At 37.1% G+C, this 71,757-nt stretch overlaps 6 protein-coding genes across 7 annotated transcripts; 5 read left to right on the top strand and 1 right to left on the bottom strand.

Annotated features, from left to right (window-relative positions):
- Positions 1-889: 889 nt before the first annotated feature.
- Positions 890-6,708, top strand: srm (spermidine synthase). The gene is made up of 8 exons (XM_060894680.1): positions 890-1,128; positions 2,520-2,640; positions 3,839-3,931; positions 4,042-4,195; positions 4,305-4,388; positions 4,724-4,869; positions 4,970-5,092; positions 6,103-6,708. Exons 1-8 carry the CDS (start codon positions 998-1,000, stop codon positions 6,118-6,120), a joined length of 870 nt encoding a protein of 289 aa, XP_060750663.1. The 5' UTR covers positions 890-997; the 3' UTR covers positions 6,121-6,708.
- A 4,501-nt stretch (positions 6,709-11,209) lies between these two features.
- Positions 11,210-12,565, top strand: sst7 (somatostatin family member 7). Its single transcript, XM_060894379.1, has 2 exons — positions 11,210-11,434; positions 11,966-12,565. Exons 1-2 carry the CDS (start codon positions 11,333-11,335, stop codon positions 12,191-12,193), a joined length of 330 nt encoding a protein of 109 aa, XP_060750362.1. The 5' UTR covers positions 11,210-11,332; the 3' UTR covers positions 12,194-12,565.
- A 25,412-nt stretch (positions 12,566-37,977) lies between these two features.
- masp2 (MBL associated serine protease 2) lies at positions 37,978-49,986 on the top strand. Its single transcript, XM_060894573.1, has 11 exons — positions 37,978-38,135; positions 38,221-38,437; positions 39,185-39,359; positions 41,264-41,395; positions 43,643-43,839; positions 46,915-47,062; positions 47,842-47,960; positions 48,050-48,128; positions 48,338-48,460; positions 49,032-49,106; positions 49,186-49,986. The coding sequence occupies exons 1-11, from the start codon at positions 38,125-38,127 to the stop codon at positions 49,962-49,964; spliced, it is 2,055 nt and encodes a 684-aa protein (XP_060750556.1). The 5' UTR covers positions 37,978-38,124; the 3' UTR covers positions 49,965-49,986.
- A 3,208-nt stretch (positions 49,987-53,194) lies between these two features.
- On the bottom strand, positions 53,195-58,198 carry dffa (DNA fragmentation factor, alpha polypeptide). The gene is made up of 6 exons (XM_060894657.1): positions 57,929-58,198; positions 56,974-57,129; positions 56,740-56,894; positions 55,585-55,771; positions 55,224-55,351; positions 53,195-53,828 (listed from the first exon to the last, which is right to left on the bottom strand). The coding sequence occupies exons 1-6, from the start codon at positions 58,020-58,022 to the stop codon at positions 53,613-53,615; spliced, it is 936 nt and encodes a 311-aa protein (XP_060750640.1). The 5' UTR covers positions 58,023-58,198; the 3' UTR covers positions 53,195-53,612.
- A 2,902-nt stretch (positions 58,199-61,100) lies between these two features.
- Positions 61,101-63,728, top strand: LOC132862380 (uncharacterized). Its single transcript, XM_060894369.1, has 6 exons — positions 61,101-61,188; positions 61,293-61,595; positions 61,709-62,038; positions 62,415-62,516; positions 62,839-62,882; positions 63,123-63,728. The coding sequence occupies exons 1-6, from the start codon at positions 61,149-61,151 to the stop codon at positions 63,333-63,335; spliced, it is 1,032 nt and encodes a 343-aa protein (XP_060750352.1). The 5' UTR covers positions 61,101-61,148; the 3' UTR covers positions 63,336-63,728.
- Positions 63,729-66,573: 2,845 nt separating this feature from the next.
- Positions 66,574-70,137, top strand: LOC132862265 (uncharacterized). Of its 2 annotated transcripts, none has more exons than XM_060894208.1 (8): positions 66,574-66,634; positions 66,766-66,807; positions 67,445-67,525; positions 67,626-67,925; positions 68,197-68,382; positions 68,886-68,996; positions 69,096-69,127; positions 69,514-70,137. In XM_060894208.1, exons 3-8 carry the CDS (start codon positions 67,483-67,485, stop codon positions 69,772-69,774), a joined length of 933 nt encoding a protein of 310 aa, XP_060750191.1. In that variant the 5' UTR covers positions 66,574-66,634; positions 66,766-66,807; positions 67,445-67,482; the 3' UTR covers positions 69,775-70,137. The 2 variants fall into 2 exon arrangements, with proteins under 2 accessions (XP_060750191.1, XP_060750190.1); XM_060894207.1 differs by having other exon boundaries at positions 68,053-68,382.
- Positions 70,138-71,757: the final 1,620 nt, after the last annotated feature.

Genomic DNA, 71,757 nt, shown 5'->3' with positions numbered 1-71,757 from the left:
GCCAGGAAGACTTTTCCAAAGTTTGGGAGCTAAATATGAAAATGCCCTACTACCTTTAGTAGACTTTTATATTCTGGGAACCACCAGAAGTCCTGAGTTTTGTGATCTCAGAGAGCATGAAGGATTGTAGCGTGTTAGAAGACTATTCTGTACTCTGTAGCAGAGCTTCGCAAACTTTTTATATGTCAAATAGATTACACACATTAAAGTTTTCTAAACATAATTTTAGTATATAAATGTTAGGGTCTCTGTTTAAATGTATAGAATAATAATGTGCTTGTTATTTGGAGCTTTTATTTCCTGAACTTTTAACTAGCAGAACACATGAGGGCCATAGACAGATAGATAGATAAGACAGACAGACAGATAGATAGATAGATAAGATAGATAGATAGATAGATAGATAGATAGATAGATAGATGTAGATAATGTTATTGATCTTGAGGGAAACTACAGTTACATTAGTGGGAAAACTGATATTTACAAAAGTTGTTATACAAAATCGTTATTAGTTGTTATGATCAGATTTCATGTGAATCGTTACCAACGCAAGCATAATCTATACAAAAACGTATTACAGAAAGTCTCATCCTCATAAAGGCGTTAAAACTTCGTAATGTTGCACGTTGACATCAGATTCCACCCCCACGTGGGTGAATTGCTCAATCCCGAATGCGTCATTACGCCCTACATAGGTGCACTACATATGGTATGAACTAACGTCCTACCGAGTACACTAAATAATCACCGGGGAGACATTCGCTACACAGCAGCTTTATTACTGTAAAGATGAACATGCTTGTACAAGGTGTTGACGTCCCAGTAGCCGATTGGCTATTTCCTTACAAGCCCCTGCCCAAAGCGTGCTCGTATTGGTCAATACCTATCCACAGTCAGAGTGTCAGATATGCCCATGACTACCCACACAGTTAGCTAGTAGTTTAAAAGGACCACGCTAGAGTACAGAGTGCTGAATTACTTTTAACTCTTATTCATAATGGATAATATTAAAGACGGCTGGTTCACTGAGACGTGCACGTTATGGCCCGGTCAAGCGATGAGTCTTCAGGTAGAAGAGATTCTCTATCAGAAAAAGTCCAAATTTCAGGATGTGATGGTGTTTAAAAGGTAAGGGTCAGATCAAGAACAAGCTGGGGCTGTAATAGCTTCCCGTTGAATGTTAATGTGCTCTCAGGAATTCACGACTTTACCTTTTTTCCCTTAAAGGTTGCTTTAAAAATAACGGCGCCTTCATTAGCGTGCGCGCGCGCGCGTGCACGAGCCACCGTTTGAATTTAGCATTTAGCATCGAACTGATGACCTGCCTCGTGTAACGCGTTGTGAATATAACTATGCAGTTTTATAGGTCTAAGAGTTTACTACGAGGCGTTTATAACAGTCCTGACGAGAAGACTGAAGTCTGTTGGCCACAAATTGCCCATATAATCACGAGGGAATGATAGTAATGTTGTCAGCAAGCATGTTCTCAAATCTCCTCAGTTCTAATGAGCAGTGCGTTCACTACAGAAGTCTGTGAATCAAAGCTTCTGAAAACCTTTCAGGAAAAGTGTGCAGTACTATATGTTACTTGGCTATTCCTTTAAGCAATAGGTGTTATATTTACTTTATCCTGCACTGTAACAGCATAATAATACGACAAAAATTATACTCTGAAAGGTTAAAGGAAGTCAAATAATCACTTGGTACAACCATGGTGAGCAGAAAAGCATCTCAGTGCAAGTGCCGAACCCTGGTGTGCAAAAACAGCAGAAGAACAGAAGGTTTTTACATCTTAAATAGTTCTATCTATCTATCTATCTAGATAGATAGATAGATAGATAGATAGATAGAGAGAAACAAACAATAACATTATTATTGCTTATTTGTGAAATAGGCTAGAAGTTTGGGAATAAATGGACCAGGGGACAATTTCCAATTCTTTATTTGGAGATCAGATTTGGAGATCTTGTGCCCACAGTAATAACATCATATTTTTGCTCTTATGCTGTTTGAGCCGATTAACACCAAGTTTCAAAACGTTTCGAGATACTTTTCTATTCACCGCAGTTGTAAAGATGTAAAATGTTACTAGAGACTTCCTGCTAGAGCAAACTAGTTCGCTTCTGCAGAATTAGTGTTCGTTTATTTATCTTTTGTGTCCGTGTTCAATTGATTTTTACTTCTCGGCAAATTCCAAAGTCAGCGTTCTATGTGAAAATTCTGTCAGGATAATGCTTCGTTTTTCTAACAATTTTCATTCAATTTCAACCCGCCTCAGAAAACTGCCTGGCTCAAACAGAAATGTTGTATCTTAATGCCACTTCTATTTTTTTTATTGTAATCTGCAGTATAAACAGAGCCTGGTACTCACCTTTAAAAAAAACAAACAAACAAACAAAGAAAACACCTATAACCTATTTAACCAGGTTCAGAGATTTCAGTAAGTACAGCTGTTTGTGTGTTACCGGCCCCATTGAGCATGTTAGATTTCTTTACTGTATTCCTGCTGTTGTCTGCAGTAAGACCTATGGAAATGTCCTGGTGTTGGATGGTGTGATCCAGTGCACGGAACGAGATGAATTTTCCTACCAAGAAATGATCGCCAACCTCCCGTTGTGCTGCCACCCTTGCCCTAAGAAGGTAATGAGTGTGTATCTTCGTCCTGGCTCCTCGGCTTATATAATGCAATTATTATGGTCCAGGATCCCTGAGATCGAGTTACTGTCTGTGTGGAGTTTTGCATGATTTCACACTATCCCTGTGGGTTTCTTTCCACGTCCCAGTAATATGCTGGAATAGGTTGCGTCTCCACCCGGACCCTGACATGGATACAGTGGATACTGAAGGTCTATGAAGAGTGCATCACTTTTTGTACTCTTAAATGTTCCTTGACTTCATTTTAGAAAAAAAAACATATCGCAGAGCCATCTTCAGCAGCGGTGTAGCGGTTGCCCAGAGTTTGACAAATCAAGGTGGCAGTATTTTGTTTGTTTTATCACAGAGGCGATACCTTATAGCTCCATGGTTCAATCCTGAGTTCTGGGTAATATCTGTACAGGTTTCCTTCAGGTTGAACAGTTTCAACCCATCTACATTTACATTTATTCGTTTAGCAGAGTTTTATTGTTTTATTCAAAATGACATACAAAATGCAGGAAAAACCATGCAAAGCTGGGGACTATACAAGTAGTGCTACTATACAGTAGTTTTAAAAACATGGTAATAGGTGGACTGGAAACTCTATATTGGTCCTTAAGTGTGAGCGAATTTGTGTGTGAACGGAGTCTTGATACAGACTAGGTGTCTCATCTACATTTACTGCATTTATCAGACACCTTTATCCACAGCGACTTTATATTTAATCTCATTTGATACAACTGAACAAATGAGGGTTAAGGGCCTTGCTCAGGGGCCCAACAGTAGTGGCTTTGTGGACCTGTGATTCAAACTCACCACATTTAGATTCTGGGGTCTAACTTTGCTTCCAAATTTATTATTTATTTTAATTTTATTATTTTAATTTAATTTTAAATTTATTTACATAAGAAAGATATTCTTTAATATCTTAAATATTAACCCTGAAAGATATTTATCTGCTAGTCGAATTCCCACATTGTCAGCAGAACTACTACTTCTTTCAAGGCTCACGTAAAGTAAAGGGAAACAGAAACACACCAGGTTACGGCTAGTTTTGTATTTGTAACCCGTGCATGCCATAGGGCACTGTCAGAATATAAAAGCCAGCAGTGATCGTGACGTCTATCTACAGAACGTCTTGCTTAAGGAGATTTAACGGTTTAATACAGACATTTGTAATAGTTTGACTCTTTTTGAGCAGGTTCTGATCATCGGTGGAGGAGACGGTGGGGTGCTGAGGGAAGTCGTGAAGCATCCGATGGTCGAGTCTGTAGTTCAGTGTGAGATCGATGAGGTACGTATCGGGTTTCCTCGCTGCTTGAGCTGTTTGGAAGAACAGATGTGTAGGCCGATCTATTGCACTTTCAGTTCTCATATTAAGCTTTGCGGGTATGTTTCAAACAGGATGTCATCAATGTTTCGAAAAAGTACCTCCCTGGAATGGCAAAGGGATTTTCTAGCCCCAAGTTGACTCTGAATGTTGGAGATGGTTTTGAGTTCATGAAGATGAATCAGGATGCTTTCGACGTCATCCTTACGGACTCCTCAGATCCTGTTGGTAAGCATGCAGTGTAAAATAGGACACATTTTCTTGCCCTTGCTCCATGGTGAAGCATAACAGCTCTGTTTAACACTTTAATATTGACTACATTGTATTTTGTTTCCAGGTCCAGCCGAAAGCTTGTTCAAAGAATCCTACTACCAGCTGATGAAAACGGCGCTACGTGAGGGGGGAATTCTTTGCTGTCAAGGTTAATAAATTTTATCACAGACTTGAACAGGGGCTGTGAACTGACAGACCACCATCAACAAGCAGTGTATCAATGGACTGAATTGACTACATGGAAATAAGCTCAAGCACCATGTCTCTCTGTCTCTGACTTTAAATTTAAAAGCGACGTGTTTCATCCGACAATCCACTTTAAATTATCTTATTTATAGGCATAAGCTAGTTATTAATCAAAGCATTAAAAGGTATATGTAACCATTCAGGCATGATTGTAAGCAAGGAATTTCTTTACACACTTTCCATGTATAAAGGTCTTAGAATGTCTGATCAGACGTTATGCTCCTTTTACTTTTACAGGAGAGTGTCAGTGGCTGCACTTGGAGCTGATCAAAGAAATGCGCGTCTTCTGCAAGTCGCTCTTCCCTGTTGTGGACTACGCTTACTGCACCATCCCTACGTACCCGAGCGGCCAGATCGGCTTCATGCTCTGCAGTAAAAACCCGGTGAACACCCCTTCTATACAGAGTAGTGTGCGAGAGTGAATTTGTGTGTGCACGAGCGAGAGTGTGTTTCTCTTACACTCTTGTACTTTACTTTCTGCAGGAAACAAATTTTCGTGAGCCAATGAGGGAGTTGACGAACGATGAGATTGAGAGCATGGACCTTAGATATTACAACCCTGAAATCCACAGAGCTGCTTTTATTCTACCTGAATTTGCCAGAAAGGTGAACATGGACAATTAGCTACTTACTGAACTGTACGGCACACTGGAGCGTAAGCGTTTTCGTGAAGGAGTGAAAGAACATCTAATTTCCAGTCTTATCATGTTAAGGGTATACAAACTTTTGCACGGTACTATAGTTTGCTGTATTAATTCTTAACAGTGATTTTGTCCTGGCCAATTATAGTTTAAAAAGAAACTTATTATTATTATTATGAAGACATAGTATTAGACAAAGGACATTAGACAAAGAAAGCAACGATCAAATAAGGATAAATACAAGATATTAAGAAAGTGATAAGAAAAGAATCTTATTAGGGGTAAATTGTAAATTGTTTATTAATTACATTTTAAATGTGTTAAATCGACAAGCTGCAGGTAGTAAACTAACCCGAGTAGAGTACAATGAGTAAATGTATGAAGTTGTTGAAATTCTGTTTTATTTGTATAGCCTTTTTAACATCTGGATATTTCCGGTACTGTTTTGTGATTTATAAATCATTTTCTTTTTATAAGTGTGTACTATACGGGCAAAAGGTGCAAAAGTTTTGACATGAAGTCTGTTTTGATAAAGTTTTCGACCGTTTGCTAATGGAGACTTGAAACATGGAGGCATAGAAATCGATCCTAAGCCATCGTAGCAAAATAGTTCGTCTCTTATTGCGGTCTGAAGTCATCTTCACGATTTCTAATTGGCACTGAACACAATAAACTCCAGTATCTTTAGGCTGTTATGTGGGGTCTGTCCATTATTAGAGTGATGAGACTCCAGCAAGAAATGGAGCACCAGGATGATGAAATGATCACACTGATTAGTGAAACCAGGAGGATTCCGTGTATAAAGAATAATGGAGAAAAAACAAAACAAAACGAGAATGTCGGCAGAAACCACCGTATTTCTTAAAATGGTTTGGTTTATGTTGACGTAAGCATTGTTTTTCTGCATACGATGCTGTTTGGAAATCCCTGGAGCTGCAATAACCTGTATTTATCTCTCCTTCTTTTCTCTCCCAGGTTCTAAGTACAGTGTAACTGGATTCTTGGCTGCCATCTTGTCTTAACGCTGCTTTGTGAAATCAGGGCGAAGCCGTTAGTGCAACGTGTGTGTGTGTTTTGTTTACCGCCTTTCCTGGTCATGAAAAGGGAATTTATGTGCATTTTGCACACTTCGAGCTCCTAAAGACTTCCTGCTTTTTATTTATTTGCTTTTTGTTGCTTTCTCATATCCGTGTTCAGTTACTGACACGAGTGACCGAACTTTCTCATCACACGTTACATGTTCTACATGACATACGATATGACGGTCATAACAAGGTCAATGCAAACGTCGTCTTATTTTGTCTTACATTCCACTACGGCTCTGTCCTGAGCTTTTTCATCTCCGTTTTGCTGACATGGTGATCAACTTGAAGATGCAGCGTTCGAGTTCGGTGGTTGTTGAAACATGAACATGAACTTTTGTTAGTAAAATTTTAGTAAACTGAGAGATAGCAGCTTGATGGCTAATTAATCTATAGTAACAAATGTTAACAAACTTTAAAATGCTACTAATAAAGTAAGCTAATACAAATTAACATCAAGGAAAAATGGTTTCAAGTAAATATGCATCATTATGAATTATGTGCTGTGTCGTTATCAATTTTTTGCTCAATATGCATTTAGTGTGTAACTTGTTGGCTTTGGATTACTATTGCTAAAAGAATAGGAACTCAGAATAGGAACTCTGCAGGCTAAAACTCACAACCCGATGTGAAACATGCTTTTAGGTTTGTAACAATGTCCAAAAATGGGTCCAGTCTCCGCTCCAAGTTAAATCATTCTGATCAGTTTTAAGTGTGCCGATTAGCAGTGTGTCTTTTAGGCTCTGTGGGTTTAGACCATCATCGTGTATCTGGTACTGGAAGCAGGGATCTACAACTAAACTATCTATAAATTCATGTTCACTTTCTTAAATCTGTAACATGATTTGAAATAATAAAATGCACAACAAAAAACCGCTTTATTTTGTCTTTCTGGGTGATGGCAGCGGTGGCCTACTGCTGTGCCCATGAGCAAGACTTAACCCTTACTGCTCCAGGGGGCGCTGTATCATGAGCAAGACCCTTAACCCTCACTGCTCCAAGGGCCCTGTATCATGAGGGAGGGCTTTAACCTTTACTGCTCCAGGGGCGCTGTATCATGAGCAAGACCCTTAACCCTCACTGCTCCAAGGGCCCTGTATCATGAGCAAGACCCTTAACCCTCACTGCTCCAGGGGCCCTGTATCATGAGGGAGGGCTTTAACCTTTACTGCTCCAGGGGCGCTGTGTCATGAGCAAGACCCTTAACCCTCACTGCTCCAAGGGCCCTGTATCATGAGGGAGGGCTTTAACCTTTACTGCTCCAGGGGCGCTGTGTCATGAGCAAGACCCTTAACCCTCACTGCTCCAAGGGCCCTGTATCATGAGCAAGACCCTTAACCCTCACTGCTCCAAGGGCCCTGTATCTTGAGCAAGACTCTTAACCCTCACTGCTCCAGGGGCCCTTTATCATGAGGGAGGGCATTAACCTTTACTGCTCCAGGGGTCGCTGTATCATGAGCAAGACCCTTAACCCTCACTGTTCCAAGGGCCCTGTATCATGAGCAAGGCCCTTAACCCTCACTGCTCCAGGGGCCCTGTATCATGAGAAAGGCCCTTAACCCTCACTGCTCCAGGGGTGCTGTATCATGAGAAAGGCCCTTAACCCTCACTGCTCCAGGGGCCCTGTATCATGAGCAAGACTCTTAACCCTCACTCCTCCAGGGGCCATGTATCATGCGTAAGGGCTTTAACCTTTACTGCTCCAGGGGTGCTGTATCATGAGCAAGACCCTTAACCCTCACTGATCCAGGGGCCCAATTCTTAAATAATCTTTCTCAGTGTCGTCATTTGAGAATTCACAGTAGTCTAAAACCACAAAGTCTAAAAACCTGGACGCACAGAGCTGAGGCAACAAATTCAAACTGTATCACTGAATAATTTCACAGCAGAATTAAGTATATATTATCATCAAATATCAAATTGCTGCCATACGAATGACAAAATCAAAATGAATTATAATGGGATTTTACTGGGATTCAATAAATGCAACTTAATGGTAATATAAAATTTTTTTTATTGTAGTTGCATTTATTATAGAGCTCTAAGAGTATCAATAATAATAATAATAATAATAATAATAATAATAATAAATTAAAAAAATATATATTTTCTCCTCAAACCACTAGATGGCAGCAGTAACCTTCCTGAGATCTTTTCCAATGGTTCTGGGATCTCCATATCATCTATGAAGGAAGTAGAAGTGGAAAGTACATGTTCTCTCTACTAATTTTCTAGAGAAACACTATATACATGATACGGTGATATATTAGAAGTCATTGAAATCACCAGATCTTAACTTTTTTATTTATTTAACTAATGGTTTTACTGTAACTGTAGTTTAAGTTTAAATTAAGAAATAAGTTGGAGCTTTATTTCTACTATTGTTTCTTCCTGTAAAAATCCTTTCTTTTAAATGAGAATCTTCTTATCTAGCTGTTTCTGGTGATTGGAATTTAATTGAGAACATCTAGTCATTACGAGACTCCAATCAGTACGTCTCATAAACCTAAACATTTTGTTGATAAGAAACATTCCTGCAGTAACTGAGAACTAAAGTCAGATATAAACGTACTCAACTTTTCTCAACAGAAGAAGTAGCATGTGTTGTTTTTTTATGTGATGGTGCTGCACATTTTTATTTGTTCAGCAGCGGTCAATTGGCATGAATTCTTCAAACACACTCTATCAGAAGCAAGAGCATGTCAGCACTATATTAATCTCAGCAGAGCTCTAGGGCCTGAAGTCAAGCTGCTGTGAAAAATGGAAAGCTTCGAATATTAGCTCTCAGCTCCGTGAGCTCAGCTTGGTCTCGGCTTTTGTGCATCCGAATGACACTTTCACTAAAACCAGATCAGCTTTGTGCCTTTCATCGAGTCTGTAGAGGTGAATGCAAAACAAGAAGACTGCAGCAATTTCCAAAATTATTGGCAACCGTTAAGAAAATGAGCAAAACACATATTTTTTGATATTTAAAGTAAAATTTCGTATTTATGTTTTACATCAATATATTATATAAACCCTCATCTATCACTTATTGCAAGATGTGAAACATGTGTTGGTCTATAATATCCTAGCATCTCCTTTTTTCTGACTTTATTATCCAACACTTCCAAAACTGTAGAATGAATTTGGAATTTTATTTTTGTATAACCAAAAGAAACACAAGAACGAACTAATTACAGCAGTGCAACTGCCATTTATTCTGTGTTTTTCTTATAGTTTTAAACTCTTTTGGATTTTTTAATCAACTACATGACAAATTCATGTACTGAGTATCTAATGACAGCTTTTTCCATTGTGTTGGATGATAAAGGAACTGTATATGTGTGCAACCTCATATTTGTCCAAGAGCAACTCTAAATTAATAGCAATTATTACCTTTGCATTGATTTGGATTACTTATAAAATGCTATTTTTAATTATTTAAAAGTAAAGATTTTATGAGAATAAGAAACCCTATTCTCCTGAGGGGTGCCATTTATTTTGCAGCTGTGTGTCAGTTTGCAAGATTGACCACCTGATACCTACCGAAATATAGTGATGTTGAGGATGGTTGATTTCTTGTGTTTTGGATTTTCTTTTGTTTGTTTGTCTTTTTCTATTTATTTATTTAGAATTATTAATTATTAATTCAAGGGCTCGTCATCATTATTATACTAAACATTTTTTTATTCTATCAATCAATTTCTTTTACTGTTTATGTGACATTTCACAATGGGATATTTGAAGCAAGTGCTCCAACATCTTAGATATCAGTACGTATATAAATCTTTTTAAAAAAGGCTACAAAGGTAAAAAAAAAACAAAAAACAAATCGTTGAAGTACTGCATTGAGCGCTGCATAAGAAAGACTCATCCCACTGACTCGTCCCAGAACTCGATCTGCTCATGCTAATCATACTCACTCCAGTTTGTCTTTATAGTATACAGCTGTAGAAGAGTGATTTCAAATCTCACTGTCCAATGACTACCCAGAAGACATTGGGGTCAATTTTATATCGGTCTCCTTTCAAGGTTTCTAGCGTCATCCTGTTGATCCCACCAACCCACAACCCCAACCGTCGCATCTGCCTTACTCATTAAGGATTTGCATCTACATCCAGATTTCTGTAAAGCAACTCATTTACTGTAACAACGTCTATTGTTCAAAGCACTATATGAATAAATTGAACAGAATCGATTGTGGTGCATCCCTGTGGTCTACTGATGAACCTCTTCTGAATTCAATATACAATTATATTATTTATTCATCGTAAATCATCATCTGCTTGCACGTACGTCGTTCGGCTTCATTTGAGTTATTTCCAAGCTGAGGACTGTTATTATCTTTTTTTTCTCCCCGCCATCATTTTTCCCCACAATCACACTGATAACTGAGCTACCTTAGGTGTCAGACAGTTCAATACCAGTTTGTGACCACGCAGGAGAAATACGACTCCTAAACACAGGGAATAATGTTGACACGGTGTGATATTTATCCATAAAAAAAAAATCAAACATTAATCAGTCCTTTGCAACACTGTGTTTATCTGAACGTTATGCATTTATAGTATGATATTGAGTGCAAACAGATAAAAAGCTATAATGTAGTATTGATTTGTTCAATGTACTGTATAAATCCTCTTTCCAGTGTATGATGTCTGTCATCCTGGTGATGAATTTTATACACTTAGAGTTTAATGATGCACAAAACAAGAGCTTTGATAGCATTACTTAATGAATTAGAATTAGGTTGGATTTGTCGTCATTGACATTTTTTTCTTTTTGCTGTCAGGCCTGTTTACGGCTCTGACGTGAGCGTGGCGGCATGGGTGTTTCACGCCACTGAGATGACGGGTTTGTTAAGAGGTTAACTACTCGGTGCTTTTGTTAGACTCTAACCCTCCTACTCCCCCAGCCCCCCTCCCATCATCCACCAAGCCCTGCGTCAACAGGAGCCTGGGGTATATAAGACACAGCCACCTGAATCCCAAGCTCAAGACACTTCGGCAGAAGACAGAAGCATCTTTTGACCTGCGCTGACTTTAAAGCAGTCTGAACACTAGTTCGTGAACTCTCTTTCAGCTTCTCTCTTTCTTGTTTTTTTTTTTGGTTCTCTTTGCTCTCTGAGTCGTCGTGTCAGCATGCAGCTTTTAGCCAGCTTAGTGTCTCTGCTGCTGGTGCTGTACAGTGTGAGAGCAGCAGCCGTGCTTCCACCGGAGGAAAGGATTCCAACAGATAACAAGGTGAGTCTGAAACACCTGCTGGCTTTTTAAAACTCAGTGGCTGCATGAAACAGATTGCGGATGTGATTCTTTATAATAATAATAATAATAATAATAATAATAATAAATAATAATAATTATTATTATTATTATTAATATTATTATTATAAAAAATGTTATGCGTCATAATTTCATAATTAAATTAACAAATTTTACATTGATTTACATGCTTAATAAAAATAATGAATATTATTTTTTTTTTCTTAGACTCAAGATGCCAGGGGATTTTAAAAAAATTACAGATGAATATCAAAGCCTTAAAAAGAACACAGACTAAAAAACAAGCCCTAAAAAGAACATGTTGCATGTAATTGAGTGTCATTTAAAACATAAAATCTATTAGTAAATATGATTACAACATGACACATACAAGCTGAGTTCATATTTTTTAAACTAGACAATTGATTTGCCTCCTTATTTAGTAATTGAACTATTTATTGTTTTTGGTCAATAGTTCACGTCTTGATCACTGTCCTTCTCTGATCCCCTCAGGAACTAAGTAAGGAGCGGAGGGAATTGATCGTCAAACTGCTCACCCTTCTGCTGGATGGTGCGGACAACGACGTGCTGGCCAGATATCTCACTCCTCCGGATGAGGAAGAGCCCATAGAGTCTCGCCTGGAAGAAAGAGCCGTGTACAACCGGCTAGCGCAGCTGCCTCAGAGAGACCGCAAAGCCCCGTGTAAGAATTTCTTCTGGAAGACGTTCACATCCTGCTAACCCTGTGCTCTCTCCCAATGCACTCTGCCCCTCCTCGAAACCTTCACATGAACTGTGCACACCATCACTGTACATATCATTGGCACTGTCTCACTGATGGGTCTTAATGGACTTTACAGATGCAGCCAGATTGTTTAAGATATCGATGATTATATTTATCTATTTATTGATCTATTGATTTGCTATTTATGTATGTTTTTTCAACATCATCTCAAACCAATAAAGCATGGTTATGGCAGTGACTTTCAGATAAAGGATGTCTCAATGTCTCAAAATTTCCAGCTCCTAAGGAAAAAAGCATTAAATGAAATAATTTTATCCCAATGGATAAATAAACATATTTGCTGTGTTTTTGTGGATTGCTTGTGAAGGTGTAATAAATATTGTCACACACGCTAATTTCTCTATCACTGGCTATACCAATCAGCAAAGTTATATTTTTTTTATTGTGTGTTTTCTCTTCTGTTTTTTTTAATTTCCTTTTCTTACTTCATTACATTTTTATTACTCCCAAACAAATGCATCGGTGCTCCAGACCGTTACAAATCGCAAACATGTAATCAGCAGATACTGAAACGAGGGAGTTTCTGTGGCTTCTTTTTGTTTTTTTTTTTCTGTCACAGATCTTCACATGAGTGCAGCATCTCCTTCTCACGACGGCTATATTAAATAAAACGTGTTCTCCTATTTTCATGTTTGTACTTTCAGTCTATAGCTTCAGTCTGAAACATAAGCCATGAGTGCATCATTTTTCAGAACAAACAGTCAAATCATTCATTATAACCTGTAATGTCATATATTATTATAATATAAACTTTTGCACATTGTATACAATATATTTCAGTAGATAGAAAATAATTAAATAACCTCTAATTAAATTCAGGTAATTATATAAGTAAAAGTAGAGAAGTAAGTCAGACCTTATTAAGTCGGCACCCCCAAATCTGTCTCATGCCATTACATCTCTCCTTATGCAATGGCGTGAAATGCAAAGTGTTTACCCAGAGGCTGAGCTGAGGCGATAACATTACTGCCTGAATCACTGCAAGCAAATGACTCATCAGCATGAATTCTCAGCATGGTACAGAAGTTTTATTCTGGATGGTAAACTTTGTAAAAACATTTATTCAGAAGAAATCTCTTAATATTTTATTCGTAATGTCGTGTATAACACAGAGTGCAGCACAAGGGGGGTACATTAGGTTTTCCTATAATGTACAACTATTACTACTATATACAAACATACCCCTGTCTGTTACTAATACATATACATTGGTTTATTAACGTAATTACACTGTTATCTACTATTACATATTCATATATATGTAACATTTATAGTTCTTATGGTTTTACTCAAATACAATTCTATTGGTCTATAACTATTATACACTAACATACGTGTATTTGTCCATTACTAGTTTTCTACTATGCAGACGTCTAACACTGTGATATTTGTATATGTATGTCTATTACTGCTATGCTACATTATGAAGTCCCTTCATCTAACAACTAATGACCCAATCCTGCTCCAGCGTAACAAAGTTTCTGACGTCTATAAAGACAGGATTTGAAAAGGTTGATTTTCTAAGCACTCATGTGGCTTGCACAGAGCTCTGATTGAACACCTTTGGGATGAACTGGAACAGCAAGCGCACACCCTGCTACACACCAGGCTCCTCACCTGACAGTTTAATGCCATGCCTTCGGAATAGGATTCTCTCGCTCTCTGTGTGTTTGTGCTATACTTCTGACTTTATCAAGCTGTAAAGGATTTCTAACAAGCACTGATGTCATGATCAGGTGACATACGTTTAACCTTATAGTGTCTATTTTAATACATATCTGTTCAGTACAATTCTATACATACACACATGTTAATACATACTGTTATATTAATACACTTCTACTGTATATGCTATTATACATATATCTATCAGTATATATACTGTGTTAGACTATAGTCTAATATAGGCTGATATACATTTGTATATTTCTACTATATGTATACTAATGTACATCTGTTTATTTCCACTACACACACACACACACACACACACACACACACACACAAACACACAACACTCACACTCACAATAAAAGAGACTCTTTCTTTCTTTCTTTCTTTCTTTCTTTCTTTCTTTCTTTCTTTCTTTCTTTTTTCTTTCTTTCCTTTCCCTTTCTTTCTTCCTGTCTTTAATTCCTCTCTATCTTTTTTCCTGTATGTGCTTGTTAATATACTGTATTTAATTTAGTCAGTATAGTCAGTATTTCGTTCTCTCTCTCTCTCTCTCTCTCTCTCTCTCTCTCTCTCTCTCTCTCTCTCTCTCTCTCTCTCTCTCTCTCTCTCTCTCTCTCTCTCTCTCTCTCTCACTCTCTCTCTCACTCTCTGTGGCTAAGAACTTTACAGTGGTGATGGTGTACATTTTTCACTGTTTGTTTTTTTCACTGTTTGCGTTTATGGTTGTGACTATAAAGTTCAGTTTTGGTCTCATCACTCCACATGACTCTGCTCCAGAAGCTATGAGGCTTGTCTAGGTGGCGTCTGGTGTACTGAAGGAGGGACTTTTTGTGGCATGGGCACAGTAAAAGCTTTCTCCTGGCAACTCGACCTTGCAGGACATTTCTTTTTAACTACCTCCTTATTGTGTTCCTTAAAACAAAAACACCACTTTTTTCCAGAGCAGCCTGTATTTCTCTCAAAGTTGATTGTGGGATTTTCTTTGCATCCCGAACAATTTTTCTGGCAGTAGTGGGTGAAATCTTTCTTGCTCTACCTGAATGTGGCTTAGTATTAACAGAACCTTTTATTTTCCACCTCCTTATCAGAGTTTGAACAGTACTGACTGGCATTTTCAAGTGTTTAGATATCTTTGTATAGTCTTTTCGTAATTACCTTATTACGCAGGTCCATTAAAAGTTCTTTTGTCTTCCCCATGGTGCAGTATCCAACCAGGTCAGTGCATCACTCATGAGCTGAGAAACTCACTGGCTATTTCTATACAGACACTAACTACAAAGAGTCACAGGTGTGGAAAATTCCCTTTAATAGCCATTTAAACCTGTGTGTCATCCTGTAATTTATAATGTGGCCAAACTTTCATGTAAACGTTTGATGAGGGTTGTTTAGGTGATTTCAGATAATCAACGACTTCATGTGACCCCTATTCTTAAATAAGAAAAAAAATTGCATTATAAGTCCTATTATTTAAATAAATGGCAATGTTCAACAATTTCTTTCAGGGTATGCAAACTTTTGAGCACAACTTTAGCTATCTATTGAACTCATTATACTATTGTTCAACTCTATACTAATATAAACCTCTGTATTATGTGTATACCTGATTCTCATATTCTGTACACCTGTGTAATACTACTATTAATATATACTCATGTATATATGTGACTATAATAGACATCTGCGTAATTCTGTTTCTAAATCACTCATTAAATGTGACAAAATTCCTGATTCCCATGACAGAGAAATATAATGTTCTTGGGTTTCTCAGTGAGCACAACGCATCTCTGATGACATCACCTCTGTACCGCTGATGCTCAATCACAATCTACATCTCTAGAGTGAGACTTGTGCATGGAATAAGCAATTGAGATGAACAAACGACTCTGAAACATCTGCTCACATGAACGTCATAAAGCAGTCTGTCTGCAGCCCCTCGACCTGCAGGTTCATTTTCTGACACTCACAGCTTTCTTCTTTTGTTTAATGAAAATCTGTCTAGACACAGTTTGTTCATATTGTCTCTTGATATTGTTACCTTTTAGTCATAACCTATTACTATTGACTCAAATATATGACTTCTGTACTGCAATGTGTACAAACACCAACAGCAACAACAACATCAAACATCATCGAATGGTAATACGTGACAATGTGCGAAACACATAATGGTGCATATAGATGGAAATAGGTGAATAGTTTAAATACATCGTATATGGAATCGTTAGAAAAACCAGCGCGATCGCTGGCCTCCTAAGAAGTGAGGCATTTAAAAACATCTCACATCTTCATACCATGTGATTCTTCACATGAGAAGTTTCTGAACGGGACCCTGAGGATTTGTTGTTTGAATGGAAATTTTCTAAACTACACTTTAGTATTTTTTTCTGTAATTAACAAAAACACACTCAAACACTCATTCAATATACATCCATGTCTACTGCACAGCTATTTATATAATGTCTTGCGCATTCACTCAGTTGCTGTTTTGCACAAAACATTTCAAATCCTAATCCAATCGCTGCTATTAAATAAGTGTACATATGTTTAATAGAACCCCCTTTGTTTACAATCCTCTATTTTTGGACAATGTTCTGTGTAATATACAGTATACATGCTGGTCAGCTCTATTTTGTGTATTTGTTCTGTATTGTTCTGTATTTCTATGTAGCACCATGGACCTGAGGGAACGATGTCTCATTTCACTGTGTACTGCATCAGCGATACATGATTGAAATGACAATAAAAGCTTGTTGAATTGACTTGACTTGAATGTAATACCAAGATTTATGTGGCTACCCAGAAACAAGAATACGTGAATATTATGCAAAATCCTATTTTACATATTCATTAAAATGCATTTTAAGACTACGATTATGATATTTATAAGACTATTACGAGAATTGATAATACTGGATTGCAGATATTTTGCAAACTGAAAATTCTGTGCAATCTTGTCGAACCCATAAATACTGTAGGACAACAATCTTCAAACATGTGGAAGCACAGAAGTTAATAATCCTTTGCTGCATACCTTAATGGTAAAGTTCTCTTGTTACATCGTTATACTGTAACTATCCCCTGTTTCCTCCTCTGGATTTGTTCATCAGTATTGTAAAAAACGAGGCTGAAATAATACTAATAAAAATAGAAAAGATAATCGTTGCATTCTGTTTTTGTGTTCAAATATGTCTCATCTCATCTCTTTTAGCAATTTGACAGATGAATTGATTAAAATGAACATCTTTAGGCAATTTTTATCTCAAAGTGCTATGCAAAGTGGAGAAAATGTTGTCCAATCTCTGAGTGCCCTGAGCTGCTTTGAGTGAATACTGAAGAGTACATCAAAGGTTCTGTGTGAAAGCGTAGCATCAAGCTTTGATGTGAATGCACGCTGATATCTAACGTAAATGTGAAATTCCCATGTAGCTTCTGGCATGTTTAGTTTTGTTCACATAGAGAAGGTGCTGAGATAAATGCTGGTGACCTACTGATTGCATAAGAACCTAATATCAGAAGTCTAGACAAATGTTGCTTTTTGAAATAATAAAGTTTATCAAACTGACATAACATCATATCAGTCTTGTTAGTCATCACCATGGAATATTATATTATATTATATTATATTATATTATATTATATTATAAGCTTTAGTTTTCAAACGTTGATTCAGACTAAAATGCCAGTAATAATTTTATTACCTCCTCATATAAAACTAATAACTAATTTAGTCTGATTAAGGATGAAGAGAAATTTAGAGAAATTAATGTCTATAAAAATGTATTTTAACAAGCAGGATCTACTTAAGACTAAACTGTTTCTCCAGTTTTCATTTAGAGCCGTGATGAGCACCCACCCTCATCTTCCTCACAACTTCACACCATCCATCCATCCATCCAGCCAGCCATCTAATCCATCCACTCATCTTTCATATCATCCATCCATCCATCCATCCATCCATCCATACATACATACATACAGTACATACATACATACATACATACATACATACATACATACATACATACATACATACATACATACATACATGGGATAAACTGTTTCAGAAGGTGCTGAGAGAGTGTATAGCTTAAACAATGTATTTTAACTATAAAGTAGATTGATAATTTTAACGCTGCATAATTCAATATGTAGAAGTAAAAAAATAAAGAAAACTTTGTTTATAAAGCAAATAGGTGAATATTAAAAGGCTGCACTACAGCTCTGTTATATGAAGCTGTTACTCAGCATCTTGTTCACTGTAATGTTGTCTGAAGCGAGAGTAATTGAGGTTTTAATCCTCCGTAAAAAACTGTCAGAAATAATGAGAAGTGTGTTCGAGCGGCTGCTCACCTGTCAGCATGTGTCTTCTCTTTTTTAGATCACTACTATGGTACTTCTAGATGAGCAAATGCCAAATGCTCTCATATTTTGGCCTGGGGTAATTTAAGGCAGCAAATTTCACACCTCATTTTTGAAACCGTTTTCTTGAAGTAAACGTGAAAAGGCAGGGTACCACCAGGGGCGACTCATTTATTATGTTGCTTGTGTTCTGTGCAACTGCAATACGTATTGAGTAAGTGAGAGGAAATTACCTCATTGCTGGCAAATAGAAGGTGATAAAAAATGACACATGGTTACTTTTTTTTGTTTTAAAGACTGGGAATTTGTTCTGTTCTGACTGACTGTCAAACATAATGTGCTATTTGACAACGTGGCTAAAATGCAAATTAAACCATCTGGCCTCCTTGCTTTGGATAGCCGTTTATCTTTTCAATTATCCTCAGGCAAAAGCTGACTAAATTTTTATTACAGAATAAATTACATATAGATCCACAGATCCATCCGGGATGACTCCGCCCCATAATCAGGAATGAGTGCTCATTAAATTATTTGATAAAATGAAGTAAATCATATGATATAACCTTCAGAGTCAGGCCTGTAGTACATATTGTATACACACACACACACACACACACACACACACACACCCCTATCTATTCATTATTGTTTCCCAGTGCACTACTGCCACATTTAATAAATTGATAGATAATAAGGAAGTTAAAACAAACAAATAAAAAAAATGACCATTTTTAAATTTCCCATCCATCATCTTGTTATTGGAAGATACTTATCTTTTTATCTCATTACTAGATTATTAGACACTTTCTGTGTCTTATCTTATAACTATTCAGTTCAATATTTGATTAAATGTAATTTTTATTTGTCTATATGTAAAGACTCTGCCAGATGGAGAGAATATTTTTTTTCCATTCCCATCTCTGTCTTTTAAATAATAATAATAATATTAATATTATTATTATTAATAAAAATAATAACACTAATAATAATAATAATAATAATAATAATAGTAGTAGTAGTTTTTAACAGTACTTTTATAGGAATTTTATTGCTAATTTTTTGTTATATCAGTATACATTATTTGGACATTTTTAGCTAGCTCAGAATTTTAAGCTAAATCAATTAATATTAAAAAATAATCATTAACATTAAAGATCTATTAAAACATAACATGCTTGATAACAACTCAAATGTACTGTGCATTGTTAAAAATATTAACTGTTTTGTGACAAAAAATAGTAATCCATTACTTGAGGAGATATAATAATAAAATATAATAATAACAACAATAAATAGCACTCAACAGCACTCTGTTGCACATTTAAGGCTGATTATTAGTATCCTATAAATTACATATTTAATCGAATATGTATAATATGTATATATAATTGATTGATATGATTATTATATAAGTAGGTTTTAGATTTTAGGTTTCAGAAAATCGAAAAGCTACAAAACAAGTTATTGTTATTTTCTTTTTTTTTTCCCATTTATTTAGCATCTAAGCTGCCAAAGCAGCTTTAGAGAACATAAGAAATATAGTACAAAAGGTTTATTATCTAAAGATTAATATTATACAAAAGTTCAAGATAATTATTTGGGTGATAATTAAATGTGTTTGTATTTTTCCCCAATGAACAAGCTTGAGGTGACTGAGGTGACTGTGTGAGGAAAATCTCCCTTAGATGGAAGAGGAAGAAACCTTGAGAGGAACCAGACTCAAAAGTGAACCTCATCCTCATTTGGGTGACACTGGAGGGTGTGAAACTGTTATAAACACCAGAGAGTGTTATTATGAATAATGTCCTTTCTACAGTCAGATACAGTCAGATACAGTCAGATACAGTCTGATATTTGTTTTGATTAGAAGTTGTTGTCCTCAAAGACCACATGGAGTTGTCATCTCCTCTGACTATTTATTTTACTATGGATTATTACTCATAAATTTACAGATAGATGAAAGGCGCCGCTAAACATTGAAAGATGTTCTCACACCATTATATATGAGTGCAACAATTTACCAACAGTCACTTTATTTATCATAATTATGGCCGATTTGGTTCGTTGGTGACATTTGAAGATAGTTGGACGGAATAAAAATGATGATTAGATGACATAGAAAGTGTGACGGGAGATGAATTAACAGAGAATTCATGTAGTTGATAAATCTGAGGCATTTTACAGTACCAACGCGTTCATTACCCTTAATGAAACAAGATGTGCTAGTGGTCTTTCGGGATGCTTTGGCCCACATGTAAGAGTGTAAGTTCCGTACTGGTTAGAGCGTTAAGACAAGACACTCAGAACAGGAAGTCAATGTCATGTCAGTATGACATTAGGAGTCATTACAGCTAAAACATATCAGAAGTAGCATAACGTCGCTGTCGGGCGGAAACCTCGTATGTCCAAATTTGGTCAATTTCATATTTTTTCACATATCGATGCTATTGGTCAGTCCCCACGTGGGTCTGTTATTTTTACAAGTTATTAACCAATCTAAAGTCTTGAAAATAGCTTGAGCGCAAATCTCCTAACTCCATTGGACACTTCAACTGTCTGAGAAATCTCGTAACTCCACCTCTTCTTCACTCCGCAGGAGAGCTGCGCGGCATATTTCTCCTCGAGATTAAGAGTCGCAACGAATCAACACGTCTTAAAGTGATATCTAAAGTGATTTTCGTGGGGCTCAAAGAAAAAAAAATCTTGACCCCCGCTAGTTCTGGTGCTCATCTGAGGACAGGAATCTGTGTTATTCATGTATTTTAAATATCTATTTATTACTGCTTATTATACATGTTCATTGACGTTTTAAAATGTTTTTTTTATAATATAATATTTGAATTAAATTGAATGATTTGGGTACCACTATTAAATTATTGTTTTTGTTATTAATTTACTGACTTTAAGTCAGCCTACTTATAGACAATGCCTCTCTTGGAACTGTGCATGTAAAACACTGTTTTTTGGACACTAACAAGTGAAAATAGTTAGGTTAGATACATTTGAGTAGGTCTGTTTTGTTAAAAATCGATAGCTGTAATGCTTCTGTGCAGAAAGAAACCCGTGAGCCACAAAGGTAAGTTTGCGAGCAGATTAGACTAATCTCCACCTATTAGACAGCCTAATCAGCATATCGTGTTTTGTATTGCATCACTTATAGCTCTTAAACCTTTAAAATAGAGTTTAGTAAGATGTGTCATTAGCTTTGGTTAACTATTGAAGCCTTTTCTCTTGTCAAAAGGCTCAACGTGACCGCAGACTTTATTGAACACTGCTGGCAGCAGCGACGTCTGTGTCCGTACCGTTCTTATCAATGACATCATAATCTCGTATCTCCCTGCTCCCAAGTCATAAAGCTTGTATCTCCGATAAAACGTGACGTTGGGAAAATGTTGTGCTAATGTTGGTACACAACAGTATATGATAGCAATATAAGGTATAATAACAACTTTAACGATACAATGTTTAATAACTCAAAAAAATACGGCGTTTTTTTAATTTCCTGAAAAATAATGGTTTTGGAGATACGAGGATTCCGCCTGACAGCGACGATAAGATTATTGCACTAAATAAACACATGAACGTCAAAATATTTCATGAGGTATCTAGACATCCTGTAAGACTGTGATACTTTTCAGTATAATGAACAAAAAGTCACTAAGACGTCGCTTCAACTTCCATCTTCAATATTTTTTGCTTATGTTTTATTAATGAAGTTACTTTATAAAATATTGATCAAACAATAAAAAGAATAACCAGTGCATTATTATTGTTCTATTGACATTGTCACAAGGACAAATTTAAATTCAATCGTATTATACTGTTGAGTGCAAAAGTTTGTGCACCCTAAGGACAAACTGAAGCTTGATACCAAGATTTAAAATTTTCACAAATTCTTATTTATTCATTATTAAAAGTTATACTGTTACACTGGTTATACTTGTAACTTTCCTCATTTTTATAGGACAAATGAACACAAAGCTCTGCTGATTGTTTCTGATTGTGATAAAACCTTTTAAACTGATGGTCGGGTTTTCAGATGACTCCACCCCTTCCACAGAGCACAACAGATCACTGAATGATAGAAAGATTAAAACATTTAAATCGTAAATCATCTCTGGTCAGATGTACTAGCTCTGCTAGCTCTGCTAGTACATCTGATCAGTATTTCTAACTCATATGCTGCATTTTTCAAATCAAGTACAAAGACAGAGAGGAAAATAACAAAATGTACATTTTTTACTCCTTTAGCTTTTTTCCAACTATTTTTAGATTGCTGTCTTGTTGGTGCATCCTACCACATTTCCTTTTTTGGGAGGATGTATTTTGTAGAGAAATTGTACGTCTAGTTATTTTAATTCTTTAAAACACATGCTGTTGAATTCTCAATTCTGATTGGTTGGAAGATCTATTATTTTCTACATTCATGACTTTTGACTATTTCTTTCCGGAAGATTTAAAGAATGTGTGATTGCTGGTATGGAGGGGATTTATGCAGCACTTTTGGACGGACTCTTACTTTTCTGGACGGGATTTCTGACAGGATGGAGTTCACATCATCAAACCTGCATTGCATCTCCCTTAATGTTCACTACATTTCTATAACATTTACATTTACACTCACAGCATTTGGTAGATCACACTTTATCCAGAGCGCCTTACAGAAGTGGTTTTAAATATTAATGAATACATTGATACTGGTTCACTTGCTCACAGACTAAGAATACCACCAATTTATTTATTTATTTGTTTGTTTGTTTATTTATTTATAATATAGTTGAAGTCATTCAAAAAGCATAGAAGAACAAATCTTTAGATCTTTTTAATGTAACACTGCATTATTATTATTGCTTTATTATGGAATTACCTAAGATGGGGGTGTAAACTTTTGAACTCGACTGTGACATGAGTCTATATAAATACTTAGAATGTATTTCTCACATATACATAATCAAAGCGAGGAATCCGTCTGAATCTCCACAGTAAACCAGTGCTTAAAACGATTATGCTGAAAGTGAACAGGTGACCAGTTCTGGTGTAATAGATACTCATGTGGCTGCTAATGATGCCTGCTCTGTTGGGCCATGATTGTTTTGCTAGTCAGCGCAGGCTAAAAGCATATCATTATCCTGCTCTACTCTCTTCACTGAGCCAATCCTGGAGAAAATTAGATGTCATGGACATGAAGAAGGGGTGCGGGACGCGTGTAACCATAGTGACTCGGCCCTGTGTGGTGGGAGCATCAGGAGGAGGGAAAGTGTCCTTACCACCGAGCTATAAAGAGGACACAGGACTCTTCCTGTGCCATTATACCATGACTCCTACACATGACTCAAGATGATTGCAAGCTTTGGGAAATCAGTCTTGATATCCCAAGGACAACTGATAGCAGCTTCTCATTACACACTTTTAAGATGGAAAAGCTGTGGTCAAATGATTAGCATGCTAATCTATCTATCTATCTATCTATCTATCTATCTATCTATCTATCTATCTATCTATCTATCTATCTATCTATCTATCTATCTATCTACAGTATCCATCCATCCATCCATCCATCCATCCATCCATCCATCTATCTATCTATCTATCTATCTATCTATCTATCTATCTATCTATCTATCTATCTATCTATCTATCTATCTATCATGGCTGGCCACTGTGCTGAAACAAAGACTTGTTCTTTTTCTTCTTCTTCTTCTTCTTCTTCTTCTTCTTCTTCTTCTTCTTCTTCTTCTTCTTCATCATCATCATCATCATCATCATCATCATCATCATCATCTTCTTCTTCTTCTTCTTCTTCTTCTTCTATCTCTTCTTCTTCTTCTTCTTCATCATCATCATTATCTTCTTCTTCTTCTTCTTCTTCTTCTTCTTCTTCTTCTTCTTCTTCTTCTTCTTCTTCAAATGTTGATTCCCCACACTGCCTGACTCTAGACAGGAAAGAAAAACAGCTCTTTATTTAATCTCTGAAAAAAAAAAGCTTGTTCATCTGGTCAGAGCTGATTGAACTTTACTCTTTTAAGAAACAGCATTCCAGGTAATAAGTGTTTGAGCTACAAGTGTCACTTATGCCTGTCGTCTATTAAAAAAATCTCAGCAACGCTCACCTCTTTCTATTACTGTCAGGTCCAAAGCTCAACAAATACTATAGTACATTTGGCAGATTTTCCAATGGAGATATGGATAAAAAAATTTTCTTTCTTTCTTTTTTAAAAATGGAACTTTTCTTTATAGCCCTGAGGCAGAGACTGGCAAGCTAACAAGCAGACAGAACGTCGGAGCAGCAGCTCATTAAACGGTGCAGTGATTCTTTCATATACTCTTTCTCTCTCTCTCTCTCTCTCTCTCTCTCTCTCTCTCTCTCTCTCTCTCTCTCTCTTTCTCTATCTCTCTCTGGTTCAATTACTGGACTCGGGATGAAGGACCCTGCTATTGAGCATCTTGTGTACACACTGTGCTGACCTGTTAGACATGGACTCTAACTGTCTCGATGGCAGCTGGGCCACTTGTGAGGCAAAAGCATGAAATTAGCCCAGGTTTAGAGAGCCTTTGAACCCGTAATAGATTTGTTGTTATTGCAGGAGAATGAGAATTTCGAACCATTTAGCAGAACGAAGTCATTACACTAGAGACTGAGACGAAACAATCCAGGCTTTTTGATATTATATGACATGACATGATTAAGTTTTGTTCAAACAATGGTAGCTAGATTAAGTTTTATAAATTTTTCGATTCATATATATGATTCTCACCACTGACAATCCATTTAAGACAAAGAGCTAAAGCTGCTTTTAAGATAGAAGACTTTTAAGATTTAAATCCTTTCTTCTATTCTCACACATTTTGGGAATGAGTCTCCAGTGTCGGCTTTTGGTAATGTTCTGCACATTTTCCTGTAAATAACAAACAATTTATATAAACTAAAGAAGTAGAAAATCAATGAAAAACAAAAGCTATGAGCCTCTCAGGCTGACTGCAAAATGGCAGTGATTTTGAGGAAATAGAGGAAGCTACCTCAGACAGATTTGCAAAAAAGAGGAAGTTAATCAGTGCACAGACAGTGGAAAGAGCCAAAAGATCAGACATGAACTAACGGGGTAATTTTTTGACCAAAAGGAACAGAAAGGATGCACATGAGACATTCATTCATTCATCTTCTACCGCTTATCCGAACTACCTCGGGTCACGGGGAGCCTGTGCCTATCTCAGGCGTCATTGGGCATCAAGGCAGGATACACCCTGGACGGAGTGCCAACCCATTGCAGAGCACACACACACTCTCATTCACTCACGCAATCACACACTATGGACAATTTTGCAGAGATGCCAATCAACCTACCATGCATGTCTTTGGACCGGGGGAGGAAACCGGAGTACCCGGAGGAAACCCCCGAGGCACGGTGAGAACATGCAAACGCCACATACACAAGGTGGAGGCGGGAATCGAACCCCCGATCCTGGAGGTGTGAGGCGAACGTGCTAACCACTAAGCCACCGTGCCCCCCACACATGAGACAACATAATAGAATTCAGAATTAATATTTATTAGATGTATGTTAGAAGCCATCAGCTCCTTTATAAGTAAGGCTGCACTTTTGTTGAATAGGATATAGTATGATAAGCACACAATATAGAAGAAACTCCTAAACACCATTATCACTAGAGAATATTAAAGAAGAGGAGCAGAAAATAGATTTTTTTCAAGAAACCTCTAGCAAACTTTCTCATGAAGCTTCATTAGCTTGAGAGTAAAATGATGTAAAAGGTATATACAAGCTATGGGCTACACAAAGTGGAGAAACGCGGATCCAAAAGCAAGGAGTAGAAAAATGTCCCTTTTTGGAAATAAGTGGAAGCTTGCAAAGGCAAGAATAGAAAACATACAAGGTGAAGAACATGGGCTGAACAGGTGCTGAAATGTAATTGGGTATAGACTAGACGAGGACATGCACATAAGGACAATGAAGTCCAATAGGACTTTGGTGCAACTTGGGTGATTACGCCACTTGTGCCACTGGTACCAACTTTTGTTTGTTGTCTTGCTTGACCGCCAATAAACTAATCTTTGTCTGAATCCAGTCTTCATGAGTTTGGCTGTTTATTCCTTTTAAGTTTTGATTTATTGTTTTAAGTTTTAATTTATTTTTTAACGTATAGACAGATTGTGTGAGCTAACCTTGGAAGGTACCTGAAGGTAATTCAGGGGGAAGAAGAAAATTTCCAGAAGACTCAAGGACAGAAGACGGCATGCTGTCTGGATTCTCTGTAACACGAAGCTGTGCCTTTTGTCTCGTTATCCTCAAGACTTGGCTGCTGAGGGAACAACTGTTTATAGCAGCAGAGATGTACATGTAAGGGATAATAGGAACTAACTTGTTTTAAAAATATCTCACAACATTGTTTGCAACTATAAATGGATAAAGAGCACATTGATCCACTCTGTTGGTGTTTATGTTGATATAAAAGCATGTTTTATTCCTTATTCAGAAACTGAAGCCTTTTCTACACCGATCTCTGGCATTATAATAATCCTTCTGAAGATGTTTAATATCTATTATGTCTCTGAAGTAAATGCTGCTTATATTGTTATATCGTTTTTAAAGGTTGGAGCTCTGTTGTCTTTTTAATCTTATCTAATATCACTAACAGGGTGATACAAACAAAATTTGCAAGCGATTAGCTCAAGTGAAAAGGTTAAGTGCCTCACAGCATTGGGTGAAGGTGTGAATATGTGCTGCTTTTTCATTTTTATGATCATGTCTTAAATCCTTTATGTCACACGTGTTCTCAACGCAGGCTGCCTCATGGCATTGTGTGCTCATGTTAATCCTAACCTTACTTCAGTCACATTTCTGCCTTTTTATTAAATATTGACGTTTGCATACTTGATTTCAGGGCTTTAATCTAGTGAAGTGAATGAAGTTAGACTGAATTAAATAAAAACATCAATTAACGTAAGTTTAGAATTGAATGTAAAATAATTAGAGCTAGGCTAATAAATAATGCACCTTATTCAATATCTCATCCAACTGCTGCTAGAACAGAAGTGTATATATGTTCGCAAGAACCCTCTGTGTTTACAGCCCTCTTTTGTATTTTCTAACATACCGAATGCACACTGGTCGGCTCCGTTTTGTGTATTTGTTCAGTAGTGTTCTTTATTGTCTGTTTGCACTGTCTTTTGGTTCGCACCGTTTGCACTTGGTTGCACATGATGCACTTTATGTATCTCGGACAACTTACTTTTAGTCCTTAGTTCTGTGTTGTTCTATGTAGCACCATGGTCCTGGAGAAACGATGCCTCATTTTACTATGTACTGTGTATATATTATTGAAATCACTATAAAAGCTACTTGACTTGACTTTACTTGACTTTACTTGACTTGACTTGACTTGTTACTTCTCCAAAGTTTTATTTCCTCTTGAGAACAAAACATACTAATTCATATTTCCTGCTCTGGCCAGGCAAGTGAAAGTGAAAGCTGGTGATTGACCTAGAAATAAACCTGGTGTGCTTTTATAACATGAGTCATTTTGTTCAGCCAGTCAATTACACTAGAAGCGACCTCTTCATGATGAATTTTCATGATTATTTTACACCAGCAGTTAACTATACATTGAGTGGTGCATTCTTTTCTGCACTGGTTTATTTATTATCATTTATTATTATTATTATTATTATTATTATTATTATTATTATTACTATACATTACCATTGTGAACTATCATTAAGAACTTCTCAAATCTGATTGGTCAGAAGGTTGATTCATTTTTTTAGAACAGCTGTCAGCTCTAATTCGAATCATTATGATACATTAATTATATTAACGCATTCACATACGTTATTATTTCTAGACTAACAAGTTACACATAAACAACTCACATAGCTGAAACCTGATAATAAACTGATTAAAAATCAAGTAGCCTGTGATGTACTTATCTTTCCATAAGGAGACATTTATTACATTATTATGGAAGGAGACTCTAATGGCACCACTTTGTAACAGTCATTAACAGTCACGTTTTGAGTGGAATGTTGAAAAAAATGAAGAAAAAATAAATAAAAAATTGGCTGGGGAGAGAACGGAATTTTTATAGCTACTATAATGTACTCCAACCACAGATGCTGGATTGGATTGCTCATTGTTGGTGTGTTCTTTGATGTACAGGGATCAGCCATTGCTCCATAATTTCATCAGGGAGCCTTGAATGCCCTTGATCCTGTTCATAGTTCACTGGTTTTCCTTCTTTGGTAGGTGAAAACTACTGCAACTGTTGTTTCGGAGATGCTCTGACCCAGTCTTCTAGTCATCACCATTTAACCCTTAGTCACTTAGTTCCTTACGCTTGTCCACTTTTCCTTTATCCAACACATCAACTTTGAGAACTCACTGTTCACTTACTGCCTTATATATCCACTCACTGACAGCTGCCATTGTAACGAGATAAAGTTAAAATCCCAAGGCCACCAATCTGCCTCTCCTGGGCCCCTGAGCAAGGCCCTTAATCCTTGATCACTCAGCTGTATAAATGAGATAAATGTAAGTCACTCTGGAAAAGGACGTCTTCCAGAAGCCGTAAATGTAAATGTAAATAATCAATGTCACTCAGTGTCACTTCAACTCTAAGTGGTTTTATTGTTATTGTTATAGTTATAGTAGAGGCCTTCACTGTTATTTTAACCATATTCAAGTTTGCAGATATCAATGAGATATCATCCTCGGAGGCCTTTACAGCAAGTATGGAGCATATCAGGTTATTTTCAGTGCAATGTATAATGTTATTAATAATATTTAATAAAAATCTAATCTTTGGCAAGTTGATTTGGTGAAAGAGGAATAAATAATAAAAAGAAAAAAGTCCCACATTGCTTCATGTTAAGCCCTGTTACACCATGCTATTGTTAATTATTTAACTGCAATAGCACGTCCCCGGGTGTGACGTATTGCGATATATTATGACCGCTAATGGCTTTTCTTTGCCTAACTATGGTTGAAATAGTTTAACAAAATCTTACTCTTCTAATCTTCTAAAAAATAACATTACATCTCATTGCATTTTACAAACTCTATTTAAATGCCCATTTAAGCATTAAAGTTGTTGTGCCTGCGGTGTCTAAAGCGTTTTATTTCTATTCAGCCTGATTGCCTTCCCTAACGCACTTCTCTACATCTCCAACGAGCAGCAATGAAGTGGATCCTCCATGTCACTCTGAGAGTCAAAAACACACCACAGAATTCACACTAACAAACATTTTCAAAGGTTTGTTGCCAACGATGAAAAGATCTTGTATCAGAGTCTTTCAAAGTTCACCAAAAAATAGATTTTGTGAAAAATATATGCTTCATGTGTGGTACAACTGGTACTTAATGTCACACTGTTTAAAAAAATACTTTAATATACTGTGCAATACTGTAAGGCAGTGGTCCCCAACATTTTTTTCGCCGCAGACCGGTCAATGTTTGATAATTTTACCGCGGCCCGCTGGGGGTGCGGGTGGCGGCTATACAATTAAATTAAAATTAATAATTTTAATTAAATTGTATTTAAACATACCTTTTTAACTCACTACAACGCTAAATCAATGAGAACCCTGAGCTTGTTTCTTTGCAACGATATGGTTCCATCTGGGGTAATAGGAGACAATGACACCCGGAGTGTGCTGCTTATGTCCAGTTTATTCCGTTGTTTTGTTTTGGTTGCAGTCACTGCAGAAAACCCGCTTCACACAGATAGCATGTCGGAAATGGCAATAGGGATTTAAGTGCTGTGGTGGCAATCTCAGGGTATTTCGCCATGACTTTAATCCAGAACACCGGCAGAGTTTCTAACTTTCTAACGACGTCTGTTTCGTACTCATTTTTGCTAATTTGTGGGTTAAATTTGAGCAAACACAATATACACGTACACCAAGTACTGTTAAACATGAGAAAGTACCGGTGAACAGAGAGAAGAGCGATACACACCTTCTCTCCACCAAAGCTACAATGCCACTGCCGCTTGCAGCCACTCAGCTCCTGACGTCACCTAAACCCGGCCCGATATCACGATATTTTGCGCATGCACGGTATTGGTGCGGGTTTAGGTGACGTCTCTCAGCTCCCGGTTAACCTCTCGTCCATGGAAAGTCGCACAAACCTGAGAGAAATACACCACAGTAAATAAAATGGACATAATTTAATGATCCTTGGGAGGCCCGGTACCATTTGGTCCACGGACCGGTACCGGTCCGCGGCCCGGGGGTTGGGGACCATGTGCTGTAAGGTACTGAGATACTGAGCTCTGGATAGACTTCCTCACATTGTTGTGACATCATTTTCCAGAGGTCAGTTTTACCCCCTTGCACCTTTGTGTGTTAACTGTGTGTGTCTGTGTGTTGTTGTTGCAGCTTAACAACAAGCATAGCAGGAGATCAAAAGAAAAATGCTGGGCAACATGGCAGGTGGCTGCTGCGTAGCCTTTACAACTTAATTCTGGGAATTAATCTTGATGAATTAAGGCTGAATCCTCCAGCTGCTTGTTTCAGCACCAGCACCATATTTCCATTACGTTTCAATTTGCTTCTTTATTCATCGTTTCACAAATTAAAGTTTCTATATGGCCTTTGTTTTTTCCCTACTTCTGTGATCAGGGGGATTTTTTGCCAGTCGAGTCGGTCTGACACACAGGTTCCGGTCGAGACAGCGTTGTGTAAAAGACTATATCAGGAGCGATAATGTGAGCGATAAGGGGAAACGGGTCCCAGGTGCTGCATTGACTTGAATGCTGATTGTTATTCAGGTTGGTGAAGGAAAAATGAATTATTCGATAACGCCAACTTAGGTTAGGCAGAAAAAACTACAAGGCACCGCTCCTGGATTTTATGTGGCGTGAAATTTCTGCCAGCGTACGTTTTAAGCCACTGTTCATTCCTGGAGAAGCTTTGATGTCTGGCAAGACAAATCAGACCTAATATTGGCTGTCAGAATATTTGATCAGTATAGATTAAGATGAACGAACAGAGCTGTTTCACACCTCTCACACACACACACACACACACACACACACACACACAATATAGTACTGAGGATATCTGAGGATACCTCCTTCGGAAGTTTTTTTTAAAAAACACTTATGTATCTTATTCATCACCTCTGGTTGAAGATTTTTCGCTCGTCACACTGAGACAAGCAAAATACTACACCCTGAAACACATGAAACATATTTATATTGAAATATTTGAGAAGCCAAAAATAATTTCTGACTGTTTTGTTGTGTCCATGTTCAACATTGAATGTCTTTGTCATTTCACACTCCACAGTGCTGGTTAATGGTTCATATAAAATCAGACACTTTGTGATTTAAGAATTTGTAGTTTTTCATGAGAACTTCAGCCTGCTAGGGACAATATATTCATAGAATAAAAGAAAAACACACAGATGCTGAAATCTTCAAAGTAAATTAAGCGTGCATCTGACGACAAGTGCGATGATGGTGCTAGAAACTGATCTGTTTAAGTAAAGTCTACATATTAGGATGTGAGAGAGCTAAACATACTAAAGCTCTAATGTGCCACTGCATTACAGGCTATAGTGCTTTTCACACTGCGCTTAACCCTGGTTTAATGACGTTTTAATCCCTGCTTTTAACCCTTGTAATTCAGAAGCAGCCTTTTTCCTGCTTCGGAAACAAAGTTAGCTGAGCTGTTTGTGGTGTTAATCACTCTAAATGTGTACACTGTGAAGTGATCTAGTGTTTGAATCTTATGACAAGATGTTTAGCAACAGACAACCAATCAGAAACCGAACAAGGCGTACATCATATCACATTAAAAACCAGGATGTAGCAATACTTAACAAAATCGACTCGACAGTGTCAGGCGCTGAAACACTGAAAATAAATGGAAATAAATACACTGAAAATAAAAACTTTGCTCCGTAGCGTTGGGAAAATACTGAAAAATGTGAAAGTTGGATATCAACAAACAAACATCTGGTCAACTACATGACTAACATAAAAAGGCCAAAATAAATTAGAAAGCTCAAGACTCAAATGCAGAATCAAGTGAGGCACAGCGTTCATTACCAAAAGTAAACTACAAATAATAAATAAAGAAATGCCTACAAGCAACGTCTGTTGGTCTGGCAGGGAACTGTCCCAGTAAGAACAAGGTTAAACCAATGTTTAGAAATGTACAGTGTAAAACTACAGATTATGAATATACACTGCTCAAAAAAATAAAGGGAACACTTAAACAACACAACGTAACTCCAAGTCAATCACACGTCTGTGAAATCAAACTGCCCACTTAGGAAGCAACACTGATTGACAATCAATTTCACATGCTGTTGTGCATATGGAATAAACAACAGATGGAAATTATAGGCAATTAGCAAGACACCCCCAATCAAGGAGTGGTTCTGCAGGTGGTGAACACAGACCACTTCTCAGTTCCTATGCTATCTGGCTGAGGTTTTGGTCACTTTTGAATGCTGGCGGTGCTTTCACTCTAGTGGTAGCATGAGACGGAGTCTACAACCCACACAAGTGGCTCAGGTAGTGCAGGTCATCCAGGATGGCACATCAATGCGAGCTGTGGCAAGAAGGTTTGCTGTGTCTGTCAGCGTAGTGTCCAGAGCATGGAGGCGCTACCAGGAGACAGGCCAGTACATAAGGAGAAGTGGAGGAGGCCGTAGGAGGGCAACAACCCAGCAGCAGTACCGCTACCTCCGCCTTTGTGCAAGAAGGAACAGGAGGTATAACAGTATAGATGCAACCTACCTATTTTATCCAGGCTTGACACCAGTACTGAAAGTTAGCCCTTCAGTGGCTGGCTTAGCTCCCTGTCCAGGAATTGAACCTGGGACATACAGTATCAATGAGAGCACAGGAATCTAAACAATAAAAAATACAAATAAAATCTCAAGCTTATTAAAATTCAAATCACAACTTCATTAAAAAATTAATTTTGGGTGGCAATGAAAAAGCATTGATTTTAAAGATTAATATGCTAGTCATCTTTTTGACTCCAAAGGCAAAAAAAGTTACACTCGTAAAAGCACCATAATATCAAATTACTGCTAACTTCTAATAATAATTCTTCTCTACATAAAATCTTTCCCCTCCAGACAACTTATTATATTTTAAACAAATGACAAAGAATGCCTTCAGACTTGTTCTTTGTGTTTGCTGTTCTCTTTTGCAGCTGACAGCACTTTTATTTTTAACTAATGTGGGTGGCTGAGTTTGGAAAGCATGACTTAGGAGTGGTGAAGAAATTACACTGTTAACATCATCATATCAATTAAACCAGCACCTCAATATAATGAAGTCTTTTACTTTATCTGACACACGGTAAACCAGCAATTCAATCTCTGTGGTGTAGCTACATACCGCAGCAGTGTGAGATTTTAGCTTTCGGCTTGTGTTAAAATTTTGGGTCGCTTTTGTGTGTTTTTTCACCTTCAGCTCCGTCGTGCACCACATCAAAGCGGCTTGGTCTCTTCTTAATGACGGTCTGCCATCATTATTAAGGTACTTCATTACCATTGGTGCACAGAGCTATACAGAGAGGACAAGCTTTTCAATTGTAATAAATAGACACAGAGTTACATGTGTGGATTTACTGTATGTCCCTTCCATTTAACTTAGAATTGAAAGTCTATTCTGATTTTAACGCAGCACTGATTTCATTTTCAAACTCTGATGCATGTTTAACTATTTCCTAGCTCGGGACTTTTACAAGAACATGTGGTCTGAAAAAGTTTGGCAGACAACTCTGAATTCTGGAAAAAAAAGTTCTTTTTCTAACTTTTTCTGTTTTTGACGATTACATATTTCAGTCTCATGTCTGTGTATTATTGATTGTTTTTCTATAACAGCAACTCTGAAAGTAGTTATGGTTGCAATTCTAATTCTTTCACTATGCAGCATTATAACAAAATACACTATAGAAATGCTATAGCGTCAAGGAATCCCTCACCAAAACTCTAACATCAGACTTATTTGAGAGAAATTTTACAAAGATATTTATTTAATGGATAATCTGCATAAACATAAAATTGATTAATAAACATATAATTATAGACTAAAGACAAACAGTTTGAAAAGTGCATTTCAATTCCATTCAAGCCAAATGAATACTTTTCCCAGGTTGCTTTGATTAGAAGGCTTTTACAAAATGTTTTGATTGGAACTGGTCTATTATGCTAAAGGTGTCTTCATGTCGTGTCTTCTATTATGCAAAGGTGTTCAGACAAGTCAAACAGAAGCACAAACTACTCAACAATCAGTGTGTCTTGTTTTCAGTTGACATCCCAAGAACCTTACGCTGTAAAGAGAAGCTAAAGGACTCTTGACAATCCCTTAAGTTTCACTTAAGCTGCTTCTAATGCATGGACAAATAGCCAACTGTGACTGACAGACTAATAAGACACACTGAAAGTAATTGTCCTGGTTATACAATCAGCAAAGTACTTGAGATACAAATGGGCTGCACATGCAGATATTACAGTACCTAACCGAGTACAACATTTAAATAGAAAAAAGCTATCAAATATTTCTTATATTTGAGGTCTCAACACAGTTGAATCATTTTAATTAGTGTTATCATTTTTAATTATCCAACTGCACTGAAAGTAGTTTATCTTCTTTTAAGAAAGAAATGTTTAAAGAAAGCAAAATGACCTGCCAATCCAATGAGATAATTTTACTTCATAGGATTACTTAAAAAATAGATAATAGGTAAAATAATAACATAATATGCTGTATAATAATAGCATAATGTGTATTACATAATTTATATAAAGACAAGTGCTTTATAAAAAGTTTTTTTTTTTTCATTTTTAATTCATGTGTTTACTGTTTTAAATTTGAAAAAAATTAATTTTTGGGTCAGATTTCAGCTTCTTAAAAATAATTTTTGTTCTTCATTAAGTCGTATATTGAAAGCAATGTCACATGCAATGCTATACATTTTATGGTATGGGTAAATTATACAATACAATTCCATAACATAAATGTAAAACCATCAACAGTACAATCTTTCATAACCAAAAGTATAACAGTAATACACAAAGGTCTCTAGAGTGAGTAGAAATAATACACGAAAATTGAAATGCCTTCCGGAGCTTCTAAAATAAATCTGTGGCATCTGACAGAGGGTCTTGTTAGTGGATGTGTGCTCAAGACTCGCTTCTACAGATATAACATTTGTTGCAGATGCCTGTGATTATTTCTATCAAGCAGAATTTGAATAGTAATATAACCCCAGGTTGGTCTGATGTTGCATGCAGGTTGTATTCCCACCTCATACCCAAGACAGGCTCTGGATCCACAACAATCTTGACCAGGATTAAGCATTCACTGAAGATAAATGAGTGAATGTAGGAAATCCCTTTAATCCAATGTGGTCCCATGTTGAACACAAACATGACCTTTGTTTGTCCTGAAATCTTCATATCTGACTACATTCCCCCACATGCATGAGATGACAAAATGCTGCCTTTGTGACTTTTTTGTTGACTTTCTTTTGGAATCCCAGTCCAATGCACACCTCTATTTGCTAGCCCTTGAGATACATGGGCATTGTGAAGAATTCCTCCAGTCCAAGCAGATTGTTCGCTGTGAGAAGAAACATGTCAAAGATTGAAATTTCTTATTGCTATAGCAACTAATGTACTAGATCACAGATAGTGGTCTACTAAAATCAATAGACTAGATCACAAATAGTGATCTACTAAACCAATGTACTAAATCACATATAGTGGTCTACTAAAACCAATGGACTAGATCACAGACAGTGGTCTACTAACACCAATAGACTAGATCACAGGTAGTGATCAACTAAAACAAATGGACTAGATCACAGGTAGTGATGAACTAAAACCAATGGACTAGATCACAGACAGTGGTCTACTAACACCAATAGACTAGATCACAGGTAGTGATCAACTAAAACAAATGGACTAGATCACAGGTAGTGATGAACTAAAACCAATGGACTAGATCACAGGTAGTGATGAACTAAAACCAATGGACTAGATCACAGGTAGTGGTCTACTAAAACCAATGGACTAGGGTTTCTCTGCTGTGTTACTTGCTGTTAAGTTGAATCATTTGTGTTGTTAGCAGGGAAAAAATGTGCCAACTCTTAAATCTCATTTCAGATTCAGTGAAGGAATGTTTATGAGTCTCAAAACATGAATCAGGTAGTAGAACAATAAAACCATAAGTTGTTAGAGACACATGTCCAGCATCAGAGTGTAGAGTTAATGTCTGGATGTCCTCAGTTCCCCTCAGTTATGGTAGCTGCTATACCATTCCATAGTGTATTAAATAAATAAAGGCTTCTAATGACCAAACACTGGGTCCATATTTTAAATCAAAACTGTAACCCAACACTCCGTGATCCCTCGCGTCAACAAGAAGTGTGAGGTCACCACATTATAGCAGATGCTCACAATCAGCAAGGGCTTTCACAACTGGAAATTACCATTGTCATTTATAAGGATAATTATTATAATTCTCCACGTACATCAAACCATTACCAGCGTAGTGTATCGGAAATAAGGGCCCCATTAAAAGCTTGCTTGCGGAACATTTATTGCATTCACTCACTCTCACGCTCGGCTCTCTGAGAGCTTCCACCTTTTTAAATAACAACTAAAACAACCACTTACTTCTATAGCAAAATGTAGATATGAATGAGACGGCAACATTACAAAAGCCTCAAATCAATTTTGCTCTTAGGATAATTGGCACATGGTGATGCAATCTGGTCCTATTCAATGCAGATGCGGAACCTGATTATCAAGCAGAAGTAGTACTTCGCTTGGATTCCTCTTTTTTCAGATCTAATAACTAGGTGGAAAAAAGTTGTACCTGAGTATTTAGGATTCTTTGCACTTTTGCAGTATAAATATTCAGTTATTATTACAGATCATTATAGCTTTATATGTGTCAGAAACCTTTGAGCTGTTACAATCTCTTAAATGTATACTTGGATTTCATTCTGGCTAAAATAATCTTCATCAAATGAAATCAATCATCAAAAATCAACAGTGACCCGAGAGGGCAAGTGTTTTATAAGCCATTTTGTATATTTCATGGTCTAAAATATAGCTATAAGCTATAGGGTTATAAGATAAAGATTTTTCCTCACAGTAGATCTGTATTAACACTTGTATCTACTCTGTGTTATACTGTATACTGTACAGTAGATCCATTCCAATGGTTTAATGTTAATAAATCAGTAGATTATTAATAACCAATTTACGAGTTTTATCTATTATTTATTAGTATTTTATTGTGCTTTTTTTCCCTGAAGCATACTTGCTACATCATGATGTTGATATAGTAAAAAAAAGGCACAAAATACACATATTTTCTAGAGATACAATGTTCTAGACAAACATCTATTTTTTGAACAAAAAGTTCTTCATCAGCATTACAAGTCCTTCTGAATCTGTAAGAGGTAAAAAAAAGCCACATATTTTTATCACTCAGGTAAAAATCAATCAATCGCAAGTTTAAATAAAGACATAAATAAAAAACAAGACTGTTATCTATCGGCAGCTTGACTTTCATTATATAAATGAATGTGATCTATTTGTTTAGCTTGCCATGTAAAGTAGGCTAAAGTACCTCATAGACACACAGATGATCCCAACATGAACAGCACTCACACTGTCAACCGTTGCAAAAGTCAGCTCTGTCATTAGTCAGTATTTGCACAGACCTTGTTACTGGATTGCTGGTTCAGTAACCTGGAGTGCACTATGTGGTCATCGGTGTAACTAGACCAAACGTGAATAGACGTTTGTAATCGTCCGCAAATGACACAAGGTGAAGAATGTTCAAATGGTAAGCAAAGACATTTTTGAAATAAATAAAACAAATATTTGGTGTTATTGAATATACAGTATGTGTTATTATTATGCGTCTACAGTGTTTTAGCAGCTGTGATTGGCTTGCTGCCGCTGTCTTTGAGCCTTCAGCTAATGGGATTGTTTGGGAGCTTCACTTCTCCCAATTTTCCGAATGCGTATCCTAATAACCAGCTTATTACATGGAACATCACAGGTCCAGTGGGTCACAGACTTCGGCTGTACTTTACCCATTTTGGCCTGGAGCCCTCTCTTCACTGTGAATATGACTACCTGCAGGTACACTCCAAGATGACTTCAGGGATACACATATACCATACCTGTGATAAATAAAAAATGCTAAATATATGCTGAATATAGAATTCAGTCAACCAACAAACACTGACTTTGTTCCAATGCAAAACTATTTATCTGGTAGGAATGCTAGTCATTTGAGCTCTTGACTTGTACACATGACTCATTAGCACTGCAGATGCTGCAAATACAGTGTTATAATTGCTAACATTGCATTAGGCTAATTAGACATAATCTTGATGGGGCAAATGAAAGTCCTAATTAGACCCTTAATGACAACCCTAATGCCATTCCTGCAAACCTAAACATGTGTAAGTTCAAAAGTTTAGGCAAAAATGAAAAAGGAAGTTAGTGTGTAACGAATCTCATGTTCCTTTATCATAGCAAATAATACACAAAATTTCCAATCTGATTTATAACCTCTTTAACTGTAACACAAATTCCACAGACCCTCTCAGTATAGATTTATTTCATGAACATCATGAGGCAACAAGATTTTTCAGCATCTAAATATTCCACAAAAAGAACACCTATTTATAGGACAGTCTGTTTTTGGGTTATTGAGATTTGGAGATATTTCTGAAGCCTATACAATTCAACGGACCGTACAAGCAAACAGGCTAATAACTGTAACTTATTATTCAATAGTAAATGGTGGGTTGTAATTTCGATCACTGCAGCACAATTAAAAATCATGGATGAATGTGAATCTTTCTCCCTTTGGTTTGACAGGTGATTTCACAGGGCAATGATACAGTCCGATTCTGTGGTGAGAGTGAGAAAAACTATGAGGATTCCCCAATGAATACCAATCTGTACTCCTCCACCTCCATGTCTGTGATCTTCAGATCAGATTACTCCAACGAGGAACGATTTACCGGCTTCCAAGCGTATTACACTGCAGAAGGTGAAGATTTATTGTTAGTTATGGGGCTTTTTAGCTGTACTACTGCAATCTGGTCTCAAGTCTACAGAATATATTTAACAGTACTCTATGGAAGTTCAAAAAATGTAGCCATGTTCTTTAGTAATGACATGATATTAGGCCAACAACTGGGGTGGAACAGTGGTACAGTGCTTCCAGAACATTTCTTGGATCAATCCTGAGCTCCAGTTCCTGTCTGTATGTTCTCCCTGTGTTTGTCTAGGTTTTCCTTACCCTCCTAAACATGGACAATGTCCTAAATTGCCCACAGGTGGTACTGTGTGTCTATGGGGCCATGCAATGTCCCTGGTGTCAGATCCCAAAAGCATTTCCAGTTCATACCCTGTCTTCTTGGCTCCAGACATGGAGCAGAGACGGAGCAATGCTGAATTTCCGTCTTTTCATTACTACAGTAATGATGCACAATGATTCTTCCACAGAGAAATGTGCTGATGATCTTTACTACAAAGTTCCTGGGCAATCTTTACAGCAGGATGTCTGTGGTTTGTAGCCACAAGTGAACATATGCCATCTTAAAGTCAACAAAAATATTTATATGCTATGAGCTGCGGAGTTTTTTTGGGAACTTTGCAGTAAAGATTGGCTACAGATTTCAGGATTTATCTCAGATGGTAGGAAAAAGCTAGAATTATAGCAATCCAACAATTATTAGGTTATACTAGTCATATAACATTATGCATCTAACCTGAAAACTATTATTAAAGGAAAGGGGAAGATTTTCCAATCTTCAATATCCAGTTTGTGAATATCCAGGGCACCATGAACTCGGATTCCTGCTCTTGGTTGACTTAAGAAAAACCTGACATGATCTTCTGGTGTTGCCCCGAGGTGTCACACACACGGACCCAAAAATGGACCCAAATGCAGGACAGCTTAACAAAAAAACAGGGATTTATTAACTCAAACACAAAACAGGAACACGGACTCGAGACAGGACCAAACAAGACGAAGTCAACGGCAAAAGACAACAGAGGATTCCGCGCTGCACAAGGCAACGCGGCTCAACTAAATAGTACAAATAATTATTCAGACATAAGGGACAGGTTTGCAGAGGCGGGGAGGAAAAGACAAGGGCGGGGCAGACACGTGAACAAGGAACATAAACAAAAAGGCACATGGCCAAAGTCCGGGCAGAGTCCTGACACGAGGTTTGATTTGTTGTGAATTTTGAGACACTTTTCTGTTTACCACAGCAGGAAAGAGTAATTTTTGAGTTACAGCTCCTAGCCTTCCAGTCTGTTAGATCTAGCCTGGCTATTCCCCTTTGGCTTTTCTCATCAAGATCACATTACATGTTACAGAACTGTGGCTAACCAGATGTATTATTATTATTATTATTATTATTATTATTATTATTATTATTAGCAGTAGTAGTAGTAGTAGTAGTAGTAGTATTGTACCATTCTGCGTAAACTCTAGAGACTGTTATGAGTTAATATTCTAAAAATAGTCAATCCAGCCTTGCACCAACAACTATGCCACAGTTAAAGTCATGGAAATGACTTTTTTTTTCATTCTGATGTTTAACATGAACTTAATCATTATGTATTTGGTTTGCATTCATAGTTGATATGAGAGAAAAGAATCATAAGAAGAAAGCGACTGTCTATATGAAACCTTTACTTTCTTACTTACCTGCTTTAAATGGAGGCCCTGAAAATGCTTTCATAAACCTCCATTCTGAATATATTGCAATAATTAGCTGTTGCAAATAAGCCGTAACCGATGAGCTTTTTCAGTGCTTTGTCTAACCCCAATCTTCGCTGTGAGAACGGTTTACTCATCACAGAGAATATACATTGTGTAGAAGGAACTTTGTCAGCAAGAACGTGGGTCCTAATTGCTCGCTTTCTCTCTGTGCACAGACATTGACGAGTGTGTGAATACGGTGGATGGAGAGCCTGTGTGTGACCATTACTGTCACAATTACGTGGGGGGATATTACTGCACTTGCAGACTGGGATTCCAGCTCCATGCCAATAAAAGGGATTGCACTGGTAAGGATACAGAATAAGCGTGAACAGTGTGACCTTCAATTAATTTGGAGGCTGATCACTGAAGCAAACGAGAAGCATTTGTATTAATACCAAAGTGCAATGGATTTGCAGTTTGCTGTGTTGCATTTGTAACAATTTGCATTTGTGATGAACGATGAAGAAGCTAGAAATCCGCAGATGATTTTTCACTGTTATTTTAAATGTCATTTGTGCTAACACACCACCGCATCGTTCTGTTTTCAAATAAATCTTCATAACATATCTTCAAGAAATTCAGAAAAATATATAGTAGAAATAAAACTTGTCCATGACACCAAATGTGTCCATGACTCTTTATGTTTAGATATTTCTTAATGCGTCTGTCTCCTGTTCAGATGTAGGGCAACATTGATTATTTTCCACATTGAACTTTGCCCCTTTGGCAATTCCCTCTAGACAGTTGTTTTCTTTTTGTTATCAGCAAAGCAATAGACCTATTTAGTGTGTATCAACACTTTGGTATCCTGAAGGCAACATGTACAATTGACCCTGTTAGAAGCTGCTGATTTCGGCAGCACAGGCAACAACAGAGTAAAAAATACATCATAGAAAAAAAGGATCGCAAGGATTCCTTTATAACTGAACGAGAAATGTCTGAGCGCTCAGGGTAGGTCATATTAATACATTTTACAGTGCAGATTATACAAAAAGCTTTGAGTTGATCAGATGAGTCACCCATCAGCCAGTGATTCTCAAAGCAGATTCTGTGAAGCATAGCCAGTGTGTTATTCTATTTATTATTCATTCATTCATTCATTTTCTACCGCTTATCCAAACTATTCTCGGGTCACGGGGAGCCTGTGCCTATCTCAGGTGTCATTGGGCATCAAGGCAGAATACACCCTGGACGGAGTGCCAACCCATCGCAGGGCACACACACACACACACACACACTCTCATTCACTCACGCACTCACACACTACGGACAATTTTCAGAGATGCCCTATTTATTATTGACTTCTAATAATTATTTACCTGATTGATTGGTCATTTATCCCCAAAATGGTCCCAAAATATTGTACTATAGTGAGTGGAACATTCGAATAGATCTATTATGTTTGAGGCCGGGCTGTGAAATTTATTTTACAGTTAAATGGATGCAAAAAAAGGTTTGAAAGCCCCCGGCTTAAGGTCCCATAAATAAATTCTGAAAATTGTCTTGCTGGGCATTGTGATCATTACCATGCCTAAATATGAAACACTACATCTCTTTGTCAGTCTGAGACAAAGCTAATCACCATACGGTCCTGAGGGAACAGCAGGATGGTGAGCAGAAGAAAATTGATACCTGTTTGCTGTTTTAATAGAGTGATGATGGTGGGTAATTAATCACAATTACCAGCTTTGGCGTGCCTCTTAATTATTGTTCTCCGCCGAAGAAAGTGACATCACATTATGCTGAGGAATGGGGACACAGACCTGCATCTGCGTCTCACTAATTATCTAAATTGCCTAACCTTTGTCACCTTTGGATGAGCCGCTGCCTTTGTCACGTTCTCCTATGTTGGATTCGCTTGAAAATTAATCGTAGCAGTTGGCAAAAATGAACAATGCTCATGAATCTGATTAAAGTTATGTAGTGAAAATAAAATGATGAAACATAGTGGTGGATTGTTTATTTGGAAATTTGTGATAGGCTTGACTGCTATTCATATTAAGCATTGTGAAGTCTCAAATCAGACTTTTCAGATGTTGATACAACAACAGATGATTTTATAAAACAAATACAGTGGCAGTGATGGCTCAAGCATTTAAGGCTTTGGGTTGTTGATCGGAGGATCAGGGTTCAAGCCCCAGCACTGCCAAGCTGCCACTGTTGGGCCCTTGAGCGAGGCCCTTAACCCTCTCTGCTCCACTGGTGCTGTATCATGGCTGACTCTGTACTCTGACCCCAAACTCCAAAGTTGGGATATGTGAAGAAAGCATTTTTACTGTTATGTAATGTAAATACGACAAAATAAAGGTTTCTATTCGAATCAGCTTGTTTTGTAGAATGTAAAATGTAATCATCATGTGGAGCATCACAGGCCAGTTGATCCACATGATGGGAAGTAAAGAAGACTGTAGGATGTGTTGTGATCAGCTCTGGCGATTTAACAGTATCTCTGCTTCACACTGAACCACGTTACATCACCCCAGTCTAAATGTTGTATTTAAGAAAAAGAGAGACTATAATGCTGTTAATAAAAGACTGTTTCCTTTCTGTAGTGGAATGCAGTGGTCAGATCTTTTTGGACAGGTCAGGTGAGCTGACGAGTCCAAAGTATCCGCTTTCCTACCCCAGAATGAGTCAGTGTGACTACACCATCTTCCTGCTGGAAGGCTTCCAAGTGAACCTTGATTTTGTGGATATCTTTGATGTGGAGACTCATCCAGAAGTTCCCTGTCCTTACGACATCCTCAAGGTTGGTTCTGGCAGAAGTGAAATAATGATTTATTTAAAACATTTATTTTCAAACTATTACTTACCAGTAAACTTTATATCCATGTTGTTGTTTTTTTTTTTTTGTTTGTTTTTTTTCAAGTTATAGCGTTTTATATATGGAACACTGGATGCTGGAGTAGACTAAACTTCTCTATACATGAAAATGTCACCAATTTAATGATTATAAAGGTTTCTTTGTTAAATAACATCATTAGACTTATATTATTGTGGAGTATCAGTCATAGAGGTGCTTTGTGAATTACATGAACAAATGAGTGGAGCTAATGTAATTTAATCTAATCCAACGCTCTGATTTGGAATAAAGATGTTTAATTAACACCTTCTGACCATTCAGAATCAAGAAGAATCACCTGATCTCTGCTGTAAAATACCTCAAGATAATCTAATCTAATCTAATCTCAAATCATGTCAAGAAGCTTTTATCGTTATTTCAATCATTATGCAGTACACAGTGAAATAAGACAACATGACCTCTACAGGACCTGGTGCTACATAACACAAAGACAGCGCTAAGGACTTAGTAAGTTGTCCTAGATACATAAAGTGCATCTGTGCAACCTGGTGCAAACAGTGCGAGACAAAAGACAAAAATGAGTGTTTGAGTGTGTTTTTGTTAATAACAGAAAAAATACTAATGTGCAGTTTAGAAAATCAGAAATAAACAGAAACGTGAGGGCTCGAATACTTTGGTACCTTTTTCAGACAGCAGGAGGGTGAAGAGTGTGTGTGGGGGTGTGTGGAGTCATCAACAATGCTGTTGGCTTTGTGGATGCAGTGTATGGTGTAAATGTCCGTGAAAGAGGGAAGAGAGTCTCCAGTGATCTTCTCAGCTGTCTCCTCGCTGCAAGGTCTTGCGATCCATTGAGAGCTCAGGACGCTCTCAATGGAGGGAGATGTGTTTTCCTCAGCCTTTGTAGGTAGTAGAGTTGCTGCTGGGCTTTCATGGTGATGTAGCCTCCCTGAAGATGTTCCAGTCACAACAGTCCTGAGTAAATAAAATATAATATAATATAATATAATATAATATAATATAATATAATATAATATAATATAATATAATATAATATAATATAATATAATATAATATAATATAATATAATATAATATAATATAATATAGGGGGGCACGGTGGCTTAGTGGTTAGTGCGTTCGCCTCACACCTCCAGGGTTGGGGGGTTCGATTCCCGCCTCTGCTTTGTGTGTGTGGAGTTTGCATGTTCTCCCCGTGCCTCGGGGGTTTCCTCCGGGTACTCCGGTTTCCTCTCCCGGTCCAAAGACATGCATGGTAGGTTGATTTGCATCTCTGGAAAATTGTCCGTAATGTGTGATTGCGTGAGTGAATGAGAGTGTGTGTGTGCCCTGTGATGGGTTGGCATTCCATCCAGGGTGTATCCTGCCTTGATGCCCGATGACGCCTGAGATAGGCACAGGCTCCCCGTGACCCGAGGTAGTTCGGATAAGTGGTAGTGAATGAATGAATGAATAATATAATATAATATAATATAATATAATATAATATAATATAATATAATATAATATAATATAATATAATATAATATAATTCAACTCAAACAGTAATTTCTTACAACACAAAAAGACAAGACAAATGATATGAAGTTTTAATGAACATCTTTTTGGGGGGATTTGCGGTATGTATATTAGCAGACACATCTTTGTTGATATGCTCTGTACATCTCATCCTTTCTGAAGCTCTGATTCGAAAGTAAATCTCCGGATGCAATAATTAATGTTAAGTCAGGCGTCTGCGAGCTGCACTTAACTCTGACATCTTATTTAAAACTAATTGCTCATCTACAATCATAACTGCAGGCAAATTAATGTGTTGAGTGGTAGAAAATTTTATTATGATTTTTGTTTATTCAATTAAAATCTCAGTTCAGGCAGAGAAGGCCAAGTGAGAATTACATCCCCCTTCGCCAGGGAGCCGTAACAATATACATTAAGAAGGCAAAGCAAGAATAATTTTAATAATAAATGTTAATAAATATTATTAAACACACAATTACTAGTCCACAATAAGCATGGATGTGTACTGTCTCTAATTACAGACTTTCATTATAGAAAGAAACGTGAAATGTGTGAGTATAGTTGTCACGCATGATCACGTTAGTTGTTGTTTTTTCTGTTCTTTTCATTTTCTATAACAGCGTTGAAGATTTTTTTCATATTTTTCCTCACTCATGGAGGTCTTCTAAGCTTATTGTTTGCTTTGAAAATAAAAATAGAATTTATAAATTGTCAGCCTTGTGTAACAGAATTATAAAATGATGTAAGTCGGCTTGATAAATTCCTAATAAATTATGCTGCAAAAGATATTCTTGAGGTCTAAACATCTTATATTTGTGAACCATACTGTTTTTTGTTCAGATAAATACTTAAGATTTTGGCAAAAACAATCTCTACATATTATTATTATTATTTTTAAAAGACTTTTTCCTTTTCCTCAAAATCTTTCAAAAATGATCAATACACCTTCACTGAACATTTATCACTTATTGTCCCATTTATTCCAGCATGTACGAGAACGCTTTAACCTGCGTATTATTCTGAATGCACCAACCAAACGTCATTAAGTGAAACATCTGATGAGTCACATTTGATGGATCCAGGCACTATTACTGAAAGTAGTTTAACAATGTACTCTCACAAATATTAATTACCGGTTCAATTCAAATAAGTAGTATTTATCTCTGTATGTAAATGAACTGTCTTTATATTCGTTCAGTTGTTCTCTCTTTCTCTGTGTTTCTCTCTGTCTCAGGCTTCTGTCTTCTCTTTAAAACAAACGCAGGTTCGTCAGGCATGACGGCAGCCATTAAAGTGCTCCCCAAGCTCCACTGATCAATGACCCGAAGGCCCATGAATAAACAATATATGCTCTCTCATGCCTCTTTAAACTGCCTGTCTTTATTTCTCCCGACGGATATGTAGATGCGCTTTTCTGGGCATTTATCCTCTAAAACAGTCATGTTCTGCTGGTTAAAACAAAGCCTGCTTTGTCTCTGATCGAAAGATCGCTGCAGGTTCGAGGGAATACGGCCCATTCTGTGGAACCAGGCTACCGGCTAGAATCGAAACAGGCACTCACGAAGTGCGAGTCACTTTCCGCTCAGATGGCTCGGGAAAAAACAGAGGCTGGAAGATAAAGTACTCCAGTACAGGTAGCCTCCAAGCCACGATGTTCTGCATCACTTACAAATCTTTATACCATTATTTTTATGGATACAATTGACTCTGGAACTTGTATCATGGAGGCACCACATCGATGCATTATAATGTGTATAATCATTACTATGGTGTTTAGCATTTTTGTAAGATGTGTCAGCTGTCAGAGCTTTGTACAGTATTAAAGCTGTAATGAAGTACTGTATTATGACATAAGAACATTTTCAGGCATTTATCAGTTTCTGAGTAACATGAAAAGTTTATTAAACTCGAAAGGGAAAAAAAACTGTTAGGCTAGTTAGGGAACGACTGGTTATAGCTTTTATTATTGAAATAATAAATTATTAAAACTAACTAACTCATCACACAAACATGACAACATAACTACAAACTGAATTCAAATCTATTAAAAAGTACAAGATGCCATTTTTTAATGCAAAATGCAATTGTTGTAGAATTGCTATGGCATAAGAGAAATCAAACATTTCAGGATTTTAGTGATGACTCTGCTTCATGGCAGTAAACATCATGATGATAACAGCTGAAGCACCAAAGTATTTTTCTATTTAATGGTTTATTGCATAGAGACATTTAAGAAAACATCCGCATTTCGAATGAAGATGCTAACAGTTCCCATCTAAATGTATGCTGCCATTTCATTACAGCAATGTTGGATGACAATGTTTATTGTCTTTCTCCTCTCTCTCTCTCTCTCTCTCTCTCTCTCTCTCTCTTTCTCTCTCTCTCTCGCTCTCTTTCTCTCTCTGTCACACAGCCAAACCTTGTCCAAACCCAGTGGCTCCTCTGCATGGCCGCATTCACCCACAGCAGGACCAGTACATCTTAACTGACACTTTCAACGTTACGTGTGACCTCGGTTATGAGTTAACTCTGGTATAAAAACTTTCTGATGTGGAAATAAGAGCACATGAATTCGTTTTGTTGCTCTTTTTAAAGTTTAAGTTATACTTTTATATCTTTAGGGTGATGAAAGCTTAACTTTTTACCAAGCTACATGCCTGAAGGGTGGATTTTGGGATGGTCCAATGCCTTTGTGTACATGTAAGTAGACTGAACCTAAAAGAGCATGAAGTGTACAAAATTGTCAAAAAGTTGAGCTTTATTAAAGGAGCCTTCACACCTTAAAGCCTGATGTGGACTAAACCAGCAGATTCTAAAATACTATATGATTGTATAACGTTTTTATTTGCATCAAATTCTGTTTTAACCCAATGCATGTGTATTAATAGCCATTTTTCTTTCTCTGGCAGTGGTTAACTGTGAAGACCCTGAGAACATTAACAACGGAAGTGTCAAATTCTCCACAACCACATATGGATCTCAGATCACGTACAGCTGTGAAGAAATGTACACCATGAAGAACAGCACCAATGGTGAGAACCGTTCACATAACCACAATATTCACTACAAAGAAGGCACAATAATTGTGTTAAAGCCTGTAATATATCTGTAATATATAATTCTGACATCTAAAGCATTTATTCTCAATCAGGGTCATTCTTACAGACAGTATATTTGCTAAAGGCCCACAACTATCCTACTTGATCAAAGCTTGAATCTAATTTGAGGTTCATAAAACTTGATCTAATTTGGCCAAGATGCTGAGTTTGTTATATTGTCTTTGTTTCTACGTAGTTTCTAATAACCATGATGTCAAATTATGTCATAGACATAAAAATCCACCAAAAACAGACATTTTCTTAATATTAGCATTTGCTTTCCATTTAGTTATTTTTTCACAGTTTGAGAGCATTCTCTGAACCATAATGTGTGATGAATTACGAGTATTATAAATCTGTAAAAAAAAAAAGCTTTCCTGAAAATCTTGGAACATTTCGAGAACCAAAACTAAATGTTCCCGGCCTCTTCCAAAAAGCAGTGTTATACCTCAAGGCTGCCTCGCATTTGTGAATTGATATTTAAGCTTGTTCCCTAACTATTTAGGAGTCTACACCTGTGCTCATGATGGCTTTTGGAGAGACGCACTGGGTAGAAAAAGTCTTCCTGACTGTATACCAAGTAGGTAAGCTAATGGAGTTATGTCAGTGGACAGAAATGAACAATTTTCTTAGAATGACTGGTCTACCTTGTGTGAAAGTCTGTGGAAAGCCTACAGGGAGACTGGCTAAGGTGATCGGAGGAGAGAATGCAGAGAAGAACGAGATACCCTGGCAGGTAATGATCCTGAAAGGAGGTCATTTAAAGGGTGGTGGCGCTCTTCTCAGAGATGACTGGGTCCTGACCGCAGCTCATGTCCTGCACGGTTACAGTGACGTGTCAAACCTATCAGTGAAACTAGGCTTGATTAAGCGTACAGATCCTGAAGCAGTGAATGGCGTCCCAGAGGATATCTTCATACACCCGGGATACCATCACGATGGGCTGAACTTCAACAATGACATTGCTTTGATCAAACTGAGGCACAAGGTTCCTATAAGCACAGCAATTATGCCCATATGTTTACCAGGAAATGAGGAAAGATTTGTCCTTAAGACTAATGACTACGGGACAGTAAGTGGGTGGGGCGTATGGCAAAAGTCCACCAAACATGGCTCTCATAATCTAAAGTATGCAGAAATACCTGTGGTCGATTTTGGTGAATGTAAGGCTAAGTATGATGCCCTCGTAACCCCAAATGGGAAGCTGGTAGTAACAGACAACATGGTGTGCGGAGGTTTGGACGAGGGGGGTGTGGATTCATGTCAAGGGGACAGTGGTGGGCCGTATGTATTCCTGGACAAGCAAAGCCGTAGCTGGTACATTGGTGGCATTGTGTCCTGGGGATATGCATGTGCTGAGGCAGGGTATTATGGGGTGTACACAAAAGTGACCAATTATCTCACTTGGATAGAGGATATCATGACACAAAACAGTTAAATAAACAGCCATTACTGTACAATGTCTACTGTACCTCTTGTTTATTTCAGTCTACGTTTTTTTCCAGCAATACAGCTTTGTTGATCCATTGCCATAATCACCTCAAGTTATTATTAGACGCTTTAGTGGATTTAGATGTATTGTTTGGAAACCACCACTGCTCTTGAGGGACTTTAAGCAAAACCAACAATCTCCTGTAGTTGAGTGGATCTCAGAAACACAGGACATAATGTAGATATGTTGTTTAAAAGGCAAACAAGCTGCTTGAGGCTTCCAGCTTCAACATATCATTTACACTCATTTAACTCTTATGCATTATGCATTTGATGCCAGTTTTGCAAAACATGCTTTCCTCTGTGTGACCCATTCAGTCCTCTTGACTTGTGTATAATTGCCTCTCCAATGGCGTCTTTGAAGACACACGGCTTTTTTCTCCACTTATATCGTCTGTCGTAAGAATTTTAGCAATGATGGTGGTGGGCACTGGATAGCACGCAGGTGAGTAGTTTGCCTTCAGGAAAATCAGGAATCGGTGATGTGCAGGTCGATGTGGCTTCAGTGTTAATACTCTATTCATGAGAGAGTCCACGTAATAACAGAAATAATACAAGATAATAAAAAAGAAAAATCTAATTCTCAAATTAAGGCATGCAAGTGCATTTATTTATTTATTTAATAATAATAAATGTGTTCATAAAACAAAACAAATTTAAAAAAGTGAATACCAACAGACTGTGCAGTGGGAGCATTGAGTGTGAATACAAGGACTATAATTCAGTGGCAGGGGGTTTGATCTGAACGCTGGAGAACTGACTTCCAGCCGGCTATTAAAGCTTTTAAGACAGATAGACTTATGGCACCAGAACTACACCCTGTTCACAGCCCTCATTCAAGGCTGTGACGCTGCATACAGAGCACCCGTACATTGAATCCTTAATCAATAATGCAGCGTGCTGCATTTCACACGTAGACTCATGACTAAGAGTTCATGTCAAGAGATTATGGCGGTTTCAGGGTCACTGGGCTGTTTTCATGCGTGTCATCAGGCATACTGGTAAAGCTTTTCTCCAACACCACTCTGTGCTCATTACACTGTAAGGCGGATCCACGTCTTCAAGAGCGACCTCAGTGCTTTTAACAAGACTGTTCAACTCAACCAGTGTAGCTAACCATGAAGAAAACTAAATAATAATAAAAAAAAACATTTCCTTCATTACCCACAAAGTGTTCTGCATTATTAGCATCCAGGGTGTTGTGAAAATCCCTACATGTGAATCCAAATGCTCTAACAAGCTAAAATCTTTTGAGTGAAACAAATCAAAGTGGCCCTTAGACAGAGATATTAAATGAAATATGAAGATTGAGACTTGAATCGAAAACCAAATTGATTGAAAACATAATTGGTTAAATATTTTATGTTTATATCCATCTAGGTTTAAATACATGAAAAATGAAAATGCAAAGAAAATGTCTGTCAGATGTCATTTGCTCAGTGATGATAAATTAAATTTGACATGTTAAAGGGAAGAAAGTGAAAGAGTCAGTTTTCGGTTACAGTCTAAATGCCATGCATTTCCAGCGCTAATGCATTTCTTCATGAGTGATGGTTTTGAATATTTATAGTGGTCTGGGAAACACCAGCTTTTTTTTTCATACTTGGACTAAATCACCAGAATGATGTGAATAGTCATTCATTCATTCATTCATGAATCCGCTTATCCGAACTACCTCGGGTCACGGGGAGCCTGTGCCTATCTCAGGCGCCATCGGGCATCAAGGCAGGATACACCCTGGACGGAGTGCCAACCCATCGCAGGGCACACACACACTCTCATTCACTCACACAATCACACACTACGGACAATTTTCCAGAGATGCCAATCAACCTACCATGCATGTCTTTGGACCGGGGGAGGAAACCGGAGTACTCGGAGGAAACCCCCGAGGCACGGTGAGAACATGCAAACTCCACACACACAAAGCGGCGGCGAGAATCGAACCACCAACCCTTGAGGTGTGAGGCGAACGTGCTAACCACTAAGCCACCATGCCCCCCTGATGTAAATATATTTTATTTAATTTTTCATCTTGCCTGTCATTCTATAAAGACCATGTTGGATATGGACTACAGATGTCAAACAGCTTGCCAGCTAAACACGATTTCTTCATGCACTTAACGTCAGGCTTTGATCAAGACGTAGGACATAAAGCCTGAATCAAATGAAGTGAAATGGGCCTAAGCCTGATCAGTTCATTTAGTAATCACATACTGGCTGTCAACACGTCCGTGGTGCTTTTCATCCAGTCAGAATAAAACCTCAAAACCAAATTTCTCCTTTTTCACTTGTGGGTGAAAATAAAATGCTTTACTTATGGTTAAGATGCATGAGAAAGAAAAACAGATTTCACTTCATGAAAGCCTATAGTTTTGAGAATGAATTTTAACCATGTAAAGGGTTCTCCAGGCTGACAGACATACAGAACAAGCTAAATTCAGGTCTAAAGGAATGCCATATTTCGGTACAATCACAAAATCGCAAAGCTTTTTATTTTTACTTTGACAGGAGTTAAGAGGTTGTGTACCATTTTTTACAAAATCTTTCCAAATGCCTGAAACTTTATGATTAGCTGTAAAGCACCACAATGCAACTGACTGGCTTTTACTAATCAGGTCATCTTTGATAACCAGCAAAATGAGTAAATCTGCTCCCGTTAGGTTGAAGTTAAGAGACGAAGAGTCGATTAAATTCCATATAATTTGTTCGAAATCTCTGATGTCCACACTCCTGTGCTTTCAGTCTCTCATACTTCCACTGGAAAGTCGCTGTGATTAAACACAGACCCAAAGCAATGACATTATATTGCTGTGAGACAGAGTATATTGTAAATCACTCAGTAAGTCGTGTGGTAGTTGTAACTAATGAGGTTCAGTGGAATCAATGCTTAATTAGCTCACCTTTAACACCTGTTATTTTTTTATTCTTCCTTGGAGTCTTGGTACCGCTGTGCCATATAAAGGATAATATTCCTTCTCCAGTGAACTTCTCCAGCTTTTAAACTAATTCCATACTCTTTACAATGATATTCAAGAATTCACAGAAAAAAGTTAAAACAGATATATTTTATTATATTGTTATTATATTGTTAATATATATAAAAATTATATATACATACATATATATATATATATATATATATATATATATATATATATATATTTTAAAGAGCATCCCACCTATCTAGAATCTGTTATAATGGATTATCATATATAATTGTCAGCATTGTGGTAAAGTAGATATATAAAATGTCACAGTTAAAAGAACAGATTTTCACTTTGCTTGTAAATCTTAGACATATATGGTATTTTCTTTATGTGCGTCAAAGCAGTGGAATTTACAACAGTGGTGCAAACATCATGTCACATTTTTTGCAGGTAAATAAACTACGGGCTTTAAACTGAACCAAATACAAAGCCACTTCATGTGAGAAATTTGTCTGAGCAGATAAGCCAATTCTTAACACATGATGTCAAAAATGATATCCAATCAGCCAGAAATTTTTGAAGTATCAAAATGAATAGAACTAGGCAAAACAATATAACCCTGAATACACAAGTGTATCTCCAGAGAGATTAAAACCGTGCTTGGGTTATTTTCGACGTTTAGCTCTGGTCTCCTCTGTCTGTGGTTGTGTTGTGGAGGTGGAATCGGTGCACTGTGAGTGAGCGCTGAGTGACTGCATGGCTTGGACCTGCTGCAGACGTTTACTCAGCTCTTCTTCACAGGCCTGTATTAACACCGCAGTCCTGCCTCTGTCCCAGCCCAGCTCGTCCATCATCGTCTCCACTCCCTGCCTAAGCACCATCTACACAAGCAGAGGTTTAGCACATAGAAAAAAGATTCACTCACTGTCTATGTACTGGAGCAAGTGTGTTATGAGCAGTTAGAAATTTCCCCTGTTAAACGATCGATCTTCATTTCCATGCTTCAATGCAGAGTTTTGATTCTGATCAATTGTGTGAATTACAGTGACTAAAAACTGAAAAACAAAGTAAGCAGGGTTGTAAAATAGACTGCGTTGGTGTGACAGAATGACGAAGAGAGGTAGTGCCCCCATGTGGAAAGTAAATGTAACTGCAGAAAGACAAAGATGACTTGTGTGTGTCTGTGTATCCTGAGCACAATCATTCGAAGCTGTTTCAAATATTAAATGAGAGCTTATTTATACAATACAACATGAGGAAACTTCATAGTCGTCAAATATCTTAGCCAGATAGCAATAAGCTCAGAAGTACACAAATCTTATTCATTAACTATTCATTAAACAGACTATACAGGAGAGTTTACAGATGTATTATGACTTTGAGCTTCATCAGTTCTACTGTAATGACGCCACGGCCAATGCATGCGGTTCAGATTAGTGCAGGATATCGATGTGCCTTGTACCACAGTGAAACTGATGTAATTGTCTCTGGAAATCCAGAGAAATGCTTCTGATCCAGCTCCACGAACCTTGGATTCCGATTATGACAGCTATAACATTTCGAGACCTTCCAGTTACTGAACATGGCACGCTGGTTAGTTGATGAAAGTAAACTGTAAATGTATTATACAGCTGTGGCAAGCAAATCTGTTTAAAAATGTTTTTTTCTGCATTGGTTGAGGTAAATATAGTGTACAACATTATTCCTTATTAGTGTCAGCAAATTAGCTGAAGTCATTGCTGAATTGTTTTCGTTATTTTGCTCACATGAGTTCATTAATAATAGTATGAAGCATCAGGATTATTTTAAACACTGAGAAGTAAACCAGCCATATAATGTATGATGGGTGTCACCCTTTATAACCCCAAAGCTCCCTGTAGCTGCAGGTTAATATTTCAACCACAGTGCTGTTGTTAGCTGTTTGAAGCGCATGGAGGACTGAATAAACAGGTGGATTCAGGTGTGATTCCTGCAGGGTAAACCTGATGAGCCCTGATATATTATTTGATATCGCTCCAGCAAACAAGACGTGACATCTTCCATATTCAGATGCTTTCATGGGGCTTTGCAGTTATTTCAAAATCTGCCAGCATCTTACTTGTCTCAACAAGCCTATAGCCTGAGTGACTTTTTTTTCTTTTCTGAATTTCCCTATTCCAGATAGAGTGTGAACATGAACCGTAAACAGCTTGACGCATATTCTAATCTGTTCAAGATGCAGATATTTAGCTAGTGTAAAAAAGGCTTGTGAAGAGACACCTCTGAAGGTCCCGTACCTGCAGTTCCTCGTTGGAGAGTCTCGTTTCAGGGCTTGTTTTGCCCTTCAAAACCAGCAGTGTCCTAGAGTTAAACCCTACAGCTGAGTCCACCTCAATGCAATCCACCGCATCCTGTGCTGTTTCACCTACAACACATCAGACCTATTAAAATATCGGAATATAGTTGGATCGTATAAAAGCTTCCTGCATTGTCACCACCATCTGAGGTATATTCTGAATACACTATAGTGCACTTCATTGTTCAGGAACAGTTGGAGCTTTCACAGCACAATGGCACCACCTTTTGGCTGAAGGGTTTCTATAAGACGTTAATTACTTTTCCAGTCAGTGTCACTAATAATAGCGTCTCTAATTCTACCTTGTTGCAAATCTTGATTGCGCTCTTTCTCCACAACCTTCAGATAAAGCTGCAGCAGCTCTTTGGACTGTCGTTCCTCTTCTCTGCGGTCCAGCACTCTCTGCAAGGTGTCTTGTAAATCACGGGTTTTCTGTTCTGAGAAAGTGAGCGCTGAGGCCAGGACTGCACAGGGTACAGCCACAAGACTCTGTAACAAACCCACACATGAAAGCATACACTTACATGTAACTCATTAACAGTACTTACACCACAGTGCTGTGGAACTCGCAACTCTGATTGGACAGAAAGTGTGGATTCATTGTCTTTAATGGCGGAACTAAGAGCAGTTCCTCTGTTATGCTGCAGACTGTATTATATTATTGTTCTTGGCTTGATCTGGTGTTCTTCACAGGAACTTTGACGCTTCCTCATAATCTATGGTGGTGTTATTTAATGAACAGAAATGGGTTATTTTATAAGAAACGTCTATAACCATTTATATAGTGCTGCTTTCTACTAGATCTTTATTTTTAATTTTACAGAAGGAGTCTCCAGTGTCAGCACTTTGTAAACAGTCAGAAACTCTTCCTTAATGGGCAAAGTCTTCAGAATTGTGGAGTTTGCACTGTGCAGTTTCTCTATAACAGGAAAAGCTGCAATTATCAATGTTATTACTGTTATTGCTAAAAAGAACAGATGCTGAAGGAATTACAGTTTATTGCTGTTACAACTTGTTTTGTAGATGTGCCACAACATTTAAAGTACAAGGTAAAAATTAGAAAATCGTAAGCACTGACAAATCACTGTTGTGTAAGAAGAATAAAATACTTTGAAATGTGCTGTTATAGGAAAATAATCAGTTCTGCGACTTTGTGTTGGGCCATGCTGTCTTTGATTAATTTCCTATGAACAGCATGCATCATTGTAATTTATTCCTTACTCGTTTATTCATAAAGGCTTCAATAGCTAGACTCACAGAACCAGAGAATGTACATTATCTATTCTTTAATTAATAAAAATGAATGCTGTTGTAAGAGGATTCAACTGCATCACATGACCCTGTCATTGATTATGTTCTTATAAGGAGTTATGTAAGGAAGGAAACATGATTGCGTGCCCACTCATGTTGTATTCTTTACATAACCGACTCTTTCTTGAAAAAAAGGTTTAACACACCTCTAGATCAGCCTCAGACATGAGAACGATGCTGGCCAGATCCTGTCTCAGTTGATCAGCTAAACTGTGCCAGGGTTCTACATCTCCATGCGTGCCGTCTACTGCGTCAGTGCCCGTGTCAAACGACCGCATGAGCCATGCCGTGCCTCCGTCAACTACAGAGAACAACAATCCAGATTAGGGTTTGAGATTAAGGTTGGCACCAAAGAAAAACTTTTCACCCAAAGACATTACATCGCTTTGCAGGCTTCCACATCTCTTTATCTTGCAAGAACATGAATTTGGTATTCGGGGGAAGACACAAGAAGTAAGCATCATCTTCCACAACGGTTCCATCATCGTCGAGCACCACGGACACGAAGGATGAGTTGTAGCCCAATGCTTCACTACCTTCAGGATAAACACACAAAAAAGATTAATACTACAAATTAAAGCTGAAGTTTTAGAAGAAAAAAACAGGAGAAACTATCAGAATCACCCGAATGATCATCATCATTATCATAAGAAGAAGAACACTAAGCAGAAGAGGAAAGATTATCAGAAGTTAACTATAAGACTTGCTTTACTCAGACAAGCAGCTACTAGCATCAGGCATTCCCTCTCTTTTTTTTCCTCACAAGAGTCAGATCATATGGATCATAATACAGATAAGAACCAACTCTTTTGGACTCATTTCCATTTTTCTCTAAATGATTTTATTAGAAACAAATAATGAATAAAATAAATGAATCATAAAAAAGATACCATTTATTTGTAGTTTAAAAAACGACTTACATAATATTACTGACTAAATTAGATACAGTACATTAACAAGCATATACAGGGGAAAAAGAGAGAGGAATTAAAGACAGGAAGGAAGAAAGAAAAGAAAAGAAAGAAAGGTAAAAAAAATTTAAGAAAGAAAGAAAGAAAGAAAGAAAGGGGGAAAAAATAAAATAAAATAAAATAAAGAATGAATCAAGAGTCGATTCAATGAGCCGCATCGATGGCAGAAAACGACACATCAGTAGAAGCAAATTTCTCGTAGAATGAAAACGTTAATTATGGATCTATATTTAATACTGCAGTGTATTATAGTTAACGGTTTAATCGCGCTTTTACTTAATACTATCATGTGTCCCGTTCCACACCGACAAGGCAAAGCGTACCTGTGTTAATGTATATAAACGTAAAGATAAACAGCTGTTACCTTTGACTCTGAGTTGACTCAGTGAAACCACCACAACGCCGTAATATTTCTCACGGCTTAACTTACACACTTTGCAGGGCTTTATCTCTGACATTATAGCACCAGTTACACATAAATACACATTTAATATCCCACGTCAGCTATATTCAGACTCAGAAACGGTGTGTCAGTCCACTTAGCTTTAGTTTTAACACTTTCCTGTGAGATAACGTTAATGATTCGGTTTAAATTCCGTAGTGTTTCCTACCGCCTCAGAAACGCCTATGTACAAAGTGAGGCGCAACTTCCTTGAATTCCAATTTGCTTCATATTTTATCGGTAATACACTACATAGGACAAAACCGCCATTATATTTAACCCTCTGTAGTGTGCTGCAGTAGGGAACGTAGTGCTATTCGGGACTTATCACCTGATCGTTCTTGAATCAGCTAGTTAGGTCTGAGACAGACGATATACATGCGACACTAGTTAGCTTAGCTTTCTAGGGAGTCCGATTATCCGCTTTATAACTTATACGATACGTCATCTCGTCCGCCATATTGGAAAGGGCATAATTCTATTGTAAGTCTATGAAGAGTTGCACGTCTGACCTGATCTTTTTTTTATTTGTTATTTTTTTCTGCTTTTAGATTGGACAGTTTGGTTCAGGGGCCCGTTCTCAATGAGCGATGATGCTACAATTCAAGTGCACTGGTTGGATGGTTTAAAAGAAACGAATTTCTGAAGTTTTTCACCTTATGCAAAACACATCCAAAACCCGTTTTGCTGAGTCAGACTGAATCATTCATTGGCTTTTAATTTTGTGCGTCAGCAAGTCGTGTGATGTCATACTGATGTGACACTGATGTCTCTGAAATTGAATATTTCACACCTTACCTACACTCCATCCTGAACAATTTGTTTTGAGATGAAACTTTATGTCCTCTGAGCACTTTTAATAATTAATGCAAATATTTCATTCATTCATTCATTCATTCATTCATTCATTCATTCATTCATTGGTCTTTTCATTCATTCATTCATTCATTCATTCATTCATTCATTCATTCATCTTTCAGTCTGTTCATTCGTTTCATTTGTTTGTTCATCTTTCATCTTTCCATCCATCCATCCATCCATCCATCCATCCATCCATCCATCCACCCATCCGTTCATTTTTTTGTTTGTTCGTTAAATTGTTCACTTGTCTTTCCATCCATCCATCCATCCCTCCATACATACATCAATCTGTTCATTCATTAAATCATTCATTAATTCATTAATTTGTTTTTTTTTCTCTATCTGTCAGTCCATCAGTCCATTAATTCTTTCTCAGTAAATGGTTTGTGAATAAATCCAAGTCTATATGTTACTGGGAGCACTAGGAATGCATCCTAGACAGGATTCCAGTCCATCACAGAACACATAGTCCACACATTCTTTCAGTATTATACAGTATTCCACCCTTTTACTCCCTAGCTATTCTCATCTGACTTCCTCCCTCATCACTGTTGTTATATATATTTTTGAAGTTCTTCACCTTAAACGAAACACATGCAAAACCCCTGTTTTGCTTTTTATTTTGTGTGTCAGCCAAGTTGTGTGATGTCATATCATATGCTGATATCTCTGAAAGAGATGTGGTTCTGATGATTTCACACATCTAACTCACTCCATCCTGAACAATTTGTTTGTTTTGAGATGACTCAATATTCCAAAGTAAAAACATAACAAGTAAAAACATAACAAGATGCAGTTTATTCGAAATGAAACTGTATGTCCTCTGAGCACTTTCAATAATCAATTCAAATATTTCATTAATTCATTCATTCATTCATTCATTCATTCATTCATTCATTCATTCATTCATTCTCAGCAACTGCATTGTGTACACATCCATAGTCTACAACTGACTGGGAGCACTGGAAATACATTTTACATTCTTACAGTATTCTACAGTATGCCATCCCTTTAATCCCTAGCTAATCTGAATATAAATTTATACATCCTGAAATCTGAAGAAAATAATCGCTTTTATTCTTTTTAAAAAGACCTGAAGGGGATGGAAATTCCTTCCGTTATCTTGTGCGGTCCTTCACTCAGGTTTTTTTCTGGTGTATATTTGGTTGTCAGTATTTAGAGCAGCCTTTGGTCATTGTGGTCATTGTGGTAATGATTGTGGTCATCAATCATTAATTAATGTTGTATGGGCTTTTTAGTGTGTACCAGCTCCAGTTGTGCTCCATGTCATGAAAATGTCGGATCTTCATTGATAAGAAACCAATCCTGTAAGGATCCTGAGGCATCCAGAGATTGTACCAGCTCCAGTTGGATTTCACACCATTTTTTTTTTTGTACATTTAAAGAGAAGATGCCAACACCATTTGTTCTTTGACAACAACCTCCTCATCAACTCACAACTGTCAGACTGTATCTGACAGGATAAAGGACATTATTCATAATAGCACTCTCTGGTGTTTATAACAGTTTATAATCACACCCTTCAGTGTCACCCAAATGAGGATGAGGTTCACTTTTGAGTCTGGTTCCTCTCAAGGTTTCTTCCTCTTTCATCCAAGGGAGTTTTTCCTCACCACAGTCACCACAGACAACTTTTCAGACTTGTTAATTGGGGATAAATACAAACACATTTAAATATTAGTCTAATATTAATCTTGAATCTTTGTATAATAAACCATTTTATACTATGTTTTGTATGTTCTCTAAAGCTGATCTGAGACAATGCCCATTGTTAAAAGTGCTATACAAATACATTTGAATTGAATTGAATAAAGATTGTTCTTCTTTTTGTCTCTGAGTGATCAGTGGGAAGAAACATATTTCCTATTTTGGATAAATTTGTCAATTTATAAAAACTACATCCAGGAGCAAAATACACTAGGTGGTGTAGTTGGTACTATAGTTCTTTTTGCTGAGCTGTATTTTTCCAATTAGTCTTTTTCTCCTCTGCTCCTGCCACAAATTGTCTTTTTTTTTTTTTTGCAACTGTACAATTGTAACAATCATCACTGATTGCATAATGTGTATGAAACCAGTTATGAAATCAGTTACCTAGAAAACTGTGTACATTTCATATGAGGTATTTATATCACATCCTGTTTAGGGAAATTACGCTAAGTTATAAACTCAGAAATACTTTGCCCACACCAGCAAAACATTTCTCAGTGAGAAAAATAGATCAACAGCATTAAAGGAGTAGAAGCGAAGCTGAACTTCCAGGATGAAGATCATCCTCCTGATCACCCTGTACCTTATCTCAGGTCAGATATTCTTCTTTAGTCACTGTATTTGAAGTTTGCTCTCCTACTTACTTACTCCTGAAGACTTATTGAGGATAACAGTCCAATTTGTTTTGATTTGTCAGGTACAGTGGGTCACTCTGATGTGATTGGATACTTAGGTGGACGTGTTATGATACTCTCAGATCTGCAATGGGATTTAGGAGTTACTAAATCTATTCGTAAACTAGGACAAAGGCATTGGGATTATATAATAAACAAAAGCTCCAACAGAAGTTATGTTTATACAGAGAGATTCATGTTGTTTAGAAATGATCAAGGTTTGCTGAGATTGTTGATCACAAACTTGAAGGAACAGGACGCAGGAACATACAGGATTGGAGTCGGCAATCAGAGCAGTTACAACGTGACACTGGATGTTCGAAAAGGTGAGAAAATATAAATCTTTATTTTACTATTGAGAATAAATGTCATATAAAATCTGACTATAACTCATATCTCTACGTTTCTTTGTTTCTTTTCCCATCTGTGTAATTAACAGATCCTTATTACAGGGAGCCAAAAACAACAAGCTTTAACCAAGGACAAAATATCAGCATCATCTGTAAATATCCTCTGGAGTTTAAGGAATTTAACAAGTATATTTACAAAGAGGATCATGACAATCTCGTTAAAGATGTTCGGGCTATTATAGCAAATTTTTCAAAGACCAGATTTTTACTTTCGTATGATAGAAGTGCTGAAGTTCTCAGCTTAAACATCAGTGACATGAGAGAAGCTGATGGAGGAGTTTATTTATGTGGTGTGATGAACAAAGAGCAGCAAGTGCTGTATTACTCCTTCTTCGAACAGATTCAGTTACATATTACAGGTGAGACTTTTATACATGGTGTTTAAAATATTCATACATACATCAATAATTCTTCTTAGCTCTAACTGTGTATTTTATAAGGCAGCAACAGACTCATTCGGGTCTAAGGGTGTAGTCATTATTATCACATAATAAAAAAAATGTTCCCTTTTGAGTCTGGTTCCTCTCGAGGTTTCTTCCTCTTCTATCTAATGCAGTTTTTCCTTACCACAGTCACCTCAGTCACCTCAGACTTGCTTTAATATAAGTCTAATAATAATCCTGAACTTTTGATTAATATTTTGTTCTGTATAGCTGTTTTTAGATAATGTCCATTGTTAAAAGCGCTATACAGTCTGTTCTGTGATCTGTATCGTCTCTCTGTCTCTGTCTCTAGATCCTGAATCTGTCATCATCAGTGTGTGTGTCTGTGTGGCTCTGCTGCTGTGTGGAGGATTTGCCCTGATGCTTTACATATTGATATACAAAAGAACACAAGGTACTTGTACACAACACTTACACACACACACACACACACACACACACACACACACAGCACGTACACTTGTCATACTGTTCTTGTAAAAGTCTGCCATAAGTATTAACATAGCGAAAGATTTTCAAATCTCTGTTTACAGACCCAAAGCTTCAGCGAAGAAGCCAGAAGGAAATCTTTCTGTTATTTTATTTAATTTCTTCCTTTATTTGTATTTTTGTATTTTTTAATGCAGACTTGCTCTGGTATCACTGGTCAGACTTCAATAATGCGACCACTGTGGTGAAATTGTTAGAATATTATTATGTTTTGTGTACAATTCCAGACTCTGCATGTTCATCCAAGAGGAGGCTCATAGACAATATACAGGTGTGTGTGCATGTGTGTGTGTGCATGTACATGCTTGTCTGCCAAATGCCAAAAATGTTTCTCTGTTGGGTTTGTGTGTGTGTGCTCTCGTTTGTGTGTGTGTGTGTGTGCTCCTGTGTATGTGTGCTCATGTGCTTAGACGATTATCTTGTTTCTCAGAGTCTGATGTATATTTCGATCTCTACCGCAATTTTTTGCATGTGTATTTTTTTTTTTAGTAATTCAATTCTCTTATTTCAGATTTATGAGAACGACCTGGCTAACCTACATGTGTATGAAAACACATTTACAAGCCAATCGGATTCAAGGTACCAAAGACTGGATCCCCTCACCAACCAATCCGATTCAGGCTATGCGTCTCTGACTAACATCGCCGACCGATCACATTCACACTACCAGTGTCTGAATCCTAGAACTCTGACTAACTCTATTTACCACACTCTTCAGTTTTAGTGTTTATTGTATCATTTATTTCTTTTATTCCCATTATGATACTTGATTTTGATCTAACAGTACAAGATTTTTTTCTATACAACTATTTAGAAACCTATCTCATTATCCAAAGATCAGTTATAACATCTTAAAGTCAGTCATACAGTTATTGACTGTATGCTAAATAAATGTTAGTATTGTAAGTGAAATCGCACAGTAAGTGAAATTTGATTGTAAATTGACCTAAAGACAAAAACAAAAACAACAACAACAGGCAAATTGTCTACTTTAATAATGTCAGTTTTAAATTCTTTCTCTGTGGATATTACACTGATCTAAGCTTCATGCTATTCTCCTAGGAACTAAGGTTAATATGGCTGGTTCTTATATAACATTATGTATATTAATAATGTGTGTAATATATACGCTATATGCTTGTTCTGTCCATGTGTAAAGAGTGTGTGATTAAAATGCATTGTGTGTTGGATATATTTCAGATGATCGTTTTTTTGTTATTGGAAGAAAAACACTGAATATTCACATACTGCATCTAGCATTTTAGATATTTAATGTATTTATTCACTGTTGAGTATTTTAGTTACATTTAATTGAATGTGTTTATTACTGTTTATATTCTCCTAGTTAAACATTGTTTCATGTGAAGTGTAGTACTATGATTCTGATTAGTCTGGAGTAACTTCCTTCTTACGTGTTTGTGACGATAAAGCTTACTTAACTTGATGTGCTATAATACTCAGGAGTTTCATAATAGCAGCAATGAGTTACTGAGGTTTTTTTCTTTGTCTATTCACGACATGACCGTGATGTTTTTCAGTGGACTTCTGACTAGCATAGATTTAATTATTCATTACATTTAGTCTCATTAACATTTACGGTATTTGGCAGATGCCCTTATACAGAGTGATGTATAAAAGTGCTTTGAAGATGAAATCATTAACTCTAGTGCACTAGGCTACAGACCTATGGTACCATCAACCTAAAACTCATTTCAGGTTTTTTTTTAACAAAACAAACAGTGAAAATATGTGTCAAGTGAGCGGGGGTAAAAACGGACCCAAATGCAGGACAGCTTTACAAAAAACAGGGATTTTAATAACTAAAAAAACCACGAAACAGGACAAAGACGAACCAGACAAAGACGACAGGAAATGACAACAGCAGACAAGGACAACTGAGGATTCCGCGCTGCACAAGGCAACGCGGCTCAACTAAATAGTACAAATAATTATTTAGACATAAGGGACAGGTGTGCAGAGGCGGGGAGGAAAAGACAAGGACGGGGCAGACATGTGAACACCATACATAAACAAAAAGGCACATGGCCAAAGTCCGGGCAGAGTCCTGACAATATGTGCTAGTTTAAATGGGAGAGGTAGGTGTTTACCATCATTTGGAAATAGCCAGTGACTCATCTGTTCAGACATCTAGGGGAAGTTCATTCCACCACTTCTGTGCCATAATAGAAAAAAGTCTTGCTGTATACCTCCCTCGTACCCTGAGAGATGATGGGACCAGTGGAGCAGTGCTGGTGGATCAGCGAGGTGCAGTGTGAGAAGTGATAAGAGCTTTAATGTAATATGGAGCTGGTCCAATTTTTGGTTTTGAAGGGATGCATCAGGGTTTTGAATCTGAAGCATGCAGCTTCAAGCCAGTGGAAGAAATGCAGCAGTGGGTTGGTGTGTTAGAACCTAAACAGGTTGTAACCAAGTCATGCAGCTGCATTTTGGATTATTTCAAGAGAACGAATTGCGTTCATAGATAGACCTGCCAGCAGTGAGTCGTTGCAGTCCAGTCTCTAAATAAGCAAGTCTCATATTGTGCTATGATCATGAAACATTTCCAGTGCAAACCTCACAAATATTTTGATCCTGGTTCCAGCTGTTCTGATAGGTAGTAGCTCAGTGGTTCAGATGTTGGACTACGGATTAGAAGGTTGTGTGCCAATATATTCACACTGCACTGGGCCTGTGAACAAGGTCTTTGATCAGTTGTATAAGGGTGTTTCCTAATGCTATACATGTAGTTCAATAATTTCTGCCCCCCATCCAACATGAACACATTAACACAAAAAATACAGAGAGAACAGCATCACTACTCACATACTACAGAGTGCTAGACAGGGCGTTGAGAAAACCTCATGGAAACACACACACAATACCATGGGAGGGAAACTTAAAAACATACTCAAAAATAAATCTACTTCAAACTTCTTCTATTATCTTCTAATTATTATTTTTAGTGAAATTGTTATAGGCAGAAATGTTGTATTAATGTTATTAATATGGTAGGATCAGTAGACTGATAGAAAGTCTGTATTTTTTAGGACAGGTTTTAATGAACAAATTTGTAAAGGCCACCAAAACAAATCACATTCAGTAATATAGAGGAATTGAGCAATGTGTGAGTGTTGAGTAAGTCTACATTTAAAACATCAACACACAATATACTGTTATAAGCAGAAAGACTTGATGACATGCAGACCTGTGGGCAATAACAGCTCTGAGGAGTCTAAAACATTTCCCTGTGTGCTGGAAAGAGCAAAAGAAGAATAAAAGAAAAGTGAAGCTTCATTCCATGATGAAGACCATCCTCATCTTCACCCTCTCCCTAATATCAGGTCAGCTGTTGGTTTTTTAAACAAATGTAAAGACAGTGATTTGTATTAATATTATGTACAATTAAAGATTATTAGTAAGATTTCAGTTTGACTGACAGGTTCAGTGGGCTGTGCTGTGACTGGCTACTCAGGAGGAAGCGTTGTTATAGTATCTGATCTAAAATGGGGTTCAGGATTTAGTAGATATATTTGTAATAACAAAAGCAAATCATGCACAGATATAATACGTACTAAGACGACAAAGAATTCTGTTCAAGTGGGAAGATTCATGCTGTGTGAAAGCAGAGAGGGATTTTTGATAGTGTTAATCAGGAGGCTGGAACCACAGGATGCTGGAACGTACACAATAGGAGGAATGAATGGGATGGACCAAAAGCAGTGAATGTTTTTCCTGGACAGAATATCAGCATCATCTCTAACTATCCCGTGGTTTACAACAGAGACTACAAGTATATCATGAAACTTGAAAATGGCAGTGTTTCTAATGCCGTTCTGGATACTTTTAATGAACCCCAGAACAACAGATTCTCCATTTCTGATGACAGCAGAGCTAAAGTTCTCGGTATGAACATCAGTCATGTGACAGAAGCCGACGATGTAGTTTATTTTTATGGAATCTACAACAGAAAGAACTCAATCCAGTATTTTTCCTTTTTCATGGAGAGTCGTCTGCATGTTAGAGGTAAAATTGTACTCATGTTGTTTTAAATATATTTAAATATTTACATGAAAAATAACTGATTTCCAGGACAGTTTTGTATTGATATTTTAAGTTTTAATATGCAATTTTTTCTTTCCTGTTTCACACAACAGCTAAAGCACCGATAGAAATTTCAACTAAGACAACGGATTTCAGTAAGAATTTACTCAATATACATTCTGTAACACTTACAGATTTATTCTTTGTTTAGAAGGTCAGGGTTCACTTATCTGAACTGCCAAGCTACCATTGCTGGGCCCCTGAACAAGGCTCTCAACATTACATTCTACAGGGGTGCCACACGATGGCTGACCCTGTGCTCTGACCCCGGCTTTCTAATAACTGGTGATATGGGAAAATAGGGCAGTGGTAGCTCAAGTGGTTAATGTTCTGTTTTGCTGATCAGATGATTCAGGTTCAAGGCTTCTGCTCCAGGGGTGCTGTATCATGGCTGACCTTGTGCTCTGACCCCAACCTTCAAACTTGGGATATGCGAAGAAAGAATTTTACTGTGTAATGTATAGGTGACAATAATAAAAGTTGGAAAGTAACTGATCAAGATAAGACTTGTTTACTTGCCACTTTAAGTGCATTAAATGGAAAAAAAAAACCCTCTAACACAAATCACATTCAGTAATAAAAACAAAATAAGCAGTGTTCTGCAAAGGGGGTTGAGACAGTGCATATTTAAAACACTGACACAATATCCTTTCTAAAAAGGAAATTATGCAGCCATTTAAGCAATAACAACTAAAAGAAGTTCACTAAAACTTTTCCCCTTGTGCTGGAAAGAGCAAAAGAAGAACAGAAGTTAAGTGAAGCTTTATTCCATGATGAACATCCTCCTCATCTTCACCCTCTCTCTAATATCAGGTCAGCTGTTTGTTTTTTTAAACCAATATAAAGTCATTGTTTTTTATATTAAGGTTATTCGATAGTATTAAAAACATTAGTATATCTGTTTGACTGACAGATCCAGTGGCCTGTGTTATGACTGGCTACACAGGAGGAAGCGTCCTTATAATATCTGATCTAAACTGGGGTTCAGGATTTAGTACATATATTTGTAAGCTGGGAAGCAGATCATGCACAGATATAATACGTACTGACACCACAGAAAATTCTGTTCAAGAGGAAAGATTCAAGCTGTATAAAAACAATGATAGATTTTTGAGAGTGTTAATCAGGAGGCTGAAGCCACAGGATGCTGGAGTGTACAGAATAGGAGTAGAGGATCAGATGCCCACTGATTTGGAACTGACTGTTCTTAATGGTGAGTAAATATTTATCATCATGGTATTAATACAACTGAAACATTTTGCCCTTCCAAGATAAAGCTAAATTATCATGAAGACATTGCACAGCTTTGAGCTTTGTTTTCTTGTTTGTATAATTAACAGATTCTTGTTGTGATCGACCAAAAACAGTGAATGTTTTTCCTGGACAGAATATCAGCATCAACTCTAACTATCCTGTGATTTACAACCAAGCTTTCAAGTATATCATGAAACTTGAAAATGGCAGTGATTTTTATGACATTCTAGATACTTCTGAAAATTCCCAGAACAACAGATTCTCCATTTCTGATGACAGCAGTGCTAAAGTTCTCAGTATGAGCATCAGTCATGTGACAGAAGCCGACAATGGAGTTTATTTATATGGAATCTTCAACAGAAAGAAGTCAATCCAGTATTTTTCCTTCTTCAGAGAGATTCATCTGAATGTTAGAGGTAAAATTTTACTCATGATGTTTTAAATATATTTGAATATTTTCATTAAGTATAATTGATTCCCAGGAATATATATATATATATATATATATATATATATATATATATATATATATATATATATATATATAATATATATATATATAAATATGAATATTTTATATTCATATTTAAAGTTTTAATATGCAATTTTTTCTTTCCTGTTTCATACAAAATCTAAACCACTGATAGAAATTTCAACAAACAGATTTCAGTAAGAATTTACTCAATATACATTCTGTAACACTTACACTTTTATTCTGTGTTCATGTGTATTGTTTATAATCAGAGGATCAGTGCATTCCAGTCATGATAATGCAAGATTTAATGTCTTTCTTATGTTCAAAAAGACCAGGAAGTGACCAGGAACACTACTGTGCACACATATACACTACAAAATACGTTTGTACTCATGTATTAAGTTGATGTTTTTGGTTCTGTATTGTCACTGTTCCTTTCTCCAGAATCCCTTGTTAACACCACAATCATCATCATCATCATCAGTGTGTGTGTGCTGTTGATTGGAGGATTTACACTGCTGGTGATTTACAAACTGAGACACAAGGGAACTCAAGGTACACACAGACACACACACACAAACTCACACTGTATCGTGTGTACAGTTTGAGCGCTGCAGTCACCAGGAAGAAATTGAACCATTTGTAAAATTACAGGTTCAAGACCTTCATCCCAAGACAATGAACATGTGAGTATTAATATCTAATTGTTAGATCTACATGTGTATCACTTTTTATTTAGGCTGTTAGGGCTGCAGTGTAACTAAGTCTCTATGCTATAAACCCGATCATATCACACTTTTATGTACACCTGTGGGCTTGTGAGAAAATGTTGATATTCATCATATATAAGTTTCTACAAAGAATTTTCAGGTAAATTGTTGTGTGAGACTGGGTTGCCAAGCTTCCTCTAATAATTGGCTCTACTTGTGGATGAAAAGCAGGACTGTGCAAAGCCATAAAATAGAGAATATGCTGAAAACTCTACAAGTGTTAATACTGTGTTTCTGGGATTGGTGGATATTACACCATCCTACTACAATAAACAGTAACAGTAATTTATTCCTTATTTTAGGCTCCTTCTGTTCATGAGAACAACCTGCCTAATTTACCCACATATGAAAACTTGAAAATCAAAATGAGATCGAATGATCAGAATCTGGATTCATCTACAAGCCAGTCCGATTCAACGTACCAAACACTGGACCCACGCACCAACCAATCAGATTCAAACTACATGTCTCTGAGTAACACCACCGACCAATCACATTCACATTACCAATGTCTGAATGCTAGAACTCAGGTGAACTCAGTTTACCAGACCCTTCATTCTTAATGCTATCATTTTTTATTCTTTTCATTATGATGTAAGGTTATTAATTAAAACATAATTGTTGCATAAATTTCTATTGTATTAGTTTCAGCATGTTGCTATAGGAAAATACTCACCTCAGGGTTATAATATTTTTACGCCCAATAACTGATTATTTACCAATAACAGCACACTTTACTGTGTTTTATTTTATACTTACCACGTTGCTTTTTCTTTTTCTGTGTTTTTATGTTAACTGTGTATCCTTTAAAAAGTTATTTGTGAAAACAATTGCTGTACATATGATCTATATGTGAATGAAATGTTGGTAACATGGTGAAATGGTTTAACTGACCATTATGAGTTGGTGAAGATTGTATCATAACACCTGAGTGAAAGTTTTTATTGTGTACATGTCAGTATTAAGTGTATTTTCATATGAAGTGAAATTTGACTGCAAATTCAAATAATAAAATAACTGAATTATTGCTTACTTCAGTAATCAATGTCTTGCTTGTAATGCTTAATCACAGGATTTCATGCAGACTTTATAGTTTGAGGATAAAAGTAGATGCATAATCATTGTGTTTCACAAAGAATAAATGATTGAATAAATAAATAAATTGTCATTAGAAGGAGCTCTAAGAGTGACTTGGAAGGAGTATTTCATGCATAAGCACCGTTTCTAACTAGTACACCTATTAATTATATTACACAAACTACACTGTCAACTTATGTAGTGAATAATACTGATAATAATAATAACTCTCCTGGAGTGAGTGATGCTGGTAAAGACAAATCATTTCATGAAGAGAGAAAAGAAAAGTGATAAACAGAATGAAAAAGTGAACAGAACTAAAAATTAAACCTAAGCTGTAAAGCCATATGCTGTAGATGGTCCACTTGACATCTTCATTACACAACTATCTATGGATGCCTAAGGCTTACAGATGTCAACTGAACACAAAAAAGCTTGTTTATTTTTTCCATTCTGTAACTTCAATAATACTTTTTATGGAAGATCACTTAGATTACAATATAGTTTTACAGATTTTGATCTTGATACATGATCCGCTGCTGTGTCCCAGAATAGAATTAACACAACAAAATTCTTTTGATCAGATGGTACGATATAGCAGTAACTGGTATAAATGAGCTAATAGCTATTAAAAACTAATGAACTAGTGGATTCTGGGTTTCCTGAGCACAGGCTCAAATACAACTTGTAGTGAGGAAGGGCTGGCTCAGGGGTTAAGGAGCTGGTCACTGATCAGAAGGTCAGGGTTCACTCATCTGAACTGCCAAGCTACCATTGCTGGGCCCCTGAACAAGGCTCTCAACATTACATTCTACAGGGGTGCCACACGATGACTGACCCTGTGCTCTGACCCCGGCTTTCTAATAACTGGTGATATGGGAAAATTGGGTAGTGGTAGCTCAAGTGGTTAATGTTCTGTTTTGCTGATCAGATGATTCGGGTTCAAGGCTTCTGCTCCAGGGATGCTGTATCATGGCTGACCTTGTGCTCTGACTGTTGTGTTCTCTTACAATATAATTGCTATTACCATGTATGTCCACTAGTTGGTATATGTACGTTAACGAGATGTAAAGATGCGCTAGTGCTAATGCGAAGAAGAGAAGTAAAAAGATGCATGGTTATGTTAAGCTACATGGTTATGTCCTGCCTGCTTATTTCTCTAATCCTCCTTCAACATAACAAGTGGCGACGAGGATATTAGGATGGCTCTGCTTTCTCTACAACCACCAGTAGCGTTCCTGGAATGTCCGGGTGAACCGAAACTTTTGTTTGATGCATGGGAAAAGTTATTTCGGAATTACTTGCTTGCTATCGGTGGGGACGGGTTTTCCGCCGAGAGGAAAAGAGCTCTGCTGATACACTGTTTGAGGACGGAAGGACAACGGATTTATAATACCTTGCCTCTTACTGCCGATACATTCAATGGATCTTTACAAGCACTAAAACAGTTCTTTTCTCCCAAGCTGAAC

The sequence above is a fragment of the Tachysurus vachellii genome, chromosome 19, assembly GCF_030014155.1.
Source record: "Tachysurus vachellii isolate PV-2020 chromosome 19, HZAU_Pvac_v1, whole genome shotgun sequence".
In the NCBI taxonomy this organism is placed as follows: domain Eukaryota; kingdom Metazoa; phylum Chordata; class Actinopteri; order Siluriformes; family Bagridae; genus Tachysurus; species Tachysurus vachellii.
The sequence above is the reverse complement of the archived record's forward strand: the minus strand, read 5'-3'. Positions and strand labels throughout refer to the sequence as shown.

Bases quoted from the DNA above. Each gene is read 5' to 3' on its own strand.
- LOC132862265 (XM_060894207.1), top strand. From the start codon at position 67,483: ATGATGAACATCCTCCTCATCTTCACCCTCTCTCTAATATCAG. The intron at 67,926-68,052 runs GTGAGTAAATAT...TATAATTAACAG, and splicing joins GGAACTGACTGTTCTTAATG to ATTCTTGTTGTGATCGACCA. The intron at 68,383-68,885 runs GTAAAATTTTAC...TCCTTTCTCCAG, and splicing joins GATTCATCTGAATGTTAGAG to AATCCCTTGTTAACACCACA.
- masp2 (XM_060894573.1), top strand. The intron at 38,438-39,184 runs GTACACTCCAAG...TTGGTTTGACAG, and splicing joins GTGAATATGACTACCTGCAG to GTGATTTCACAGGGCAATGA. The intron at 47,063-47,841 runs GTAGCCTCCAAG...TCTGTCACACAG, and splicing joins GATAAAGTACTCCAGTACAG to CCAAACCTTGTCCAAACCCA.
- sst7 (XM_060894379.1), top strand. From the start codon at position 11,333: ATGCAGCTTTTAGCCAGCTTAGTGTCTCTGCTGCTGGTGCTGTACAGT. The intron at 11,435-11,965 runs GTGAGTCTGAAA...TGATCCCCTCAG, and splicing joins GGATTCCAACAGATAACAAG to GAACTAAGTAAGGAGCGGAG.
- dffa (XM_060894657.1), bottom strand. From the start codon at position 58,022: ATGTCAGAGATAAAGCCCTGCAAAGTGTGTAAGTTAAGCCGTGAGAAA. The intron at 57,130-57,928 runs GTAACAGCTGTT...TTTATCCTGAAG, and splicing joins GAGTCAACTCAGAGTCAAAG to GTAGTGAAGCATTGGGCTAC. The intron at 55,352-55,584 runs GTAGAATTAGAG...GATGTGTTGTAG, and splicing joins CAATCAAGATTTGCAACAAG to GTGAAACAGCACAGGATGCG.
- LOC132862380 (XM_060894369.1), top strand. From the start codon at position 61,149: ATGAAGATCATCCTCCTGATCACCCTGTACCTTATCTCAG. The intron at 61,189-61,292 runs GTCAGATATTCT...TTGATTTGTCAG, and splicing joins CACCCTGTACCTTATCTCAG to GTACAGTGGGTCACTCTGAT. The intron at 61,596-61,708 runs GTGAGAAAATAT...TGTAATTAACAG, and splicing joins GACACTGGATGTTCGAAAAG to ATCCTTATTACAGGGAGCCA.
- srm (XM_060894680.1), top strand. From the start codon at position 998: ATGGATAATATTAAAGACGGCTGGTTCACTGAGACGTGCACGTTATGG. The intron at 1,129-2,519 runs GTAAGGGTCAGA...TGTTGTCTGCAG, and splicing joins GATGTGATGGTGTTTAAAAG to TAAGACCTATGGAAATGTCC. The intron at 4,389-4,723 runs GTTAATAAATTT...TTACTTTTACAG, and splicing joins GGGAATTCTTTGCTGTCAAG to GAGAGTGTCAGTGGCTGCAC.